The sequence below is a fragment of the Anabrus simplex genome, chromosome 3, assembly GCF_040414725.1.
Source record: "Anabrus simplex isolate iqAnaSimp1 chromosome 3, ASM4041472v1, whole genome shotgun sequence".
NCBI lineage: Eukaryota > Metazoa > Arthropoda > Insecta > Orthoptera > Tettigoniidae > Anabrus > Anabrus simplex.
The window spans coordinates 150,945,474-151,017,562 of NC_090267.1; positions in this window are offsets into that span (position 1 = coordinate 150,945,474).

Sequence of the window (72,089 nt, forward strand, 5' to 3'; positions counted from 1 at the left end):
CATACTGTGCCCCGACTGTTGCAGATAATGCCCAGCTATGCTACAATACTAATCATCTCATTATCCGCCAATGATGTACACACTCCATATATAATCGACATTAAGACATGGCTGCACACTGTTCCCATTATGGCGAGTCGACTACACGTGTACCTTCTAGAGAAGCAATTTTAATGGCCTGCGGTGTATTTAGCAGCTCATCCTCTGTATATATTATGCTCAGGGTCATGCGGATAGAAATACAGTATACCTATTGTTTAAATACAGTATATATCTGAGCACAGTGAACTATGGCCTCCTTTCAAAATTGTCCAGGCTGCGACATCCCACTTCCGGTGGCCGCAGTTCGAGGACGTACTAGACTAGAGAGCTGCCAACATCCGTCAATGATTATTGAAGAGGAGAAAGTTAAGAGTACACGGCCGTACGCCAGGCGTATCACTGTCCTCGTCCCGTTAATAAACAAATAAACGTAATTCTTTCTAACATTTACCAGCAGATCCTTTTTAGATAATACTGTTGTAGTTCTACATAGCACCAGGGGACATTGCGATCATTAACCCTTATTAATTTATTCATATAAGTTCTACGTCACACCAATACAGACAAGTCTTATGACGACGGTAGGATCGGATAAGGCAACACGTCACACCAATATAGACAAGTCTTATGACGACGGTAGGATCGGATAAGGCAACACGTCACACCAATATAGACAAGTCTTATGACGACGGTAGGATCGGATAAGGCAACACGTCACACCAATATAGACAAGTCTTATGACGACGGTAGGATCGGATAAGGCAACGACTGGGAAGGAAGCGATCTTGGTTTTAAGTAAGGTACAGCCCCATAAAATGGAAAATCACTGAAAACTATCTTCAGGACTGCCGACGGTAGGGTTCGAACCCACCATCTACCAAATATAAGCTCACAGCTACGTAACCCGAACCCCATAGCCAACTCGCTCGGTCGTTAGCACTTACTCTCCATGTGATACGTGTCATACACGTGTAATGTGTACTTGTGAGTGGATAAAAATTACCATTGAAGTGGGATGAATACCGACGTAACCCCTGAAACAGAATCTGCTTTACGTCCCACCGACGCAGATAGGTCTTATGGCGACGATGGGATAGGAAAGGGCTAGGAGTGGGTAGGAAGTGTACGTGGCCTTAATTAAGGTACAGCCCCTGCATTTGCCTGGTGTGAAAATGGGAAACCACGGAAAACCATCTTCAGGGCTGCCGACAGTGCGATTCGAACCCATTATCTCCCGAATAGTGGATACTGGTCGGACTTAAGCGACTGCAACCATCGAGCTCGATTGAAACAGAATCACTCAGACATTTATCTATAGTTGAGTGATGTTGAAAAAATAATACAATAAATGACGATAAAATGACGTAAATGTGACTTACATTATCCTAGTAACATTAAGCCCGTCTGGTGGCGATGATAGTTAAGGTGTCAAGTCTATATGGTCTGACACCGGTTCGAGTACTGGTCGTGGAAAAGAAAATCACCATTACAATGTTTACCAGCAGGGTGGTATACGATTTCTAATCAATAGATTGCGTGGCAAAAGCCTTATCTCACCGCGGTGTTTATATGGAGTGAGGGCATATGGTGATTAATCCGTCGGAACAGACCCCTTCGTTATATTCGACAGCAGAAGGCTATATGCCGACACAGGGTTTCGTCCTTTTCCTACCTCACATCATGAATTCATACCCAGACGCTAGGTCGCCCACGGTAGTAAAATAGAAGAAACAGCACCAGGCAAGCCGAATATATCCTGGAACACTCCCGGCACTAAAAACCATTCGCTAAACAATAACAGTAACAAGATGTTCTAGATAGACACACCTTTAAAAAATCCAGGATTAGAGCATACCTAATTGGGGAAGAGTAATTTTATTGGTTTTACATCCTACTAACTACAATTACGGTTTTGGGTGGCACCCAGTTGTTGGTCTTTGATCCCACAGGAGGTTTTTCTTGTGCTATTAAATCTACCGACACGAGACGATACCACTGCATTGAGCCGGGATCGAATCCTCCAACTTGATCTCATTCATTTTTCTAAAAATAAAAATAAAAAATAGAAACATATATGCAGCTGTTTCATATAGTTTCAATGAGCGGTTTTCTAGAAGCAAAAATATCTGCTACTGCTCTTTTTGTAAAATGATATACCCAAAATTTCGATGAAATTTGTAAGAATGAATAGACGCAGAAGCACTTTTCAGAACATATTTAATAGGAATTCGGATATTTTAGTAAATCAGATTATACGTAGAAAATAGGAATAATAGGAATTAATAAAATGAGGATCTTGCCTTTTCTTTTTGTCATATTAAGATGGAGAGTTACACGTCGAAGCACTAAACCTCATATCATGACGAACAAAAATAAATAGCGCGATGACTCCCTCTGAATCACATGTTAACAGATACGGTGTAGATGTTCTCTGCCACCTGCAGCGCTGCTGTCGATATAAAAGCCAAGTAGGCGCACTTTTCGTCGGCTTAAAGCGTAAGTGTGTAACTAGTTTCTGGTCTTTTTGCGTAGTTTTATACGCGCAAAATATCTGGTGTTATCTTTTCGTGAACTCAAACGTGAAAAATATGAAGTATTTGAGAAGTAAAACGAATACTTCGGCATATGCTTCATTGCATGACAATATGCCAACAATTTTCTGTGTCCCGGGCTTACAAGTCGGGTTGCTATAAACAGTCAAATGATTTTTTTTCTTCCCAAAGTATCCCGATCTGCTCTCCAAGTGAAATGGCGTATGGCGTTTAGTGCCGGGAGTGTCCGAGGACAAGTTCGGCTCGCCAGATACAGATCTTTTGATCTCACGCCCGTAGGCGAACTGCGCAACGTGATGAGGATGACATGATGATGAAGACGACACATATACCCAGTCTCCGTGCCAGCAAAATTGACCAATTATGGTTAAAATTCCCGACCCTGCGGGGAATCGAACCCGGGACCCCTGTGAACAAAGGTCAGCACGCTAACCATTTAACCATGGAGCCGGACCGTTCTCCAAGTGGTCAAAGGCTACTCTACGACAAGATCTGCCTTTGAGTGATAAATGTCCTATCGTGATCTTCGTTTTACCGCCGAACTTTTCCAAAGCTGTGACAGTTTCTTTGTTAATGGTGAAATATCCTGAAACATCATAGTAAAAAGATGCCCATATCAATGCCAATATAATAAATCACGTTTTCCTTCCACTCATGATTATTCCATACCGGACTCCTCTAGTATTAGCTCTGTATGATCTAGTGCTGGTGATAAAGTTAATGCTGATAATCAGCAGGAATTAATCTTAAAAAAGAAAATTAAGCATTTCCAGAGGAAGTTACTGGTAAGATTCATTATTAAGCTGAGCATGTTAACATATAAATTATGTAGTTATGTAAGAATTACATGTGTATGACATGCGCATTTATAAAAAATAATGTGGCAAGCCTGCAGAGGTTTAATATGTTTACTGCGATATATTTTTCAGCATGTGCACTAAACAGCTGACTTTTTTAAGGTTATGACTGATAACTGCTAAAGAGTTTGATATGCAGTCATTTTCGTGGCGAATTAATGAAAGAACACTTACCGCAACTAAGCACAAATGTTTGAGATACTGATTACGTTACTGACGAATCCATTTCTGAAGTAATTTCCTTATGCCATTATTAACTGTAAAATACTTCCTATATATTTTTCACAGATTACTTTCAAAACATGAAACACTATATCTTAATTTGCATCAAACATATACAGCATATAAACACAGTCATCAGTCAGTAAACACTAAGCACAGTTCTGAAGCACCACAGCAATGAATACGCGGTTTCAAATCATTTATCTAAACTATAAATTCCGAATTAAATCGAATAAATTCCCATTTAGAAACATATGTTCAAAGACAGCTGATCCCTATCTATCTACACCAGCGCCGCGTAGTGATGACACATATCAACCAGCACAAGCTGTCACACTATAGATTTCTATTCGTCCTGGTGGTACTAATCACAGGCAACGTAGACTCATGATGTTCCTCGCATGGTGGTACTAATCACAGGCAACGTAGACTCATGATGTTCCTCGCATGGTGGTACTAATTACAGGCAACGTAGACTAATGATGTTCCTCGCATGGTGGTACTAATTACAGGCAACGTAGACTAATGATGTTCCTCGCATGGTGGTACTAATTACAGGCAACGTAGACTCATGATGTTCCTCGCATGGTGGTACTAATTACAGGCAACGTAGACTCATGATGTTCCTCGCATGGTGGTACTAATTACAGGCAACGTAGACTAATGATGTTCCTCGCATGGTGGTACTAATTACAGGCAACGTAGACTCATGATGTTCCTCGCATGGTGGTACTAATTACAGGCAACGTAGACTCATGATGTTCCTCGCCTGGTGGTACTAATTACAGGCAACGTAGACTCATGATGTTCCTCGCATGGTGGTACTAATCACAGGTAATGCAGACCCATGGTATGCCACACACAATGGCACTACTCACAGGTAACACAAACCCACGGTGTTTCACACATGAGTGTACTGCTCACAAGCAACGCAGACCCATGGTGTTCCTCTCATAGTGGGACTAATCATAGGAGCCGGTATTCCCGTGGTCTTCCTCATATAGTGGAACTAATCACAAGCCACGTATACTCATGGTGTTGCTCACATAGCGGTACTAATCAGAGGCGATGTAAATCCACGGTGTATCACAGATTATGGTAACACCCACAGGCAACAAAAACCCATGGGGTTCCTCACATAATGCTACTACTCTCAGGCAACGCAGACTCATGGTTTTCCTCACATAGTGGCACTAATCACGGGCGCCAGCCAAACCCGAGGTGTTTCTCACATAGTAGTACTAATCACAGGCAACGTAGACTCATGGTGACCAGGCGAGTTGGCCGTGCGGTTAGAGTCGCGCAGCTGTGAGTTTGCATCCGGGAGATAGTGGGTTCGAACCCCACTGTCGGCAGCTCTGAGGATGGTTTTCCATAGTTTCCTATTTTCACACCAGGCAAATGCTGGGGCGGTACCTTAATTAAGACCATGGTCGATTCCTTCCCACTCCTAGCCCTTTCATATCTTATCGTCGCCATAAGACCTATCTGTGTCGGTGCGACGTAAAACAAATTCCAAACAAAACACAAGACCCATGGTGTTTCTCATAAAGTAGTACTACTCATAGGTGACGTAGACCTATTCTGAACACAGTGGAACCGACCGGTGGAATGCACCAGACTCGTAGTGTTCCTCGCATAGTGGTACTGCTCCTATATAACACAGACCCATGATTCTCCTCGCATGGTGGTACTGCTTCCATATAACACAGACCCATGATTCTCCTCCCATGGTGGTACTAGTCGCAGGTAACACAAGTACAAAGTAGTATCATGGTTCTAATGTGATCATCCTTTGGTCACTGCTTTTAGTCGCCTTCTACGACAGGCAGGGGATACCGCGGGTGTATTCTTCGTCTGCGTCTCCCACGCACAAGGGGTAGAGAGAGAGAGAGAGAGAGAGAAGGGATCCGCCACTTCGAAAAAGGAAGTACCGGACAAAGAAAGACAAGCCCCACGAAGGGCATAAAAATGATAGACTCCCTAGGCTTCGAATGTTCTAATACTGTCGAGATCGGAAAATAACAAGAGTTGACCAAGCGAGGTCGGACAAGGTAGATGAAAGTGAAGAGCCTGGCACAAGTAAGTGGAAGCAATGTCAGGGCCACCGCCGTCTCAATCCTATATACTGCCTGCTCTATGCTATGCGGTTAACGTGCTTCTCAGCGTGAGCTCTTAGTGTCACGAACCTCCGCTAGGGGCGCCAGCTAACGCACCCAACTTATCTCCGTACCCACGTTATTGTGTTCCAATGCGTTTGCATCGAGCATTTATGTGTGTGTCCCTGGTTGTAAAATGATTAATTGTTGTGTTCTTCTCTGTATATGAAAGCAGGAAATCCAAATTCTTCAGGTGTGAGGATCCCTGTTATCCACCCAAGTAAAGAACTCTGGGAAAATTGGCTTAACCCTATATCAAGGCAAGGATAAACCAAGGGTAATCAGTGGATTCCGTCCGATTATTCCCGTGTTTTAAGCCTGAATTTTAGAGATGGAGGTAAAAGATAAAACTAAAATAAAAATATATTGAAGCCAGAGAGCGTGCCTAGTCGGTCTTCGAATTATCCCCATTACCTTCAAACCAGAAAAATATCTCCACGAAAGACCAAACAGCGACAAGATATATCTTCGGAAGAAATCTGTGACGAAACATGCTCTTCAACCTCAGGAAATACAGTACATTGGATGACGAGTATGAAATTCATTTGAACAACGATGTATCAATCGAAGTCAATATTCCAACGAGTAAGAATGACAGCAGAGGTCAGAAAATCAGACATTAGAGGCTACGATCAAGAATTCTGAGACTGCGATAACAGCTGATGACTAACCATAATGAAGTTAAAAGACTATAGAGACAATTCGAAGACAACCCAGAAATTGATCGTTTGAATAAAGTAAAGGAAGCAGCCAAATATAATGGAAAAACGACCATTTTTAAAAATCAAATCCAAAATTTTCACAAGCCAAAATCCGGGCAGTCAGAACAAATTACGCGCTACTATGTGGCGTGGGGAATAGTATCCCAGACGGTTATGAATATGGCAAAACTCCTGGTCTAGCGTCAGCTCCGTCACGAAGTACTCTGGACAGGTAGCGTAAATGGAAAATGTTGATTGTATTTGTCGGGATATCCCAAGAAAAGACTTAGAGGAGAATGTAAAACTCTCAGACCAACTGACAGGAGTGTAACAGTGATCGCTGATTAAATGGCTAATTAGGTACGGCTCCTCTAGAACCGAACCAGTGACAAGTTTGCTTGTGTGGTCAATGTTGAAAGTGTATGCGGCACAGATATTGTAAAATCTCACGCTCTCGCGAATAAACTGTTGTGTTTTCTTGTAATCCGACTTTCAGAGAAGTTATCTAGTCCTGCTGCCTACTTCCTCGTTAAAGGCTTAGAAGTCTCCGATCTATCACTTGTAGTTCAGAAATGATTACTGTAATGCCTTTCGGAAAAACAATCTAGATTTTGTGCATTTCTATTCACCAGCAGATAAAATACTTACAATGGTTGAATGATGATTTCATCAAGTACGTTAAAATAATTCGGTTGGAATCAAAACGTGAAAACCTGAAGTGTCTGACTAATGAGACGGCAGATGCTGTCTCGCTAACTGTGAAATCTATAGTATAATGTGTGTCTTATCTGTTACAAAATCGGTTATTTTATGTTCTCGCTAGATGATTTTCTGGAGACGCAATAGATCTATTTAGTTCAGTGAGATTGGGTGGTGAATTTAATGACATGGCGAACGCACGCACTGCATTTTGTGCTATAAAATGTCCTGAAAACTGGTCATAAACAAAGGGTCAGCGAAATAGTGATATAATTTTTTTTTTGCACCCACTGCTGGTAAAGTACTTACAAGTACGAAAAAGATGCTCCGTTATTCGTGTCGAGAAAATTCTGAAATTGGTATTTACCATGCAGCATGGGATGATCCTAATATAATATCTACTGTATTATTTTACGTTTCTATATCTTAAGCCAAGCTCAAATGTCGAATGTTAGTTTCTGTATGTGCATTATCCTCTCAATTAGTAACAAGTTAAAGATTATTTTTCATTTTATATTGATGTTACGGACCAACTCTCATTTAACCAACATGTTCTCTGGGTGCGGTAAGTGCTGCCATCTGCAATGTCGCTGTAAACGCAATTCTCGTGGCACAGAGCAGGCAGTATATAGAGATTGAGACGGCGGTGGTCAGGACTCAGCTAAGGGCCCCGTGGTTGCCAATCCTCGCTCCCAAGTCGGTAACGCCTGGGGCCCCTTTTAGCCGCCTCTTATGACAGGCAGAGGATACCGTAGGTGTATTCGTCATCTGCATCCCCCAACCACAGCGGTTGCGAAATAACGCTGATGACGCTGTCATTTTGACTACGTAACATTCCAGTATCTGCAGGACATTTGGCTGGGCAGCAGTCGTCTTGGCAGACAACAATTCTATTAGCTAACGGGTTTTGGGGTGCTCTCTCCTTCTTCACACTGGACGAATTTATGAAGAAGCCCGGCGTCTGCTCTTCAAATGAATGGCGACAGATAGGACACTTGGTCAGTGACACAGATAATGGCCGTCACCAGCACGTCTCGTGTAATCTGTGCCAACTACGATCAGTTCAGTCTCTTTGAAGCGACTGAGATTACTCTTAATGAGAAAATAAGGCGCACACAGTTGCCATTACACTGTTGGACGTCGTCCACTCTTGAGCACTGATTCTCTTTGGTCTTGGATGTGCCGTATACAGCGCACTCTTGAGAAACAAACATCAAAGCAATGCTCTGAATAGCCAGACTGCTCACTGGTACAATAAAAAAAATCAACCGGTATCATTGCTTGCATCTAATACAATAAGCATGCCTTGCAAATAATACTACGTTCAGGACAATGTTGAACGTAATTCTCAAGAGTATTTCGAGAAATAGTAGTAGCGTTAGTAAGATAATGGAAAAATAATTATTATGGTATATGCATATATATATTTACAATTTGCTTTACGTCGCACTGACACATACGTCTTATGGCGACGATGGGATAGGAATGGCCTAGGAGTGAGATGGAAGCGGCCGTGGTTCAGCCCCCAGCACGGCCAACTCGTCCGATACTGAAAGAATAAAAAACTTCATAAAACCATGTACTCTATTTCAAATTGCTTTCTAGTTGACATTTGATAATAATAATAATAATAATAATAATAATAATAATAATAATAAAAATAATAAAAATTATTATTATTATTATTATTATTATTATTATTATTATTATTATTATTTAAAGTTTGTTTGAGCCAACTAAGGACCACAGTGCTTGTGCTGTAGCTGTATTGTTGTTTTCGATGGTTGCTGCTTGTGGTGTTCTTAATGGTAGGTCTGGCTGCTACTTTCTTGTTGGTACCTTGCCCTTTTCTGTTAGTTCAGTAATCCTTCATTCTCTGGCTGAACTCTATTTTGTGTCTCATTGTGCTTAGGGATGTTAGGAGGGGTCTGGTTTTTATAGTTCAACAGTAGTTGCTCCTGTTAATTATGATGGCATTATTAATATTAAGTTCTACCAGATCCTTCTCTACCTGCTGGGTGAACAGAGATCCAGTGGGTTTACAGTTACTGCCTACTTTGAACACCTTACAGGACAGCCTGTGTAAATCCATTCTATAGAGGTGTCTATGGAAAGCAAGCCGTTTTCTTCTGATGGAACCTGTGAGGGTTTCTTGCTGTTGGTAGAGTTCACGGTTTGGTTTGTACCATCGCCTTCCATCTGATAGGATTCTTTGTCCTACTGTCTTTCTCGGGAACTTTCTTTCTTTCACTTCGAGGGCTCTTAGTGGGGTCTTCTTAGTTAAAGACAGGCACTCTGCTGCGTAGAGGACTGCTGCATTATAGAGTCTTAGTTTGACGATCAATGATAGGTGTTTTCTGTAGGCATGATATGTCTTGTCGAGTATGATTCTCCCGTGCTCGAGAGCAACCATTTCACTAAGGTCTTCTGAAATCCACTCTCCAAGGTACTTTAGAGTGTTTGCTCTCTTGATATGCTTAGTGTCACTAGCACTCATTGTTCTAGGGGCATCTTTTACATTGGTAATGAACTCGGTCTTACCGATATTGATCAGGAGACCTGCTTTAGCCGCTATTGAGTGTTTGGAGTTGCATAGTAGCCTTGAACCCTTGAACTTACCATTCCATCGTTGGTCGGCCACGGCTGCTACAGTAGAACAATCTAGAACTCTTAAATCATGGGTCGTTGCGGGAATAAATTCGGTCACGATCTTAACCAAACGATGGGGTTCAGAAGAGAGCCTAACTACTTGAAATGAGGAGCAAAACTGTGCTTTCTAACTTTTATTAAATTGAAATAGCACGATAACATCATTAATTTAATATGCATTCTTGCAAAATAAAAAAAATATAAATGATTGATTTTCGAATGTTCCAAACACAGTCACATTACATAACGTCAATTTGTTTCTTACAATATCGAAGAGTTGCTTCGGAGAAGTTAATATATTAGTGGACAGTGAAACTGAAAAATTGGAAAAGGGAAGACCTGAAAACCGGGCACCTATTATTCCAAACGAGAACTGAGAGTTAATCCACACGATCCGTGGAAAATCTGACTTTCAACAAGTAGAACGCCTGATTTTCTCTCAATTAAGGTTATCCACCAGTCGAATACCCTTAACGGATACGGAACACCCGCCGAATGGACCCTTAATCGAACCAAACTGACTATCAGTTGCTTTGGATAGGTTGCGAAATATTATGGGAAAGCATGGTGTTCACTACGAGTTAACAGCATCATTCACAATTGAAATAAAATTCCACCATGTATTTGTCATTCATGACACCCTTAAGTGATAAGGTAATCCCGATGCTAAATGTGCATCACCCAAAACAGCTGTTCGGAAAGAACCAACAACAGCATGATCCATGAGGATCTTACGTTATGTCGTTCTAAAGGAACAAAACTGCGAAATGCAGGAAACACTTATTCATCATGCATTTAGAAGAAATGACAAACACTGAAGTTAATTAAAAGTGGAAAGTCACTTGAAAAGTATTATTATCGAACCGATTTTCAGGTTAGAAATGGTTTTGTTATGCTTAATAAAATTACCAGTCCACGTTAAAATTTACTACAACTTTAAGGAATTCTTTCCCTTGAAAAACAATGCTACCAGTACAGATCTATCTATTTATTGTCTGTCCCAACACACTACTTGTAAAGTGATTACTTAATTAAATTTAACGATGAATAAAATGAAAATACAACAAGGGTTGAAAATAAAATAGTGTTACTGGCTGACGAATCGAAACCGCATTCGCAACTCAAGTCTCACACTAATACGCTGAGTGTCAATATGCACACTATCAAACGAGACGGACGTCAAAACGAGGAAACAATAAAGTCCGTAAAAATTAATTAACCTATCGAAGTCATTAAAGCTTAACACGCGCGGAGAATTACAGTAAAATATTTAATCCATATCGGGCCGATATCCAACATTTGGACAACCCTCACTCGTCGATAGCGGTCCCGTTATCTCAATGGAGAGCTACACATTGACCCTCTTCATATTCATATCATACTGTAAATGCTACCTTCGTCCAGGCCACTTCAACAAAAAAACAAAAGAAACATCTAATCTGAGACTTGAGTGTGTACAGCTGCCATCCCAGACCTATCGTCGGGCTCACTTGAAATCTGTACATCCTAACACTAATCAATATGTACATGATACCTTCCAAATTCTATCGTCGGGCGTGAACTGGGACGTCTCATCATCAGTGACACCAAGGATAACATGTGACGTCCTAAATCTATCGTCGGGCGTCAAAGCGGGTCGTACTACGCATCCCTTAACATATCAGGCGAACTAGCAATTTCAAACGACTCCGACATTTAATACTAAATCTGGTCAGACAAATAACGCACGACGGAACCACGTCTCTTACTATCAAACGCATGCAAGTCAAAAAAATACAGTAAGTCTCTACCTCGTTACAATACGTGAACTCAAAAATAAATATACGTGACGAACAAAATCTCCACCTCAAACACAATCTCAGCCTGTGCACTGAAGTGTTAGGGAAGCAAATGAAAATTCCCAACACACGTTTACCATTTAGTGGATGCCTACAAAATAATAATCATCACTACCGCATTCGAAATTCTCAAATCGCCTATCATCAATTCCAACTATTTTTATCAATGACCTATCCAGTGAACAAATTCAATAAAACACCAACCGTGTGTCCAAAGTGCTCTTTTATCCTTGAGGTCGCATCATTTTAATATTCATACAGGCTTTACGTAACAAAATCACTGGACGTTTACTACCAAGATTTTAACCTTTTACTAGAGTCGTTTTCACTGGGGATCTTTCTATAAATTTACGGTGCTTCACACAGTAGTCGTCTCAAATTCGGATTGATTGCGGAAAACAATACAGCCTGCCTCAACACAGCCTGTTTCCTAAATACTTCCTCTTTAAAATATAGCCTATCACAAACTCATTCTCCTCGCTTTATTCCAGCGGTATCACTTAAAATCCAGGCTCCATTTCATACATATAAATTCGTCGCTCTCAATCCCCTCTTCTCATATTTCCAAGACCCTCTTTCATAATCAATCCCCTGGTGAAAACAACCATTATTAAACACATCTCTTACTTTACTATTATTACGACTTTCAGACCTCGAGAATCCAAGAGCACACAGCGACTTTTCGTATCATTGATATACACGATGTCTCAAAATTTCCTTCCCATTAATGACTGTAACTCTATCAAATTTTACTGAAATTATCTAAATATGCCTACGATCCTTGTAAAAAATAAATATACTGGTTAAATGCAATTTTAACATAGGAAAATTTCTTTATCCCGCGGTAGACATTATTATCATTATTATTATTATTATTATTATCGACAAACATTTCTGAATTCAACTGACATTTGAAATTAAGATATTCGCCACGACTAATTTACACTTATAACTTTCCAAAAATCCACGCTTTGGACACTATCTCATCGAACATTTAACACCAAAATTTTAAGCGTCGCATTTTACCGTTCTTGACATGAAATTTACACACTGAAACTTTCACACGCTGACCCAAAATTACAACACCTTTCGCCTGATAATTACGAATATCAACCCGACAATCATCTAGAAAATTTTGTTGGGACAGAACAATTTAAACTAACTACAACATAATATAAATATAGACAGACCTGCACATGGTACCATTCCCAGCATTCTGGTCACATCGTCACCAGCAGACCTCGGGCTTAGCCGTACATTTTCACAGATAACATTTTCATTTCCAAAATCTCACTCATACAAACACTACCCTTCTCACACACGATATTAAAATTACCACATAAATCAGGCACTTTCTCTGTAATTTGCACCACGACTTCCCTCGTTCTGCAGTCGGCTATGACTGTCTGACTCGTTCCCAGAGTTGTCTCTCTCCGTTACTCCAATAAACAGGTGTTCAACAGATAAAGGGAGCAGAACTACTCTGAATAGCTTCCCCAAACCCTCTTCACTTTCAAGCGTACATGAGATGATATAAATAAAACCTGCTGTGTATATTTCAACCAGCCTACACTTTCCTAGTTCGTCGGCAAACGTTCAGAACTTTTCCAATCACTTTCTCTTCTTACCCGAGTATGTGGACCTTAGCCACGGACATGTATTTAATTATTTGTCGATCAATCTGGCGCGAATTTCCAATGACGACGGGCACAAGCTCCCGCGGCTTCAAGTTCCAGATCGACACTGAAAAATCTACGGTGGGGGGTTTCTTTTATAATCTCAGGAGGGACGCTATCCCCACTATGAGGCTTGATTGTGTAATCTGCCAAATTTGCGTCTAATACACCGATTTTGATGAGACTTGTCCCAGAACTCCGGACAGACTTGCACTTAATTTAGAGGTTAATCTTATAATTTTACCACACTCACAACAGGGGAAATAAATTATTTCTGCCCGTGCGTTTCGCGCGTTTTCTTCATCCCCTGACCTTGGCACGTGTATCTGGTTCGCTGATCTGACGCTAACATATACTTAGGCTTAACTGCATTTATGTTTTTCCCTGGTGTCTCTGTCTTCACGTAGGGCGTACGAATAATTTTGCTTATTTATTTCTTTATTTACTGTATTGCCAAAATCCCTCGTTGTATAGAATTCCATGAATTTAAAGAATTGTCGGGCACTCGAGTTCCACCGAGGTGTCCCGGTATTTCACGAGCTTGCCGTGAGATCCTTCCCACGCGACATCGGGGCTCTTAGGAGCGCAACATGGCTGCCCTCAAACATAAAAGTAGTTTCTTAATACCAAATAAATATTGGAGAGAAAAAAATATTTTTCTCACCGTAGAATTATGGGTTCAGCCTCTTGCACGTCATTTGCTGGTAAGGTAAGGTCATCAGCAAGGGCCAGACATGGGGTCCTTAGGTTGTGTGTTTTGACCCCCATTAAGGAATCTGGTCCATTTCCTGATGATCTTTTCCAGGACGCAGTTAAATATGCATGAGATCCTATCTCCTTGACTCACCTCTGTCGTGATTGGGAAGCTCCCCGAGAGCTGTCCTCTGACCTTTACTTTGGAAATTGTGTTTCGCAGGGTGGCTTGCACCATTTCTCATTGAGTCCAAGTTCCCTTAGGGTTTCAAAGAGAGTTGTTCTATCTACGGAGTCGTATGCTTTCTGGAAATCAACGGAGGTAACTACCCACTGTCTGGCTCGCTTTTAGCTATATTGGGGAATGGTCTTTCCAGTACAGAATCTCGATTCTCTGAACCCGGCTTGGTATTCTCCTAACTCGTTTTCCAGCTGCCGCGTTACATGCCGTTCTAGAAACTTGGAAAGCTTTTTATATGTGACCGCAAGGAATGATATTCCTCTGTAGTTGCCGGGGTCTGTTTTGTTCCCTTTGTTATGGATCGGGTGGATAACGGCTGAGGTCCACACATCTGGAATGCTATCACTAGCGCATATATCAAGGATCACTTTGTTTATGTGCCTGAAGGTGTGTTCTCCGGCTTGTTTATTATTTCTGCTAATATCCCATCTTCCTCAGATGCTTTGTTGTTCTTGAGAAGTGTTACGATTTCTTTTATTTCCTCGTATGTTGGAGGAGGGTTGTGCTCGGTATTAAGATTAGTGGTTTCTCTAACTGGGAGTCGTTGGGTAGGTTCTTCAGCATTTAGGAATGCTTGGAAGTAGTCAACTAGAGTTTTAGTGCATTTATTGGCGTTGATACACAGTGATCTGTATGCTCTCTGGAGATGTAAGGTGGGGAGGAACTGGGTCGTCTGTTGTTTGAGGACCTGAGGACCTTGCATAGGTCTTTGTGGTTGTTTTTTCCGAAGTCATCCTCTGCTTGCTTTATCAGTTATTTGTTGTGCTTCCTGTTTACTCCTCTTATGATACTGGAAGTAGTCTTCCTTTGTGTAACAAAGGCTTGTAGGTTGGCTTCGTCCTTACGTTGGTTCCATTTGAGCCATGCTAGTCGTCTGGACTCTATAGCCCCATCGCATTCGCTGGACTACCACGGATGTTTATTTCCCTTACCGGTACGTCTATAGGGAATCGTCTGCTGAGCCGCTGTTATTATGGCATCCCTAAGTAGGTCCCACTTTGTAGTGGTGTTAATCCTGCTGTTATTATGGTTCAGTCTCTCTTGGTAGCTTGTGTTGTCATTTTTTAGGTTGGTGATATCAAATCTAGGGATCTTCCTGCTTGTTACTAGCATACCATTGGTCTATTTTAGTGGCTTGAGGTTCGTTTCCACCAGGGACAGGTAATGATCAGAGTCGATGTTAGCTCCTCTTAGCACCTTGAATTTCACAATATCTCAACAGTGCTCCCTGTCTATTGCTACTTTGTCGATCTAGAACTCATCCATTATGCTATTTGGGCTGCGCCATGTCATGGCCTTCCTGTGTCGGTGTTTCAAGGCTATGGACATCATGAGTAGTTCATACTTCGTGCATAGCCTGATTAAGCGTTCCCCGTTCTTGTTGGTTCTCTTGCAGGCAGGGTATCTTTCTACAATCCTTTGATATTTCCTTTCTCTCCCGATCTGGGCGATGAAATCTTCTAGCAGTAAAGTCGTGTGGTGATGTGGGTGATGTGGGACTTTATCTATGGTTTACTCGAGGGTGTTCCAATACTGGTCTGTGGTCTCTGGATTTTTCCTGTTGGACTCATTGGTAGGAGGATGGAAGTTAACCAGAGAGTATCCTCTACTATTGCATCTGAAGGATAGGTTCTAGTACTGATGTTCTTTCGTTGGGTGAGGAGAAGTCAAGTATGCTTGTATGTTCTCCATGGCTCTCTTACCAGGTTCTCTTTTATATATCATGTATCCTTGAGACTCTATGGCATCTTCGTTCTAGAACCTTGTCTCTTGTAGGGCTGTTACACTGTTCTTCTTGTCGTTCAGGACTTCAAGTGTGTGTTTAAGTTTTACAGTTTTGATTAAGGAGTTTATATTGACCGTAGCTAGGTTTGTGATATTCCTTCTATAGTTTCCATTAGTTCCACCTGGGTCACACGAAGGTGTAGGTCCCCCAGAATCCAACGATCTACATGCCCCGTCATGAGCACGGGTGGATTGGGTACCACCTAGGGTGCTATCTTTATTAAGTTTGTACTTCATATAGGACACAGTCTTCCACACAAGTGTGTAGGGTTTGGTCACCCATAGGTAACAAGTTCTTAACTATCAAGGTTGTAAGCCTTGAAGTCCAAAACACTAAATGGTTCACCGACCCAGTTACTATTTATTTTCTAATAATTAAATACAGTTGAATTTCACAAGAAGGTAAAGGCCTGGATTTCCGAGTAGACACCCACAGGTGACCTGTGCTTCTATGAGAATGGGGCCCTCGTAAAATGAAGACCTAATGTTGAAGACAGCACAGATATTCAGTCCCAAAGCAAGATCATTGAAGGTTAACTAACCCGCGACTCTTAGCACGAGAGGCCAGCATACAAACCAATTAACCACGGAGCCGGACTAAATTCGTGTCCTTGTGGAGCTCTTTCCACTCAAATCCTCAGTGGAGGTGAGCTCTATCTTTAATTTCTGGCAGTACCGAGAATCGAACCCAGGCCTCCGAGGACGGCAACTAATAGTGGTAACCGTTACGCTATGGAGGTGGACAGTTGTAAGATTTCATTCAGGAGATAGGGAATTCGAAAACCACCGCCGGCATCCCTGAAGATGGTTTATACCCCAGGCTGTGCCTTAAGGGTCACGGTCATTACTTTTCCAGACCAAACCCTTTCCTATTCCAATGTCATCATCGTGTTAGTGTGATCAGCTAGCTGAAAAATAAATAAATAAGTAAATAAATAAATAAATAAATAAATAAATAAAAATCAACCGTAACCTCAGATCATTCATTTGTATGAGTTGAAAGATATTCAAAATAATTTAATACTGGGAAGTATTTCGTATCCTGCGGGTAACATGTTAGCTTGCAAGTTTTCCTTTCACATCGCACTGACGCAGATAGGTCCTATGACGATGATGGGATAGAAAAGGGCTAGGGGTATGAAGGAAGTAGGTACGGCCTAAGCATTTCCCTGGTGTGAAAATGGGAAACAACGGACAACCATATTCAGGGCTGCCGACGGTGGGACTCTAACCCACCTTCTCGCGCATGCAAGCTCACAACTTCGCGACCATAACCGCACGACCCTAACCTGCTCGGCCTACTTTTACTTCCTCCCCTTTAAACAGTAATCGCCATCGTTATACATCGGAATATCATTTAATCAGTGTAACTAGTCCTGAGCCTTCAAGACTGTTCGCGGGGTTGAGTAAATCCCCTACAAGCCCTCCTATTGCACCCATAAGCCGATTAGCCTAAAGGAATGCGTTATTTAAATTATTAAAAATTATACATGTGAATATCTGATAGCAAGGAAGAGTCAGCAGTTTCACAGAGTTCCAGGCTGAGACCTCACAAGAGGGATAAATATCCCCAGAAACACCTTAAAATCACGTACAGGAAATAGGGTGGCTAAAAGCTTTCTCCAATAAATGTTTACGATACCGCAAACTAAGGAACTTTCCACAGCGTTCTCACGGGAAACGGCAGAAAGGAATGCGGCGCACCTAAATTGTGCGACAAGGACAGAACGAATACCTGTCACCCCTTGACAGAAAATGGTTTCACCCAAGCCAAGGCAAGCGGCAAGATTTTAGCCAATCAGAAATTCCTAAATTCAACTGCTTTGTTCCAGTGGGAATATTTATCCAGTATTTCGTGATTTGGTGACGAGAGAAGTAGCAAAATATCGTGTCCTAATCTGGAAATAATATTTGGAAATTTATTTATTCGAATATGTGATTAATTATTCTATAAATAATAAGTTATCAGTAGAGTGTGGAAGAATGGTTTCATCCATGACAATGACTGTCATGGCGGGAAAATGCCAGGGTGCGAAAGTAAATAGGCCCAATGACGCATTTCAATTTATAAATAATTCAACGATCATTTCGAATAGCGGAGTGCAGCAGATGAATCGCACCAAATTTAGAAATCGTCAGAATCCAGTTACTGAATATTAAATCTACGGACAATTAAAAACTTAATCCAAGGTGTCGTATCACTACGCCACACCCCTCTAGTGGAACTACGTGGGAGGCGGAGCTTCTAAAATTTACAAAACTAGTGGCGACACTTGCCAATCTCTCAGTCTTAGTTGCAATTTCCGAGTCTACAGTCAAGTCTTCAAGTGCAGCGCAGGGTGATGGTATGTGAACCGGCTACTCATATTTTAGTCATCGCTTAGTGAGATTCATGAGTTAAATCAGCTGACGAACATTTAGGAAAACTCTGATAGTATTAGGAGATCAGGTCGTAGAAAATGTTGACTCAAATTTATAAAGTCAAAATGTTCAGGATTTTATTTCATAGAATGTTTTATAATGAACACTTAACGTGGTAAGCCGCACGGAGAACACTGACTGAACTATGGGACCTTTCTGAACATTTAGTTTCGCAGCAGTTTCTAGCTCACATAACTCACACACTAGTAACTGAGCGAAGGAGGCATTACATTCTGTAGGAAAATATCATTCCATATAATTTCACTCTGTGACTGATCAGAAAAACTTTGCAATTAAATTTGCACATTGGATAAAAATTACTATTTCATTTGTGACATTCAAACCAAGCACTACTCGTGCTATTGTAGAGGGAGAGACTTTGTTTACCAGTGGAATGTAACGGGAGAAGTGGTAGAGGTACACTTTCTTATATCCAAGAGAGGTGAATAACATTTTAATCCCTTGTTCAAACAACGAAAGGGGCTAGCTTTGCAGACCTAATGGGAAGGACATCAACTAGCCAGGTTACTTGTTCCTGACAATGAATGCCAACTCAATGGCTGCTAATTCCGTGTATACGTGTAAATGATATTTAAGTGTTAAAGTAAAGATTGTGCGTGTGCTTCGGAAAAATCTTACGAGTGCTACGTAAAGTAATATGGATCCGAATCGTGTGTGCGAAGTGCTATATATTCCCAGCAAGATGATCAAGATGGATTAAGACCATGTAAGGGAGGCTGGCGAGGATGCAACCCACCTGCCGGCACATAAAAGGTAAAGAGCATGTTGTATTTATGTGATGTGTAATTGAGGATGACATGAATAATTCGTGGTCAATTTTAGGTTAGTGATATCAGGTATCCTTGTATATATAAAATTCACGTACCCAAGGGAGCTCATTTTTTGTAGGAGTGAGACCGCGGCAATTACATCTAACGATTCGGGATGTAAATGTCAGGGTGTCAGTAAAATCATAATAATCATTAAATAATAATCATATTTCCTTTGAGTTTCTCGTTAATCTTGTTGGAGTTATTTTGGACAGGAGTTTCGTGTGATTAACGTGTAATATATATATTTTACTTTACAGTAGGTGTTTCTTGCACAAGGTATTTTCACGTCTCATTATCATAATAATAATGATGATAATAATATAATAATGATAATATATTTTTCATTTGTGTGGATGTTGCCGAGTTTATTTTAAATTTCAGCTGATGCGAATTTACCGCGTATCTTAGTTATTGTTATCTTATGTGATCACAGTTTGATATCCGATCTTGGATTTTCTTTCCTTTCTTTTGATGGTGTAAGTTGTCCGATGCACGATTTTTCTTTTTCTTCGTGGGTACGCAGTTTCGAGTTTTCGACAGTTGAGTGCGGCAGGCAATCTTGTTTATATTCAATGTCATAATTAGGAATCGTTGCCAGCCAGCTCTGAAATTCATGGCAGCTTGTGAATATGAAATGAAAGACCGAAGTAACCGAGTATAAAATGCAGTAATGTCCCTGATAATAATAATGGTGAAATGGAAAATAGAGTCTTGTGGACCATGTCGTATAATAATGTCGTATTTATGAATATGAGAACGACACGGGGAATTAGTGAAGTTATTGAGCCTGCGTGATAAATGAGCAGGGCTTTGTTGAAAAATGAGATAAATGCTACGTTGAGAGTAATGAGATAAATACGTAGAGAGTAATGAAATAAATACGTTGAGAATAATGAGATAAATATGAGAATTGAATGATAATCAGTTTGAAAAATATACGACAATACATTTGATAATTATAGGCGGAAGATTTAAGTACGCGAATATTTTCCAGGGATGACATAACACTCGGAGATATTCTAGTAATAGGCCGAGTGGAGCCATGAAACGGAGCGAGCTTGCAATGTATAATTTTGAAAGCTAATTTGTGATATTGATGACGCACATTTCTCATTATTTAAATTCGAGAATATCGGTTTCAGATGTTTACGTCCTATGATTTGGGATTGTCGCCAAATTCAACTCAGGTGTAGCTGAGGTTTATTTTTGATAGCGATGTTTTTCATTATTAAATTTCCGAAATATTTGGTTAATTTTGATAGGCAGTGATCACGTTATTTTTGAGAATATTGCTCCTTTTTTTTCTTTCCTTTTGGTACTTTTATCTGCCGTATTTTATAGTGTAGAGGCCGAAGGTACGCGAATCTGATTCGTATTTGTTTGATTTAAATGTAGGAATACTTGGGTTATTTTTGCATTTGATTTCTTCTTTTGTTTGGAGCATTTGTTTCTCCAGTACTGTGTATATTCGTGTAAATACTAATTTTAAGTCTTAAGTTAATAATGGGACCACGTGTTATCATCGTCAGAATCAAATGAAACAAGTTCTTTACGTAGACATGAAGGCAACGTAACAAACGAATGAAATTGGAGACCACCACTACTAATTAATTATGCAAATGAGACGACCTCTGGTAAAAGGTTATGTGATAAACGCCGCAAATTATCTAATTAAGATGGAATCTGCCTCCATTAACAGTAGAACAACACAGTTGGGTTATTTCTCAGTACAAGTGTAGACAGCGGCAGTGTGAAGTAAATTAATATTGTGAAGAGGCGATTTCATTTGATAAGCGTAATAACTGAGGCACTTGGCCTAATTTATCTTTGTTTTAAATGTCCAGAACTATCACAGGAGGTAAATAATGATATAGAATTGATGTGTTCATGATAAAATTTGTGTTCTTGATAATTTTTCTTGGTTTAGACACCAGTTAATTTTCTTTGTTGTGGCAAAGTTTATAAATATTAATGAGATATTATTCGGCAGAAAGGAAGTGTTCATGGATTTTGTTGTCTTTTCCACTTATTTGGTTCACAAACATTGATATTACAATGAGAAATTGGCAAGTAAATTAGGAGTTGTAATCATAAAATTAAGATACCCATCTTTTTTATTTGAGAGTATTGGAATATTTAATTAATTTAATCCCATTTAGTTGATTTTCAGTTGGAATATAAGTCATGGGATATTTCTGTGTATGGCAAGTCTTGGCGGACTATTGGTCCGTTTTATTTTGAGTGTCACTGGACATTGGAGTCATTAGTTCGATGGTGATGATTGTTATTTCAATTTGCGACCTTCAGTCAAGTTTATGAAAGATAAATTTTGATTTTTAATATACTTGAGTTTAGTTACTTTCAGTTACTTTCATTATTTTCATTCCATTTTATTTCGATTCATTTTAGTTTCTGTTTGTTTTCTTTTTCTTTTGACAAATTTGTTAATAAATCTTCGTTCATTTAAATTCAATTCAGTATTTTGGGTACCGTTATTTTGTAGTTAGTTGACCCACCGACATTTTTACTTCTTCACCCCTCATTTTGTGTAGCCCGACCAACTCGAGGAAAGCTGAGGGACGGTACCACGACCAGGAGATGGAGTCTACGTGAGCGGTACGTATATTTAAATGTCTTTATTTACAGGAGCAGCCGGAGCAACAGTCGAGCAGGAGGTATACCGCAACACATGCCTTGAAAAGGGCACACTATCAGGATTAAAATCATTCCGACAACCATAGTCTTGAATGTGGAGATGTTAGGTAAGATGAATAATAATAATAATAATAATAATAATAATAATAATAATAATAATAATAATAATAATAATAATAATAATAATAATGTGGATTCAAACACCGCCACTGGCAGCAATGAAGACATTCTTCCATAGTTTACAATTTTCTCATTGGCAAGTACCGAGACTGTACTTGAATTAGAGGAACAGTCGTTACCTGCGCAGGCATAAGCCTTTCCAATTCCAGTGTCATTTGAGTTCGTGTGCTGTTAAACAGCTAGCATAAAAGAATAAAAATAAAAGTAAATCAAATAAATAAATGAACTAGAACAGGGTAAAATCGATCCAATTGAGAAATTTAAATGCTTCGATGTCTGGATTGAACCCAGCTGGTCAGAGAAAGCAGCCCGCTCCAGGACAGTTAAGAAGATGGAACTGGCCTATAACCTGAGTCAAAACACCTACAAAAAGCGATGTCCGTCACGACTTCTGAAGATGATATTCTACAAAAGAGTCATACTCCAGGAACCCTATATCCTATGGAGTTTCTGTCACTAAAAGAAAAGGCTTGATTAAAATACTTTTAATCAGGGAGAGAAGACTTCTCAGAAAAACCCGAGGCCTCAACTAGGTAATTGGGAATAGCGAAGACAGAGCTCTACTCCCAGATATAGAGAGGCCATTTGATTGTGTCAGGTCATGTGGTAAGATTGTCTCCCAACACACTGACCAACCGCCTGTTCACCTTCTGGCGAAACAAGAAAGTTCGTTCATCTGGCTGATGGAGACTTAGGAAGACATGAAAGAACTAGGGCTGATAGACTTACAAGACAGACAGACTGCGAGACAGATCGTGAAGAAAGTCCATGATTTCAAGGACAACCTCTGAAGAAGAAAGGTACCCCCTGGTCAGAGGAAGGAAAGGAGCTACACCGGGAGATGGTGTGTCAATACTGGGCAAAGATTAAAGCCCAACGATTGAACAAGCCTGGTCCCAGCTAGGCCTATTTGAAAGAAGAAATGAATTCTTCTTTTAGTTGCTGCTGTTGTTGTTGTTGTTGTTGTTATTATTGTTCTTCTTCTTCTTTGTCTTTACCTGTTTACCCTCCAGGGTCGGTTTTTCCCTCGGACTCAGCGAGGGATCCCACCTTTACCGCCTCAAGGGCAGTGTCCTGGAGCTTCATACTCTGGGTCGGGGGATTCAACTGGCGAGGATGACCAGTACCTCGCCCAGACGGTCTCACCTGCTATGCTGAACAGGGGCCTTGCTGGGGAATCGGAGGATTGGAAGGGATGGACAAGGAAGAGGGAAGGAAGTGGCCGTAGCATTACGTTAGGTACCATCCCGGCATTTGCCTGGAGGAGAAGTGGGAAACCACGGAAAACCACTTCCAGGATGGCTGAGGTGGGGGATCGAACCCACCTTTACTCAGTTGACCTCCAGAGGCTGAGTGAACCCCGTTCCAGCCCGCGTACCACTTTCCAAATTTCGTGGGAGAGCCGGTAATCGAACCCGGGCCTCCGGGGGTAGCAGCCAATCACACTAAACACTACGCCACAGAGGCGGGCATGAATTATTATTGCTGGTGGTTTAACATCTCCGATTTTCGGTGACGATGGGACAGAAAAGGGCTAGGAGTGGAAGCAAGCGGTCGTGGCCTTAATTGAGATATAGCCTCAGAGTTTGGCTGGTTTGAAACCACAGAAATCCATCTCCAGCGCTGTCGATTGTGTGTTTCGAACCTACTATGTCCCCAATGCAACCAACAGCTAGACGACGCGTCTTATTATTATTATTATTATTATTATTATTATTATTATTATTATTATTATTATTATTATTATTATTATTGTACCGGGAGGTTCACCCCAATGCCGCACATTTCAATCTACTGCCTAAAAGAGCTCCTCTACTGGAGAAACTGTGAACTTGAAACTAGACCTACTTGAAACTTTACTCAAAAGATGTCACCACTAATATATGATATAATTTTGTTATTGTGAAGTTTCCTGAACTGACTGTATTTATAATTGTTTTGTTTGACATTCATCAAGAAGTTTGGACTTTCTCTCATAGATGACACTACCAAAAAACTATGATCATACACCCTGGTGCGAAGTGAAATAACTTTTGATTTAAAGAAGTTTTGTATTCATAAGTTTTTTTTATTGATTGATGTTCATTTATTTCTGGGTTGGCAATATTTATCTTTTCTTTCCGCCAGTTTTGAATCTAGCCAATCCCTAATTCCTGTAATTAATTTTTCGCCTATCACAGGCTTCTTCCTCGATTCTGAGTGTTACTTTTGAATTTAACCAATAAAATTCTGTGGGTGATCAACCGACTGAGCCACTCAGTTCGGCCATATCATTTCATTTCATCTGTTATTCATTAATCATTGAGCCAGAGGAGTGCGACAGGCTTCGGCAGCCGGCACAATTTCTTTCCTCGCCGCTAGATGAGAGTTTCATTCATTCCATTCCTGACCCGGTCGAATGACTGGAAACAGGCCGTGGATTTTCATTATTATTATTATTATTATTATTATTATTATTATTATTATTATTATTACTATATCTTAACAGAATACTTCATTGCTTTTCAAATGTCAAGTCTCTTTGCAACACTCCCATGCATGTAATTTTAGAATCACGTGGTAAGAGGTAGTTATTTTACGGGAATGAAGTACGTCCTTACGTGCGCTCTTGATACAAAACCGCATTTGATAGCGTATTATCTCGAGTGAGTTGGTAACTAACTGAAACCGTAACGGAGCCTTTGTGGGTTTCTGTCAAGCACGCTTCCGAACTAAACTGTTCTGGCAACCTTACTGCTCTGTTCTCTGTGCATCTCGTGGCACGTGCCAGCGGTCAAAGACTTCCATAATTTAACTCAAAGTTTGCTAGTTTGTGCTTGACGCCGTCTTTTATAATCTTTCCTTTAAGCTGATTTGTTTCTTTAGGGAGAAAGTTGGAGTGTGTAGATCACAGTGTATCCAGTGCCAAGTGGGAAGTCGGGGTTGATGCCAGAGGATGACGTGGGCTCTTGTACGATATCAATGTAAATGTATTTCACTGACTTCGCTAAACTTTCAAAGACGAACGAGTTACCTAATTAGAGCACTCTCTGTTGCGAATACCATTTATATGCCGTAGTGATAGGTCGTGGTGGTGATTATTATTATTATTATTATTATTACTATTTGGTTCTACAGCCGGGTTCCAGCCTTGACCGCCTCAACAATGTGCCTCCAGGTGTCCGGATCCTCTGCTTTCGTCCTCCATCCTCTGACTCCAGCTCCCGTTAGATCATTCTCCACTTCATCCAGCCATCTCATTGGGAGTCGTCCCACTCTTTTGGTGCCATAAGGTTCTGTAAATGTACAAGAGTTTGGAGGGAGCCAGTTCTGTACAATGATCACACATTCCATGTTCCAAATCGTAGCCATTTTCCTTGCTGGGTCGTCTATATTCAATCCGTCCTGCTTCTGTTTGTTGAGGATTCGTAACAATTTCCTTTTTCCGGGGTGGGGCTGTTAACCCCACGCCCAACCCCCAACCTGGAGGACCAGGGAACCTTCTGTTAGGGTTACCATACTTTAGCCAAGAAGGCCCCGTTTTAAGGCGCCGGGCATTCGCCTTCACCCATCCGCATACGGGGTAGGATTTGCTGGTTGTGTAGGCAGGTAAATCTGCCAACTAGAGCATTTCCCAGTATTTTCCAGAGGCACCTTCTTGCCACAGGCACCTCCACTGGGACTCAATAACCAGCCATTCACCCTCACCATTTTTCCGGGCTTGGGACCGGTACAGAGTTGAGCTGGATTGCTCCCCCTGTGGCTGGGATTATTATTTATTTATTTATTTATTTATTTATTTATTTATTTATTTATTTATTATTCGCTAATCGGCCAATTAGGGACCACGATAAGTTTCATTGTACATTCTGGCGTTTACTCATTTTCCGATTGATCTAATAGGTTTTCATGAGCTCGCTGTGTCGAGCATCCGACAACATTGCACCAGTTGTCCACTTCACATCCCGGAAGTACCAAAAGTCACGATGCTTGTTCTGAAAAGGTTTCGTTTGCGCGCACCATCTGTTCGTAGGCCCATTTCTTCGAGGTATATCTTGACGTTAACGTACCAGAGAATTGTTGTTTTTGGTTTTGAGTCAAAATAATTAAAAATTCGTTTTGTCCATCGAGAGTCATCCATCCGTCGTGGGTGACCGCAGAAGCGAGCTGTGCGTTTGCGCATTGTGTCCTTGATCTTCTCTATCTTAGAGTAGATTTCTTGTCTGGATTTTCTTATGTGCACCCCCGTTTTTGTAGTTTGGGCCAAGAATGTTGTGGAGAATCTTTCTCTCTTTTTCCTCTAACTTAGCGAGTGCACATTTCTGAGTTTAAACTTACGCGCACGGTTTATTGTTCCATAGTTGGTGTTCAGTTGGGTCATGTTGTCTTTGATGTTTAACATTACTTCCGTCTTTTCAAAGGATATCTGCAAGCCTATTTGTTATGCTACCTCTTTCATTACATTAATTTATTGTGTTACAGTTTCAAAACTTTCTGTCATTATTGCTATATCATCCGAAAAAGATAATCAGTCAACGTCTACTCCATTCTCCTTCGTTCCAATCCTTAAGGTCTGAACAAGTTTCTCCCTTGTAGTATCTGACGCCACTTCTGTATTGCTTTCTCCAGTACGCAGTTGAACAGGAGTGGCGAGAGTCCATCTCCCTGCCTAACACCCATTTTGATTTCAAAGGGTGCAGAGTAGCATCCTTTGAATTTTACTTTGGAGATGGTATCAGTGAGGGTTGCTCGTATTACCGCTAGCAGGTTTTCGTCGACTCCCATTTCTGCAATTATTTGAAGGAACACATCGCGATCAATGGAATCGTATGCCTTTCTGAATTCTACATATGTGCACACAATGTTCGGTCTCTTGACATATACCGTGATATGGTTTTAAGATTGTGGATCTGCTCTGCTGCTGATCGGCCTTTCTGAAAACCTCCATGGTATTCTCCAAGCGAGTGCTCAACTTGTTGTCTAGTCGTTCTAGGATGGATAACGATAGAACCTTGTATGCTACTGGTAGTAATAAAACACCACCATAGTTATTTGATATTTGATATTTACTTTCTTATGTAAAGGACGCATTAGAGTTACCTTCCAGTCCTCCGGTAGTTTTTCTTTCTCCCATATGTCCATGATGGTCTTATGCAAGACGTCTATTGCTTCTTCCGGGGCGCATTTCCATAGTTCTGCTATCATGGAGTCTTCGCCAGAGGCCTTGTTGTTTTTCAGTCTTCCTATGTGGCAATTGATATCATCGCGATCCGGGGGAGAAGACTGCCGTTTTTGCCATGTTGATTTGTCGGTTCTGATGGGATTAACTGCTTTTTCACAATTTAGAAGTTTGTCGAAGTATTTGGCAAGAACCTCAGAGTTTTCTTCGTTTGATGTGGCTAAAGTTCCATCTTTCCTTTGAAAGCAGAGGGAGGGAGGCTTGTACCCTTGTATCTTCTTTCTAAAACCCCGGTAATTTTCTCGGGGCTCACTTCGCTGGAAGTCTTCCTCAATTTTGTTCATTTGTTCTTTTTCGTACTTGCATTTCTCACTGCTTATTATCTTCGTCGTGGCAACTTTCATTCCACCAGGCACGTTTCTTCCTCTTTTTAACCTCTGCTAATTATTTTGCAGCTTGAACCATCTGACCTTTTATACTGTTAAAGTCCACTTCCACTGGCCGGACGAGTTCTTTGAATTCTTTCTCTTTTCCGCTAAGTTTCTTCGTGTCGAAGCGAGTTAAGGAAGGTTGGTTATTTTTCTTGTTTAAAGGGATGGGTCTGAACTTAAGTACTGAGACATAATGGCCTGAATCTATGTTCATCCCCTTTTTTATTATGACGTTCATTATTTCTGGACTATATCTTCTAGATATTGCGACATGAACCCCTCCTCATGGCACTACAACCCTTAAAGGGCCTTGGCCTACCAAGCGACCGCTGCTCAGCCCGAAGGCCTGCAGATTACGAGGTGTCGTATGGTCAACACGACGAATCCTCCTGGCCGTTATTCTTGGCTTTCTAGACCTGGGCCGCTATCTCACCGTCAGTTAGCTTCTCAATTCTAATCACGTAGGCTGAGTGGACCTCGAACCAGCCCTCAGGTCCAGGTAAAAATCCTTGACCTGGCCGAGAATCGAACCCCGGGCTTCCAGGTAAGAGGCAGGCACGCTACCCCCACACTACGGGGCCGTCATATTGCGACATAGCCTAATTGGAATTCTCCCATTGCTATGTATGGTGATCGCCATGTAGTTTGTTTCCTGGGAAGGTGTCGAAAGTGGGTGGACATCATCTGAAGTTTATGATTTTCACATAATTCAACAAGACTTTTTCCATTCTCGTTGGTTCTCTTGTGAGACGAGTATCGCTCAATGACGCGTCTGTATTTCTGTTCACGTCCTAGTTGTGCGTGGAAATCACCCATTAAGATCTTGACATGATGTTTTGGAATTTTTGCGATTCTGGTATCGTAGGCGTTCCAAAATCTATCTGTGTTCTCAGAACATTTTTTTTAGTTTTGGTCGTTACTCGGGGCGTGGACACTGATCAACGTATACGTTTTGTTTGCACAGCGCAGTGATAGTAGGGATAGCCGATCATTTATAGGTTCAAAATCTTAGCCAGAACTCTTCTTCTTCTTGCTAGGGGCTTTACGTCGCACCGACACAGATAGGTCTTACGGCGACGAAGGAGCCAGAACTAAGGATTGAGGTGTTGACCGCAAATGCCGTGCCGAAGATTAGAGTGTTCATTGCTCGTTTTTGGACTTTGCTCCTGAAAAAAAAAACGGTACCCATCTAATTCGAAAGATTCTTCGTCTGTGAACCGGAGTTCTTGTTTTCACGGAGTGCTTTGGTCAGTTGTGTCACTTTGCCAGTTTGTGTGAGAGAGTTTATGTTGAAGTATGCCAGAAAAGTCTTAGATTTCGGTTTCAGTTTTCGTGTTTGGGGATTCCAAAACGCTCCGACTCGTTTTCAGCATGACGTTGCAGCCCCCCCCCCCGAACGGGATGTGTGCGTCGCAAAGAGTTACCACCTGGGGTAATAGTTTGTTTACCGAGCTCGATAGCTGCAGTCGCTTAAGTGCGGCCAATATCCAGTATTCGGGAGATAGTAGGTTCGAACCCCACTGTCGGCAGCCCTGAAAATGGTTTTCCGTGGTTTCCCATTTTCACACCAGGCAAATGCTGGGGCTGTACCTTAATTAAGGCCACGGCCATTTCCTGTCCCATCGTCGCCATAAGACGTATCTGTGTCGGTGCGACGTAAAGCAACTTAGAAAAAAAAATTAGTTTCTTTATGTTGTGCAATCGTGTTTGTAAATTTGAGTTTGATTTGGAGCAATTTCTCAGTCCAAATACAACCAGGATTGTTAGTTCTGGAGGGCCTTGGTTGTTATAGAGGCATCTGTTTTACGGTGTAAAGGCAACTCTCCTCCTTTATCCGGGATTGGCACCGACAACAGCAACTACTGAGCTACTCAATCCACCCAGTAGTTACTGCAGGCGGAGTTATTATTATTATTATTATTATTATTATTATTATTATTATTATTGCTAGTGGCTTTACGTCTCACCGACACAGATAGGTCTTATGGCAACGATGGGATAGGAAAGGCCTAGGAGTTGGAAGGAAGCGGCCGTGGCCTTACTTAAAGTACAGCCCCAGCATTTGCCTGGTGTGAAAATGGGAAACCACGGAAAACCATCTTCAGGGCTGACGACAGTGGGATTCGAACTCACTATCTCCCGGATGCAAGCTCATAGCCATTCGCCCCTAACCGCACGGCCAACTCGCCCACTATTATTATTATTATTATTATTATTATTATTATTATTATTATTATTATTATTATTATTATTATTATTATTAATACTATTATTATTATTATTATTATTGTACCGGGTGGTACACCTCCACGCCGCTAATTTAAAATTTGCGCCAGTTGAAACTCCTCTGCTGGAGGAAGTCTGAACTTTATCGACGGTATTAAATTGCAAGTTTCTCTGAAGATGTCACTACTTGGAAATTTTGGAGTTTTTGAACTGTGCCACTTTTGATGTATTTTTGTTTTCCGGTAGTAAGAAGTGTGAACTTTCTCTTCTAGAGGACACTACTGAAAAACTACAATGGTGCACCCTAGTGCGATGTGAAAGAACTGCCTTTTGGAGAAATTTTTATTTCAAAAGTTTGTTTCTTGTTAAATTTCTTTCTGTTATTGTTTAAGTTGGCTGTATACCCCTCTCTTTCCCCTTGTTTTGTATTTAGCCAATCCCGAATTTCTTTAATTAATTTCTGACCAATCTGATGTATCTTCCCCCAACTTGAATATGCTGCTTATCCCGAACCAATAAAGTGATTGTGGGCGGGTGTTTTCTTCCCTGAAACGCCTCGAACTTTCCGCGAGAGTATATAAACTGCTGATTTTAGGGTCTCGGTGCCACTTCTGTTCCATCTTTTAGTGTGTTAAGTACATAGCAGGGGGCGGGAAGCGCCTCTTTCTTCGGCAGCGGTCAACAACAAGGTAATGGCCGATTAATAACTTCTTTCTTTGCTAGCTCAGCAGTTTAACTCTCGGGGCGGGTCCGAAGTTTTTTCCATAATGTAACCTTCCTTAAAATGCAAAGAAACTTAGTATCTATTCTATCTTTTAAACTGCATATCGGGATAGAGAGTGCTTAACCCTCTCGAGCTCCCACTCATATTGCGTTGAGGTGAACTTATTTCTCACAACCGATTCTTCCTTAATGTAATGTAAATTGTTCTTTTCTAAAGTCACCTCTGTAGTATGGGATTAGCCCTTGCATCAGTGGCCTAGAGCCAAATTAGGTTTTGAAACAAATACATTAGGAGTGCAGATCGCCTCCTCTCAAATTGTTATTTTAGAGGTCATGTAATTAACCTTTTTCACTTAATAGACCTCAGTAGGTTGGGTATTTTACCCCTGTGTCTATGTCCTGAGAGGACAACTTGAAGGTGGAGTTTGGTGTGGCCTTTGAGAGGCTTAAAGTTTGAGAGCGAGTAGCTCTTTCTTGAAAATTGAGTGTTGTATGCCTCGAGGAGGCTTTTCTGTGTAATTTGGAGCAAGTGCTCCTGAACATGAATGGGGTTTTCTGCCCCTCTGGTAAAACTTATTTTGGAGTAAGGTTGGGCTGATTGCCCAAGATTTGTGAATTCGGGGCTCGAAGCCCATATACTGTAATTGCACCTTTTGTTGCCTTGCTACTCTGTACCTGCCGTACTTGTTATTTCTTAATTTTGAAAAGAAAATATAACCTTGTTAAATTTTACATTAACTTTGATTCCGTAGTTTGAGACCCGTTCAAGCCTGCACCTTCTTTCACCTCTACCTACCGCAAAAACACGGTAACAAGTGGTAGCAGAGCGTGGTTGAATGGGTCTCAATTTAGCCCCTTTTGACGGCCAAACATTGCTTTGATTCAAACCCTAACAATTTTCTCAGTTGCTGGAATTTTTGATCTTTCCTGTTTCAAAATTGTTCTGTCATCATGGCCGGCCCTCGCGATGTTCTCCATCTTAACTATTTGCGCAAGGAGGAGTTGATCTATGAGTTAACTATCAGAAATGTGCAATCTGGAGGCACGGTTGCGATAGACACCAACAAGCTTAGAGAGTCCCTTGATTTGCCCATTTCCATCCCCAATTTGGGAGAGAAAGAAATTGACGACTCTCTTTCCACGATCACCGAGAATACTACTGGGCTAGCATCGGTAGTTAGTTTTTTGATGAAAATGATCCTTCTTCTAATCAAATTAAGCGTGTGCAAGCCAGGCTATATCATTTTTCAAATAGAGTTAACGATCTGTTGTCTCTGAAGTTGAATGACGTTCAGAGGAAAGAAGCTAGTACGTTGCTTGAAAGTATTTCTGAATTATCTAGCAAGGTCACTCAATTGTTAACTGGGGAAGTTCCTCCCAAAATTGATCAACCCACCACGATGAATGTAGGTAGCGAGGAAGAGCCTCCTAAGGGAGAAGTCAATAGGATAACCGTTGCTGCTCAAACTATCTCTGCCCCATTGGACAACGAGTCTGAACGCCGTGCATCGTTGAATAATATACGTTCTGAATTAACTTCCTTGCCACTGAAACCTTTACCTACTATGTCACCCGGGTTTAGCAGCTTGCCTCATCCATTGGTAATGTTGCTCAGAGGTATCTCTAAGTTTTCCGTTAATACCACCAGTGAAGTAATTTCATTTTTAAGATTTTTAGTTGAATTTCAGGATCATGCCTTTGTGTTTTCTCTTTCCCCATGTCAGATTTTGCAAATCATCTATCCCTATGCTATTGGTATTCTCTCAGACAAAATAGTAAGAGCCATTGCCGAGCAATCATCTATTGAGGATTTCCACGCCCACTTGCTAGCTAACTTCATCCCGGCTAGGGCCAGGTCCTCCCTTATTCAGAAGTACTATTATCGTGCACAGCGTTTGGATGAAAACTTGGCAGACTTCATCCAAGATATTAAATTCTATACTAGGGTGTTTGCTCTTCATTTTCCTGAAGATCAGATTGTACAGGCTATTGTAGAAGGAATTTCACCACCCTATAGGTCATATTTGTGTTTCGCGGCGTGCCCGCAAACTTTCTCTGAACTTGAGGCGTTGGCCGTCTCAGCGGAAGGAGTGAGATACGCCGATTCCTTGCGTGTCGCGAAAGAACCCCCGCCTTCTTTTAGTAATACTCGGCCTCCACCTCGCCGATCAGTCACACCTCGTAAATGTTATGCTTGCGGGTCGCCTGACCATCTTCGCAATAAGTGTCCACTGATCAAGTCTAGTAGGGCAAATAATGGAGCTGGTTCATCACAAGGCTGTTTTAAATGTGGGGCTTTCTCACATATCGCCAAGAATTGCCCAAACTCAAATAGCACCCCCTCCAGCTCAACTTCTGGTGCAAATTCCACCAATGCCAATAATAAAATGTGACTAGCGGCTTCGGCTGAGTCGACTAATTCTGCTTCCCAAGGCTCAGCCCCTGGCAAAAAGGTCGTAAATTCAGGGAACGTTCAATTTGCAAATCCATCTTTGAATGCCCCAAAGAGTGTCTTAGGATTGCGGCGGATACCCCCGCACCTGTTCCTTTTCTTAAGATTGAGTTAAATAACGAGCCTATAACCGCTCTATTAGATTCAGGCAGTGTTTGTTCAATTATTTCGGATCAATGGTATTCAAAATTGAAGTCTGTTTGTAAACTACCTGACTATGGCTCATCAACTGTTCAATATGTTTCGGCTAATTCATCTCCATTAGAAATTCTAGGTTCTGTACAGGTCAAAATTCGTATTTTTAAATTTACATGGAAATCCAAACTGTTTGTGGCTAAGCACTTGTCTTGCCCCATCATACTGGGAGCGGACTTCATTTCTCACACTGGTCTTGTGCTCGATCTTCAGAGTAAGTCGTGCACATTCAAATTTGCGTCCAATTGTAAAATTCCCTTGTTAAAGTGTAATTCTGTATCATGTTCATCTATTTCGCCTACCCAGGATGAGATGTTGTTAGACCTTAGACATCTACCTGAGGAGCAGGCTGATAGTATTCGTAAGTTGTGTCAGTCATTTCCAGAGGTGTTCTCTGATACTCTTGGTGTTACTGACCTTATTGAATACAAAATTGAGGTCACGGATTCGATTCATGTCCGTTTTCCACCATATAGGCTATCTCCACCTAAAATGAAGGCTCTGAAAGAAATCATCGATCAGATGTTGAAGGATGGTATTATTAGGCCCTCTAAGTCGGCGTATTCGTCACCTATTTTTCTAGTCCCGAAACCCCAAGGTGGCTTCAGGCCTGTCATTGATTATAGGGCTCTCAATCGGAAGGTGGTGTTACAATCTGTGCCCCTTCCTGACCTTCATTCTTGTTTTTCATGGTTTCGTAAGGCCAAGTTCTTTACTATCTTGGACTTGAATCAGGCCTATAATCAAATTCCCCTAGCGGAAGAGTCTAAACATCTTACAGCGTTTGCCACGGACTGGAATTTATACGAATACAACCGCGTGCCTTTCGGGCTCCCCACGGGAGCAGCTGTACTCACTAGGCTGCTAGATAGGGTCTTCTCCGACATCAAATTTGAGTACTTGTATCACTACTTGGATGATGTCGTCGTATTTTCGGAGACCTTTGAAGAACATCTAGATCATCTGCGAGAAGTTCTCAATCGCCTTCGTAAGGCTGGGTTAACTGTCAAGTTGTCCAAGGTTGCCTTTGCTAAGCCCTCTATGTCATTCCTAGGGCATATTGTGTCACCTGATGGTGTTGCCGTCGATCATTCTAGATCACAGGCCATCCGTGATTTTAAACCTCCCAAGGACATTAAAGGTATCGCCAGGTTTATTGGTATGGTGAATTTCTTCAGGAAGTTCATTCCTAACTTCGCTAATAGAGCGGCGCCCTTGAACCTTCTTCGTAGGAAAGGCATCAAATTCGAGTGGGGACCTTCTCAACAAGCCGCTTTTGAAGATCTTAAATTAGCTCTCTCTAATGCCCCTGTACTTGCTATGCCTGATTTCTCAAAGAAATTCATCGTCCAAACCGACGCGTCGTCGTCAGCAGTAGCTGCAGTCCTTCTTCAAGAGACTGAACTAGGGAGGCGACCCATCGTCTATGCATCTAGGACCTTGTCGGCTCAAGAAGCCAAGTATTCCATCTATGAGCTCGAAGGTTTGGCAGTCTTATTTGCCTTAGAAAAGTTCCGTCTCTATCTGGAACATGTCAAATTCGACCTGGAGACAGATAATCAAGCCTTAAGCTGGGTCTTAGGTAGGCCGCGTCGTACTGGTCGTATAGCCCGTTGGGCCATCCGTATTTCTGCCTTCCAATTCGATGTCAGGCATATCCGAGGTACCGAAAATGTTGTCGCTGATGGCCTCAGCCGTATGTTTTCCAACGACGTCGAGACCCAGGAACCGGTCGACAGTTCATCACCTCCCGAGTCCATACTATCTGATGTTAATGCAATCTTAACAGATGCTCCCATGCTCTTTAGGGATATCGAGAAATACTAACGTGAAGATCCGACGCTGGCTCCGATAATTGAAACCCTTTCTTCTGGGGATCATGTCGTCCCTTATGTTCTGAGGAATGGTGTTTTATGTTGCCCATCAAGGCATGATAAGATGATGAAGGTCGTCGTTCCAGCGGTTCTTGTACCTATGATCTTCAAGTACTATCATGAGACCCCATTAGGGGGGCATCTTGGAATCTTTAAAACTCGTGAGAAGATTCGTGATATGTTCATCTGGAAGGGTATGGACGGTGACATCCGTGAACTAGTAAAGGCTTGTAAATCCTGTTTGCTTAGTAAACCAACCATGTCCACCAAGGTAGGCCTTTTGTCTTCTCATCAAGCGTCGCGCCCCATGGAACGCCTGTATATTGATTATGTAGGACCCTTCCCCCAGTCGAAGGTAAATGCCAACAAGTTCATCTTCGTATGTGTAGATGGTTTTACAAGATTTTCCTGGTTATTTCCGACTAAGCTGGCTACCGCTCAGTCCACCATTACTTGTCTAAATTCTATCTTTGCTTCTTTTGGTCCGTGTCAATATATTGTATCTGATAATGCTAAGGCTTTTACATCTAATCTATTTCGTAAATTCTGCTTTGACCTGTCCATCTCTCATGTGACTACTTCTGCTTATTACCCTCAACCATCTCTGGCTGAACGGGTTAACCGTAATCTCAGGTCCACGCTTATTGCCTATCATCATGAAGATCATTCCAGGTGGGACACGTCCCTGCATTGGTTTAGCTTTTGCCTTGAATTCGGCGGTTCATGAATCACATAAATTTACTCCAGCTTCTTTAATGTTCAAGTTTGTTCCCAACACGCCGCTCTCTAACCTCTGGTCTCTGAGTGACATTCTACCTGAGACAATAGATCCGGACAACATTAAAGATCTTTGGAAGAAGGCTAAAGCCAATCTTAAAGTGTCTCATGAAAAGGTTAGGGAAAGGTATGATCGTGGACGGAGACCCACCCATTTGAAGGTAGGTGACCAGGTAATGGTTAAGAATTTTGTTCCCGCGGGCAAGCTTGCCCCCAGATTTCATGGGCCGTGTGTCATTGTCGATTTCCTTACGCCGGTTACGTTGTTATTAAGCAATCCAGCCACCGAGAGGATATTTAGGGTTCACCTGTCGCAGGTGAAACCAGTGTAAATTTTGTGTCAACTTGCTTTATATAATTTGAAAGGATTATGAAGGTTATATTTTTTTGAGTTTTCACTTTTAAGGCATTCTGCCCCTTCTATAATATCTTGTTTCATATGTAAGCATTTTTGTCAAACCTTCCCCGAACCGTTAAACTGCCATTCTGTCCTTACCACGGCCATTACCACGCTCCCGTCTCCTGCTCCACTACACACAGTGGCTCGCATCTGAAATGAATTGCTGCACGCCGCTGGCCCCTCGACCTCTCCACAATGAATGTACCCTGAAATCATTCTGGTCCAACAAAAATTCTGCCGCCTAACTTTAATGTTTCAGTGCCCCCGCAGCCGCGCGGCACTGCGCCGCATCTGGGATAGAGGAAGGGCCCCCTCGACCCCAGCGAGGACGACATGTGCACGGCGAACCGGAGCTCTCCTCCCGGCCAAGGCTGATGTGCGGCGCACGACCTGCTACTGGCCCGCAGCCTGTATATGTTCACCGCGGGCGCGGCGTGCTTCAGCACCTCTGCTCCCCTCATAGTGCGGGCGAGCGGTATCTCAGGGTACTTGAGGGGCCCGGGCGGCCTCCTCTGAACGCAAGCAGTGGCGGCTGGTCTGGCCGTTAAAATCATCAACGTTTGAAGTACATATCCAGCTATATGGACATTCCAGTTTAACTTTACTACCTTTTCTTGGGTATTCCACTGCAATAGTTGGTGGACTTAGAAAATTTTCCTCAACTTTAAAAACTAAAGTTTTCCTTCTGAATTCAACTTCTACAAACATAAAGACTTTATTTCACCAGTTATTACAAAAATTTTGAAACTGAATCAAACCAAATTAAGAAAATTTTATAAATACTTCTGCAATTAATCTCCATATCAACATCAAAACTTGGACCTGGTTTTCAAACAGATTTCATGTGTCACCCCTGGAGGAACTTTGGGGGGGGGGGGGAGGTCTGTACCGGGCGGTACACCTCCACGCCGCTAATTTAAAATTTGCGCCAGTTGAAACTCCTCTGCTGGAGGAAGTCTGAACTTTATCGACGGTATTAAATTGCAAGTTTCTCAGAAGATGTCACTACTTGGAAATTTTGGAGTTTTTGAACTGTGCCACTTTTGATGTATTTTTGTTTTCCGGTAGTAAGAAGTGTGAACTTTCTCTTCTAGAGGACACTACTGAAAAACTACAATGGTGCACCCTAGTGCGATGTGAAAGAACTGCCTTTTGGAGAAATTTTTATTTCAAAAGTTTGTTTCTTGTTAAATTTCTTTCTGTTATTGTTTAAGTTGGCTGTATACCCCTCTCTTTCCCCTTGTTTTGTATTTAGCCAATCCCGAATTTCTTTAATTAATTTCTGACCAATCTGATGTATCTTCCCCCAACTTGAATATGCTGCTTATCCCGAACCAATAAAGTGATTGTGGGCGGGTGTTTTCTTCCCTGAAACGCCTCGAACTTTCCGCGAGAGTATATAAACTGCTGATTTTAGGGTCTCGGTGCCACTTCTGTTCCATCTTTTAGTGTGTTAAGTACATAGCAGGGGGCGGGAAGCGCCTCTTTCTTCGGCAGCGGTCAACAACAAGGTAATGGCCGATTAATAACTTCTTTCTTTGCTAGCTCAGCAGTTTAACTCTCGGGGCGGGTCCGAAGTTTTTTCCATAATGTAACCTTCCTTAAAATGTAAAGAAACTTAGTAGGCGAAATAGATGAACATGATACAGAATTACACTTTAACAAGGGAATTTTACAATTGGTGGTTCGTCTCAATTTCGTATGGACACTGAAATTAATTGTGCAATGTTATCACTGCTAAGTAATGGGCACACGATGCTTAAGTGGTGGTGGTGGTAGTAGCCATTGCTTTAATATGAAGTACAACTGGGCAGCCATCCTCTATTATCACTAATCAGAAGGAAACTGAAAGAGGTCCAACTTTTTAACGAAATGAAGGTATCGGGGAAAGGTAGGGAAGGACCACGAAGGGTGTGAAAATTACTCTCAAGCATCGCAAACTTAATGCAGTCGGGGTAAGCGATAGTTGACCAAGGGAGGTGGATAGGAATGATGAAAAAATACTTTAGGAGCTTTCTTTTTTAATGACATAATACTTGTATTGCTCTTGGCACTAATTAGTAATAAAGCAGAATATAATATAAGCAGTTCAATATACAATTTAAATGTAAGTTAAGAAAGTTGAACTAATCAGCAGTTATATAAGAATTCGAGACCTTTAGGCTTTTTCAATCGTGATGTCTGCGGTGCCCTAGCCGCCAGCGTCTTAGAGAGATTTGCCAACCACACTAATGACCCGGATGCCACCACAGAGGCGAAACGCTGGTAATTTCACATTTGAAAAAGCCTGAAGGGCTCGAATACTTATGTAATATTCGCAATCAACGGAATTAAATTTCAGTTCATTCCTGGGAACTTAATTTCTAATAATTAGCTGTTGTTACAGAAAGGAAATTGTATCAAGATGGTGATTGTGGTGGTGACTATTATTTTAAGACGAAGTAGGCCTACAAGTAGCCTACAAGGCCTCTCTTAGTACGAATTAGATGAGAAAAAGGAAGGTAGTATCCATCCCTCATGCCTTTGTTGGCGAGACCTAGTGTTTACAGTGAACTACGTCTTCTGGTACAGGCTAGAGCAATTTTGTTACTTTCATTGACCTGTCTGTCTTGACCTTAGCTTTGACAATATGAAAGTGACTGAGGAATGGGCGATGCTAGTAATGCCATTCCTTATGCAGCCAGTCCGTGCTATGAATGACGTGAAAATGTTGCTCATACTGTCGGTTGGTACATGCATTTCAGTGGGCTTGGCAGACTGCTATGTAATAGCAACTTCTGACTCAGTGAGGAAAGCAACGGGAAACTACCCCACTCCTCATTTCCCTAGTATGTTTCTTCAGTGATGCCTAGGCCATCTAAGGTAAATCCGGGACAGATGCCACCCCGGTAGAGATGCCGCATACACTGTAGCTAAAGGTTCCCATCGTTACAGCTAGATGGCAATATGTGTGGTTTTTCAGTTTCTAAGGAAGAACTACTGTCTGCGAGTGTGACGAAATTTGGTCGTATATTACGCCAATTATAGCCGATATCATGAGGCGAGTACATGTTTCCTCCTGACAAAGTTTTTGCGTGTGTTAATTTATTGTATATTAAGTTGGCTTCAAATGCTTAAATCAGACGTTTTTAGTACAGTAGACGTCAGAAACATAACTGTAGTTGAGAGTAAGCTAATTTTGGGCCATGATAGCCTTGAGGTATGAAAACAGGAGGGTGCGGCGTCTCTCCCTGATAGTTGGGAGAGTTGCCGCACAACAATCCGGCTGAGATGCCTCATTGCTATCAGATTCTACAAGCGATCTGGAATCATTCAATACTATTCAGAGTGTGCCGGTATTTTATTCGAATATTTTATCGTCTCACGATTCTTGATATACATAATCTATTTTTATTAATTTCATTGGTAACATTATTTTATTATATAAAATTATATTATTTTCAGCAATAAAAATTTGCGACATGCCTGCTCAGTATAAAAGTAAGGGCACTGTTAAAAGACCTCAATGGACACAGGAAAATTTAAGAGAGGCAGTTAAAAGACTGAAAGCCAAGGAAATACTGATCAGGGGGGCAGAATGATACTACAGAATTCCGGAACGAACACTGAAACTTAGAATGCAGTCACGAAATCTGGAAAAGGGCTCTCTGGGTCCAGCAGGTACAGCTACTTCAATAATCACCGAAGTCAAAATGATATCCAAAAAAGGATTACTGTATCCAGTGTTTGAGTTACAAACAGTGACTGCATGAATCTTGCTCTACATATAACGACTGTTGCAGCAAAATTGCTAGAGAACAATGTTTTAAGAAACAATCTGTAAAAACTTGTAAGAGGATAAACATCAGTTTTTGATTCAAGAATCCCGCCTTAGACATGTTTCCAAATTACTGTGTCAGGACAGAATTATATTCATTATGATTTTGATGTTTCCATTATTTAACACGAGGGTCCCGTGGTGTAGGGATAGCGTGCCTGCCTCTCGCCCGGAGGCTCCGGGTTCGATTCCCGGCCAGGTCAGGGTTTTTTCTCTCGACCTGAGGGCTGGTTCGAGGTCCACTCAGCCTACTTGATTGGAACTGAGAATCTATCTGAGGGTGACATGGCGGCCCCGGTCTCGGAAGCCCAGAATAACGGCCGGGAGGATGCGTCGTGCTGACCACACGGCTCCTCGTAATCTGCAGGCCTTCGGGCTGAGCAGCGGTCGCTGTGCAGGCCAGAGCCCTTTCAAGGGTGTTAAGTGCCGTGGGGTTTTATATAACACAGTGAAGAATCCATTGCACATGCACATTTATAGTAAATCGAAATTAAAATACGATTAATTTAATGTTGTAAATTATCAGATAGATTTTTTTCCATTGAATGATTATATTATGTGGATATAATTATCTTGTAGTACGTTCTAGTGTTCGGTTATATTAAAGTTGAAGAAATTGGCTTAAATTTTATTTTGTCATTAATTATTTTACTTGCGGCATCTCTCCCGAGCAAAGTCGGCATCTATACCGGGATCCAGGGAGAGACGCCGCAGATGCAACAATTCCTTTGTTCCCTCCTTTCTCCCATTTACTTTCAATTGCCAATATTTTGTTCATCCCTGATCAAATGTACATGTTTTCAAATTATGCTCGATGAATTTGCAACAATTTTTAAAGTAAATATACCGAGATATAACAAAAGACATAAAAAGTGCGGCAACTCTCCCGGAATTACCCTATGACAGCTGATGGTGGAGCTCCTGAGGATCCAACCAGCCTTCGGGCTGAGGATTGAACACACATACACACACATCCATACAATTGCTATTTGCTTTACGTCGCACCGACACAGATATGTCTTACGGCGACGATGAGGTAGGAAAGGCCTAGGAATTGGAAGGAAGTGGCCGTGGCCTTAATTAAGGTACAGCCCCAGCATTTGCCTGGTGTGAAAATGGGAAACCACGGAAAACCATCTTCAGGGCTGCCGACAATGGGGTTCGAACCCACTATCTCTCGATTACTGGATACTGGCCGCACTTAGCGACCACATACATACATACATACATACATATATACATACATACATACATACATACATACATACATACATACATACATCCAACGAACGTATTGGCAAACGAAAGAGAATAGCCATGGAGGGCATGAAAATTACTCCCTAGGGCTCAAAGGTTAATACGGTCGAGATCGGGAGAGAACATAAGTTAACCAAGGATGGTCGGATAGGCGATTATTATTATCAGAGGGAAAACATGGCGGAAGTCCGACATTTCGGAAAAAGAAAGGTATAGGCTAGTCAAGGAGATGATGAGGGCTGCGAAGGGCGTGAAAATGAAAGACTCCCTAGGTGACGCAAACCTAATACCATTGGGATCGGAAGAGAACACGAGTTGACAAAGAGAGACCAGACGGGAAGAATAAAAGTAAGGAAACGGACACATGTAAGTTTTTTTAAACAATTGGATTTACGTCACACTGACACAGATGGGTCTTACGGCAACAAATGGGACAGGAAAGGGCTAGGGGTGGGGTGGAAGCGGCCGTGGCATGAATTCAGGTACAGCCCGAGGATATGCCTAGTGTGAACGTCAGAAAGCACGGAAAACCAACTTCAGGGTTGCTGACAGTGGGGTTGGAACCCACTATCTCCCGAATACTGGATACTGACACAAGTAAGAGGAAGCAATCCTAAACTGAGCTCCTGCGGGTTCTACATTCAGTCACCTCTTACTACAAGTAGGGGATACCGTGGATGTATTTTACCGTCGCCACCCACAGTAGGGACAATAGTAGCAGCAAAGGTTGCAGATCCGGACTGTACAGCATGGCTGGTCAAGTATAAGAATTGCTGAAGTGGCCATGGTACATAGCTTAAATTCCTTCGTATTGACGGCTCCACTTACGCAACGATATTGCGTACAGAATATGAAACCCATGATACTCACCTGCTTATTGTTTTAAAGGGAGCAGTAGACATATCGCTGTGTCAGTTACTTGGAAGTTAGGAGTAGAACATTCCTCTGCTTTCAAGATGCCAGAGTAGATTGCATAAATGCTTTTGGGGCACTGCGCGGTCAGACGTGGGCTTATAAGTACGCTCTGCTTGTTAATCAATAACGTTAGTGGACATAAACATAGTTTATATATATATGTTATTTGCTTTTCGCCCCACTAACTACTTTTTAAGGTCGTCGGAGACGCCGAGGTGCCGGAATTTAGTCCCGCCAGAGTTCTTTTACGTGCCAGTAAATCTACCGACACGGGGCTGTCGTATTTGAGCACCTTCAAATACCACCGGGCTGAGCCAGGATCGAACCTGCCAAGTTGGGGTTACAAGGCCAGCTCCTTCTGAGCCACTCAGCCCGGCTAAAAATAGTTTATTAAGTTTTTTTTTTTGCTATTTGCTTTACGTCGCACCGACATAGATGTCTTACGGCGACGGTGGGATAGGAAAGGCCTAGGAATTGGAAGGAAGCGGCCGTGGCCTTAATTAAGGTACAGCCCCGGCATTTGCCTGGTGTGAACATGGGAAACCACGGAAAACCATCTTCAGGGCTGCCGACAGTGGGGCTCGAACGCACTATCTCCCGATTACTGGATACTGGCCGCACTTAACCGACTGCAGCTATCAAGCTCGGTTAAAAATAGTTAGTGGCTTATCTAATCATTCAGGTTCGGAAGTTAAAGAAGTCATATTTTTTTTCCTGAGGTCAATTTACTCAAAATTTGAAAAATAACTGCGAACGATGGGTCCCTGACCCCGTTTAAAGCAAATTTATGTTGCATATAGATGTATATTTCGGCCATTATTATTGCTTTGGTCATATTTCACTAATTTTTAGTCATATAAGGTCATATTAGGTTAGATTTTGAGCATTTTTTGTGTAAATTGGGGAATCGTTTATAACAAAGTACTTACTATCTGCGTCGAGTTTCATATACAGGATTTCAAATACTGTAGTAGACGTATTTTCCTTTCTTTTCACGAAACAGATCGTTTACAAGAGATGGTTAGAAGGAACAAAAAAAAAAAAAAGAAACAAACAAACAAGAGATGCTGTACGAACGTACGCCGAAAGATACCCTACCTAAAAGCATGCTAATACTTCGCTTTTTGTTTTTTTTTAGGAGAACAGAGAGAGAACTCCGTCTCAGGGCTATGATACTAAATGAATGTACAAAGTCTTAACGTACCTAATGTAGCCCTGTCAGTTTTTATTATTAAATGTGTCTGCTCTATTATCGCTAGTCACATGTTGGCACTTTAACAATTGCTACCTATCCCTAAAATGTTTAAGTCATACTTTACATTTTTGAGGTCATAATTAGTTAGCATATTTGCTTGCATATTTTGTACTTGTTTAGGTCATAAACTTCCGAAGACTACGGGTAATAATATACTGTTATTGGTTTAACGTACCAATAACTAGTCTCACAGGTTTTTTTGAGAAGCCAATGTGGCGGAATTCTGTCCCGCAGGAGTTCTTTCACATACCCATAAAACTACTTTTGCATGTTGATAGACTGATGTGTTCTATGTGAATGAAGAGAAGCCAGTCCTCAAACTAGAGGAATTATTAATTAAAATCCCTGGCATGGTTGGGAATCGAACCTAGAGCCCTCTGAACAGAAAGTCAAGCCAAATGGCAACATACTATTCCTTTCTTTTAAGGCTATTTAATGTGCTCAGTGATATCAGAGTTCATCCTCCCAGTTTGTTGCACCAGTTCACCAAGAGACCATTGCTGAACATAAAGCGGCATTCCAATCCCTTCTAATCCTGTGATACATATTTCGTTACTAGCTGTCGGGCCCATCGTGGATGGGATAGGTTTTGTATAATTACAGCAGTAATGACATCTAGCGGAGATGAGTAGCACACCTCAACTAACAAAAATAGTCGGTAGGCGTAATGTTCTTTTTGATAATGATAAGTTTTGAGGACATTTAATTTTCTTTCAGCTCATTGATATTAAAGCATTCAAGGACTAGGCACCGAACCCCTTCTTTTATTATTCCCTTTTCCCATTCTACGAGTGAATATTCCTGCAAGCTTTTCAGTAACACTGCCGTTGAGCATTCGCGGCAGATAGATTAGAGATCCAACATGGTGCGGCTCGGACGAAGTCTCTAGTAATAAACAAAGGTTGCTAACGTCAGAGATTTAAGATGATAGACGAGCATTGGTCTGGATAGGTTAGAATATGCTCTGGAGGAAAACAAAGGAGGTATTGGAGCGTAATCCCTCAGGTTAGGACTGCGAAGTGGCCAACAGGCCTCTATTTTTTTATTTTTCGCTTTTTTACAAGGTGCTTTATGTCGTACCAACACAGATAGGTCTTATGACGACGTTGGGATAGAAAAGGGCTAGGAGTGGGAAGGAAGCGGCCGTGGCCTTAATTAAGGTACATCCCCAGCATTGCTTGATGTGAAAATGGGAAACTACGGAAAACCATCTTCAGGGCTGCCAACAGTGGGGGTCGAACCCTCTATCTTCCGAATGCAAGCTTACAGCTACGCGTCTCTAACCGTACGGCCAACTCATCCGGTGACAGGCCTCTAGCATTCCCTGGATTGGAGCTGAAGTGTGACGGAAATTACAGTGACAAAAAGTAAGGTTATCGGACGCACGACAAGACAAATTCAAGGTGCGTGGTTTTCTTATTTTAACGGAATGTGGCAGCCCTGAGGCCACATATTATGCCATGTGCCTTCATCACAGCCGATCCAAGCCGACCAGTAGGCACACAGAAAATGATCTCATTTAGCGGATTTGCACAGTCTCCTTTTAATGCTTCTATATAGATAAGAAGGCTTTTATGGGCGGCTTAGTATGTCCCAGCCAAATACAAAGGAAGGACCTCTCCTCTCGCTATTTCAAGTATCGTTTCACGTAATTTTTATATGTTTTTACACCCGCGATTGTTCAACGGTAGTACCACCTGCTTTTCTCGTCAATTCGTTGGCCTTCTTCTATATCAATACTGGATCATGACCACGCGATTTTCAACTTATAAAAACAATCACAACTACCACCATCCCCAGTTAGTTCGTTATCATGAAGTCTGAACAATATTTTCACGTCAGCGATGCTCGTTGGAAATAAAACCAAACATTTGCTATTATCTCCATTATTAAAGCTCAAACGGAAAAAATTGTATCAGATATAAAAGACCGGAAAATAGGTTTTCTATCATTATTGCTATGTGCACTTTTTATATAGAGTTAATATTTCCGGAGATGCTAGGGTTTTTAAAGTAGCAATTGCGAATATTTTCGTTATTATCACAAGGCAAAAGATCGGTATTAAATGTTACACGACTGTTATAACGTACAGTTTTTGGATGCAGCTAAATGCCCCTTGTAGGGTTGGTTGATGCGTGCACTTCAGTGGGCTTGGCATTCTGATATGTAATAGCAACTTCCGGCTAGGCGAAGAAAGCAACGGGAAAGTACCTCGCTTTCGTTTCCCCAGTGTGCCTCTTCAATATTATGGGATAAAATTTTACACCTTCTGTTTTGGTCATCTTAATATTGCTACGCCATTGAAGACTAATCAAATCATAGCCTAGAGCACTTTAGTGACATTTTAGAATTTAAATATCCAGTTTCAAGACATTCTATCAAGCTGTTTTCTCGTGATATTCAGACAACCAAGCGAGTTCCATTTGGTTACGGGCGCGCAGCTGTGAGTTTGATTCGGGAGATCGTGGGTTTGAACCCCATTGTCGGCAGCCCTGAAGTGGTTTCCAATTGTCACACCAGGCAAATGCTGAGGCTGTAAGCACACGGCCGCTTCCTTCCAACTCCTAGCCCTTTCCTGTACCATCGTCGTCATAAGACCTATCTGTGTCTGTGCGATGTAAAGCCAACTGTAAAACAATAAAGTAGTAAGTTAAACAAACATTCAGACAGTCAAAAATTGAGCTGAACCTATTTTCGACTTTTGTATACCTAATCCGAGATAAGTAAGAAGTATTAGGCCAAAAATTGAAGTTTACAAACATAATCATATATTTTAAAACATAGATTTCGTATTGAGCTTCACTTGCAATAGGGCACATGCATGATCCGGGGTTTTAATTAAACATATGCTAATCTGATTCAAAAGTTCATGCATAATTCAAAAATGTGATCAGAATGTACAAATAATAACTCTAAACATGATAAAAATCTAAATTAAAGTACGAAAATGTCACGTCACGCAAGTACGCGATCTCATTGGTCTGACGTCATCGTACAGGTTGACTGAATTAGCAGACGAAATAACACAGTGTGCTGTGAGAAACAGGTTACACTTCGCGTGTTTCTACTTTATGTTAGTGTCTGGTATAGTCAAATTCGAGGTCTATACATTGGATAATAATCTGAGTGGTATATTTTAGACTTAAAATGAATCCTGCGCAGACAGTGAGGCAGAAAACTTATAAATGGTGTATAGTTCCGCTGTGCAATAGCACATCGCATACCATCCCAAACAAATTGTTTATAAAAGTTCCAAAGACGCTAAAAATAGGGAGAAAAGTATTTTGGCTAACCGGAGAAATGCTGGTGATATATCGGAAAAGTCTATAGTTTATTTTTTTGAAGATCGTTTTATAAGTTGAATTTGTCTGAATTTTCAATCACTTTTCCAGCTGTTCTAGTGGTAAAACTGGTAAAACTTTAAATTTTAATGTATGATGCTTTAATTAAATGCTTCAATTACATCTTGAAATATGAAAGTAATAAACAGTGCATTAATTATTGCTGATTATTAAAGTATTCTCCAAACCTAACCTATGTTTTGGGTGATCCATGTCAAGGTAATAAATCAAAGGGGCTATGAACCACATTGGCAGCTCTAATTATACCAATTTATCTTGGCATGCGACAGTTATTTATGTCTTTATTGAAGAGCTTACATTTGTAAAGAAATTTAGGTTATAGCTAAATACTCTATAATATAACAAAAATAGGCGTGTACATCATAAAAGAAAACAACGTGAATGTAACAAATGTATATCTCTACACAAAACCAACGCTTGTCTGTTGGGGTCTTATAAGTGAACAATGCTCAATTATAATAATAATTAATTATCATCATATCAATGAAATAAGTAACATAATTGCACACAGGTGAAAATAGTGATGCTGGTGTTAAAAATATTATCCAATTTAGTCTAAGTTTGAGGTTATACAAGCCAAGTCAATAAACCGAAGGGTAAAAATACCGGACGAGTTGGCCGTGCGGTTAGGAACGCGCAGCTGTGAGCTCGCATCCGAGAGATAGTGGGTTTGAACCCCACTGTCGGCAGCCCTGAAGATGGTTTCCCGTGGTTTCCCATTTTCACACCAGACAAATGCTGGGGCTGTACCTTAAATAAGGCCACGGCCGCTTCCTTCTCATTCCTAGGCCTTTCCTGTCCCATCGTCGCCATAAGACCTATCTGTGACGGTGCGACGTAAAAAAAAATAGCAAACAAAAAAGTAAAAGTCACAGCACCCAAAGATATTCCTGTATTGAACGACTAAAATGTCACCAAGACACTTTTCTTAAGTGATATGCTCAGCTTGTTAAAAGCCAAATGTAATTAATGTTATTGGCTTTACGTCCCGCTAACTACTTCTACGGTTTTCGGAGACGCCGATGTGCAGGAATTTAGTCCTGCAGGAGTTCTTTTGCGTGCCAGTAAATCTACCGACACGAGGGTGACGTATTTGAGCATCTTCAACTACCACCGGACTGAACCAGGATCGAACCTGCCAAGTTGGGGTCAGAAGGCCAACACCTCAACCGTCTGAACCACTCAGCCCGACTAGTGAAAACTAGATGAAGTCATATTTATCTTTATCATGTTTAACTTTTCCCTCCACCAAGATATTTAATGTTTCTCTTTCATGCGCCCCGGAAGTGGTAGGCCAGTTGCCCCAACCATAAATATATATATATATATATATATATATATATTCGGGAATGATAGATTATAGACCTATAGTACTATGATCTTTCTTTCTTTCCTTCCTTCCTTCTTTCTTTCTTTCTTTCTTTCTTTCTTTCTTTCTTTCTCTCTTTGTTAATCAGTTTATCCTTCAGGGTTGGTTTTTCCCTCGGACTCAGCGAAGGATATCACTTCTACCGCTTCAAGGGCAGTGTCCTGGAGCGTGAGACTTTGGGTATGGTGATACAACTTGTGAGGAGGGCCATTACCTCGCCCAGGCGGCCTCACCTGCTATGCTCAACAGGGGCCTTGTTGGAGAATGGGAACGGAAGGGATAGACAAGGAAGAGGGAAGTAAACGGCCGTGGCCTTGGGTGTCTGGAGGAGAAGTGGGAAAATACGAAAAACCACTTCGAGTATGGCTGAGGTGGGATTCGAAACCCCTGTACTCAGTTGACCTCCCGAGGCTGTGTAGACCCCGTTCCAGCCTTCGTACTATTTGTTTTCAACTTTCATGGCAGAGCCGGGAATCAAAACCGATTCTCCGGCGGTGGCAGCTAATCACATTAACCACTACACCACAGAGGCGGAATAGTAGGCCTACTATAATGCTACCTATATGTTTATGTTAGTGCTGAAATCCGATTTCTTACTTTACTAATGCTGAAAGCCCGAAAATGTAATGTTATTCTTTAATATGGGAATCAGTCTAGAAGGAAATGTTGAAAGTTATGTGATTTCTATTCAGGTTCGTTGTTATCCTAATACTATGAGTTACGGTACATTGCACGTATATAAATGCCACTTACAAACTTGCTTTTTATCCGCGAATTTCTGCGGCCACAAAAGTCACTATTTTTCAAGAATAATGTCATCTACACATGGTAGATTGTCTGACTGTGCTGTTTTGAACCTTTCTTCTGTCATTTTGAAGTTATTCGCGATCAAGAATAATAAACAATCGGCTTTTAGTAACGGCTGATGCACAATAGCTGGTAGAGTTGCATGGGTTACTGGATCGTGACGTCACAGCGCGCCGCTTACGTCAGAGGCCGTTTCACTCGCCTTGCGGCAAGGCACTTTTAAATATTTTTTAATTGTAGAAAACAAGGCAACTTACCACAATGTAATACGTTTACGTACTATTTCATTGGTCTACTTTTCAAAAAATTATTTTTGAAAATTATGCATGTTCCCTATTACGCTAGACTGAAGGGAAGATATTAGCTAGTATCTACAGTATACATATAAAATAAGAGTTTTGTCTGTACATTGCTCAAAATTTTAAAAGGATGGTATTTCTATATCGGTCATGTCCATAGTAACAAGGAAATGCACTTTTTAATTTTCCGTAATTTCTGTCTGTCTGTCTGTCTGTCTGTCTGTCTGTCTGTCTGTCTGTCTGTCTGTCTGTCTGTCTGTATGTATGTATGTATGTATGTATGTATGTATGTATGTATGTATGTACACGCATCACGAGAAAACGGCTGAAGAGCATTTAATGAAAATCGGTATGTGAAGTCCGGGAATAAGTCGCTACAATCTAGGCCATAAATAATCTTTTTCACGCTGAGAGAAATGGTAGTTTAGGGGAAGGTCTAATATTTAATTCTCAAATATTTATGTTATTAGTGGTCCTATCTTAATGAAATTCGGTATGTAAAGTTCGGAAATAAGTCGCTGAAATCTAGCCTATAAATAATTTTATTCACTCTGAGAGAAATGGTAGTTTAGGGGAAGACCTAAAATTTAATTCTCAAATGTTTATGTTATTAGAAGTCCCATCGTAATGAAAATCGGAATGCAAATTCAGGGAATAAGTTGCTACAATCTAGGCCATAAATAACTTTATTCACGCTGAGCAAAATGATAGTTTAGGGGAAGGTCCAAAATTTAATTCTCGAATATTTTTGTTATTACTGGTCTCGTTGACAAATACCATATAACTAAAGTTGCATAGTATTAAAAATTTCCGATCATTTATGTCTTATACATTTTGACCGTACCGGCTATGATAACGGAGATATTCATGAATTTGTATTTTTGTTGCTAAGTTCATATCAGCGCCGTCACGAGAAAATGGGTAAACAGAATTAAATGAAAATCGGTATGTAAAGTCGGGAATAAAGAACTACAGCCTACGCTATGATTAGTTTTATAAGATACCCCAATATTACAGAGTCGAAAGAAAACTAAATGTGAAGGCCTGCAATACAGAAAGCTCATAACATTGATCAATAATAACATCAGGTACATTGACCATTGTTTGTTGTGATGTGCTTTGTGTCTCTGTTGCCACTCATCTCCGATAGATGGGATTACTGCTGTATACCGAGTTGTTTTTAAATTTGCTTTACGTCACGCCGACACATGTAGGACTTATGGCGACGATGGGATACGAAAGGGCTAGGAGTGGGAAGGAAGCGGCCCTGGCGGTAATTACGTTACAGCCCCAGCATTTTTCTGGTGTGAAAATGGGAGACCACGAAAAACCATCTTCAGAGCTGTCGACAGTGGAGTTTGAACCCACTACCTCCCGGATCCAAGCTCACAACTGCGCGCCCCTAACCACACAGCCAACTCACCCGGTCGTGCCGGGTATAACAGCCTGCCTGAATATTGGCGGGAAGTAGCTGGGGAGTTAGATAACTTTCTGATACTACTTATACGTAACAAACATTCATCATAGCATTTGAGCCATTCATTTTCTACTCTGAGGCACTGACTGGAATGAGCAGTGTGCATATTTAACGGAATAATGACAGAGGAGTATTCACGGCTGTCTGCGGTCTGGTCATTCCAGCACTGGAACTTTGGACTGTTAGATCGGTACCATATTACTGTTTGTTAAAAGTGAGAAAATGTGCGGTTTTTTAATTTGATCGAGTATTTTATATGTTAACATTGCTTTTAATCGCCACATTCCTACTGACGACTTCAGGTAGGAAAACCACAAAGACAGTCTTTCTGAGAATCCCGTAGCGATGCACGGGTACATCAGCTAGTCTATATATATAAGAAAAGTTTTGTCTGTGCATTGTTCAGAATTTGAAAAGGATGGTAAATTTGTATCGATCGTGTCCACAGAAACAAGAAAATGCACTTTTTAATTTTCCGTAATTTCTGTCTATCTGTCTACCTGTCTGTCTATCTATCTGTCTGTATGTATGTACACGCATCACGAGAAAACGGCTGAAAAGAATTTAATGAAAATCGGTATGCAAAGTCGGAGAATAAGTCGCTACAACCTACGCCATAAATAACTGTATTCACGCTGAGAGAAATGGTAGTTTAGGGGAAGGCCTAAAATTTAATTCTCGAATATTTATTAGTAGTCCCATCTTAATGAAAATCGGTATGCAAAGTCGGAGAATACGTCGCTACAATCTACGCCATAAATAATTTTATTCACGCTGAGTGAAATGGTAGTTTAGGGGAAGGCCTAACATTTAATTCTCAAGTAATTATGTTATTAGTGGTCGTATCGATAAATACTACATAACTAAAGTTCTATGGTATTAAATTTCCGATCATTTGTCCGGATCCATGGCTAAATGGTTAGCGTGCTGGCCTTTGGTCACAAGGGTCCCGGGTTCGATTCCGGGCAGGGTCGGGAGTTTTAACCTTAATTGGTTAATGTCGCTGGCACGGGGGCTGGGTGTATGTGTCGTCTTAATCATCATTTCATTCTCATCACGACGCGCAGGTCATCTACGGGCGTCAAATCAAAAAAGACATGCATCTGGCGAACCGAACTTGTCCTCGGACACTCCCGGCACTAAAATCCATACGCCTTTCATTTTCCGACCATTTATGTCTTATACATTTTTACCGTATCGGTTGTGATCACGATAAATTTGGATATTTGTCACGAGTCACGAAAAAATGCGTAAACAGCATTTAATGAAAACCGGCATGTAAAGTCGGATAATAAGGAACTATAGTCTACGCTATAAATAATTTTTAAGACCCCTAATATTACAGAGTCGGAAGAAAACTAAATGTGAAGGCCTACAATATAGAAAATGAAACCTACAAACTGTTTTCCAGTCAGAGACCAGATCAGGGATGGAATGAATGAAGCCCTCATCTTCCGGCGAGGATAGGAATTGTTCCGGCTGCCGAGGCCTCTCGCACTCCTCCGGGGCAATGATTAATGACTGACAGATGAAATGAAATGATACTGGAGAGTGTTGCTGGAATGAAAGATGGCAGGGAAAACCGGAGTACCCGGAGAAAAACCTGTCCTGCGTCCACTTTGTCCAGCACAAATCTCACATGGAGTGACCGGGATTTGAACCACGGTGTCCAGCGGTGAAAGGCCGGCGCGCTGCCGCCTGAGCCACGGAGGCCTCCGCCTACAATATAGAAAGCTCATAAAATTGATCAATAAAAACATTACATTGACCATTGTTTGTTGTGATGTGCTTTGTGTCTTCTGTTGCCAATCATCTCCGACAGATAGGATTACTGCTGCGTATTGAGTATTTTTTTAAAAAATTTGCTTTACGACGCACCGACACAGATAGGTCTTATGGTGATGATGGGGTAAGAAAGTGTTAGGGGAATGAAGGAAGCGACCTTGGCCCTAATTAAGGTACAGGCCCGGCATTTTGCTGGTGTTAATATGGAAAATCATGGAATACCATTTTCAGGACTGCCAACAGTGGGGTTCGAATCCACTATCTCCCGGATGAAAGCTGCGCGCCCCTAACCACACGGCAACTCGCCCGGTCGTACCGAGTGTAACAACCTGCCAGAATATTGGCGGGAAGTAGATGGGGAGTTAGATTTCTTGTTTAGTATGCCATTCCTCTGGTTCATAAATTTTCTGATACTGCTGGTACCTAACACACTGGTTTGTCTTAGCATTCCACCTATTCAATCCCTATTCTGAGACACCGGCAGTGATTGGAATGAGCAGTCTGCATATTTAACGGAATAATGGCAAAGGAGTGTTCACGGCTGTCTGCGACCTGGTCACTCCAACTCTGGAACTTTGGACTCTTAGATAGGCACCGTAGCACTGTTCGTTAAAAGAGCGAAAATGTACGGTTTTTCATGTGAAGGAGTATTTTATATGATAACATTGCTTTTAATCGCAACATTCCAACTGACGTTTTTGTTGATGATGATGATGCTTGTTGTTTTAAGGGGCCTAACATCGAAGGTCATCGGCCCCTAATGGTACGAAATGAAATAACAAAAATTTCAAAGGCATCCACTGACCAAAATAAAAATAAAATATGTCATGAAGAATGAATGGATGGAGAGGAACCCAACAAAACACAAAAAGAGAAAACAAACAAAAACCAGTGGATCAGACTCAAAACAGTTCGGAAATAACATTATTACCGACCAAGGAACCACTTATATATGATGATGATGATGATGCTTGGTGTCTAAAGGGGTGCAAAATCCACGTCTAAGGCTCCACAGAATGGTCCATGTCGCGAGCAAAATAGAACCATGGTATGTGTCATGTTGGGGTATTAATCAGAAGTAGCGAAGACTCACGGTGTTCCACAAAAGATGGTACTACTCACAAGTATTGCAATACGTACAAGTAACGCAGACCTATGGTGTGCCTCACACAATGGCGCAACTCATAGCCAACGCAAACCGAGAAGGTTCCCCACCGAGGTGTACTAAACACGGGCGCCGGTATTCCCGTGGTGTTCCTCACATAGTGGGTACTAATCACAAGCAACGCAGACCCACGGTGCTGCTCATATAGTGGTACAACTCACAGGCTACGCCCAGACCCGCTGTGTTGCTTACATGGGTACGACGCACGGGTACTGGAATCCACCAGGCCAGGCTTTTTACTGCTACTAATCACAAACCTATTTCGTACCGAATTTAGTGGTACTACCCGCAAGTACAGGCAACCTATGGTGTTCCCCGCGTGATGGTACGATTCAAAATTAGTTTCATGGTTCTAATTCAGTCAGCCCTTGGTCACCCCTTTTAGTCGCCTCTTACGACAAGCAGGGGATACCGCGGGTGTATTCTACATGTGCGTCCCACACCCGCAGGGGGTGACGTTTTTGTAATGACCTATGTTGACTACAGTTTGGAAAACCACAAAGACAGTCTTTCTGAGAATCCCGCAGCGAAGTACGGGTACATCAGCTAGTAGGTAATAAAACTAGATGCCCGTCGATGACGGATTACTGAAAAATTTACAAACAACAGAGTTAGCAGGAACATGTGGATACCGCTCGTGGTCTCTGATCAACAACTGTGAAGCGGCTAAGCTCCAAAAAACCAGCATATGAAGAAACAATACTTCTGCTGGAAGGTGGGCTCGATCCAGAAGTAGAATGGCTGGAAGCAAATCGATGTAGCCATGGACTAATCAGAAATCCACCTGCTGAAGTGCCAGATTTCCACCAACCAAGATAGATGTGGATACAGCTAAACCGACATCGTACTAGTAAAGGAATGTACAAGCATCAAAAGCATAAATAGGATTCCTATAGAGATAATCAGTGTGGCAGTTGTGTAGTACAGCATAAAACAGAGGAATGCTCAAAAGAAGATTACCTGGAAGGCTACGGAATAGGAGACTATTGCATTGATTGAGCCCTGCGACTTAGTTGTGGTGGTGGCGATTATTGTTTTTTTTTTTTTTTGCTAGGGGCTTTACGTCGCACCGACACAGATAGGTCTTATGGCGACGATGGGATAGGAAAGGCCTAGGAGTTGGAAGGAAGCGGCCGTGGCCTTAATTAAGGTACAGCCCCAGCATTTGCCTGGTGTGAAAATGGGAAACCACGGAAAACCATTTTCAGGGCTGCCGATAGTGGGATTCGAACCTACTATCTCCCGGATGCAAGCTCACAGCCGCGCGCCTCTACGCATATTATTGTTTTAAGAGAAAGTTACAAATAGGCAACCATTCTCTCTTAACACTTCGAAGAATAAGTTATCAGTAAACGAAAGGAAACTGTCATGAACGGCAGGGAACTGAGGCTCCATATTGTAACGGTTCAAATCCCGTTACAAGATGATATCTGTATTTTTATTATTTTATCTGTATTATTATTATTATTATTATTATTATTATTATTATTATTATTATTATGATGTCAGTATTATTATTTTATCTGTGATATGATTACTATTATTGTAATTACCATTCTTATTCAATTCAATTTTGCAATGCTTGTCGCTTGCAGGATTGTACTTCGATGTATGCATATATACATATGTGTAGAATAACACTCAAGACATGTACAGTGAGAATTGTTATATATCAGATGTTGGATATTGCTATATTGCTACATTGCTATATTGTGGAATACTGCTGACATTTCTGTCAAGTCGTCGCCGCGTCATGGCAACGTCATCGTGCTCACTTAGCACTGAGCTCAGTTCCTTTGAGTTTCTAAGGGCCGTTTTCCCCAAATGAGTTTAAACTAGGTTTATTTTAATCTGGTTTAAGTCTGAGTTTAAACTAACATTCATTTTCCCCATATTGGTTTAAACTTTCTATCAAGTTTAAACCTGGCTCAGAGTTAAACCTTCTATATTGTTGGTTTAAACTGCTGTTTATATTCAACTTTCTTGACATTTTATTAACGTATCTGTGATTTTCCTAATAGAAGGGCTAGTTTTGACTACCAGTACTGCAGCACTTTAATGAAAAACGTACTAAAATTATAACCTAATATTAGCATTAGAAAAATGGGAGAATTTATTGAAGTCTTTGGTTAAATAGGAAATAATTTTGATGTGCAAGAGAGGTTAAGAAGCCGCGTTCCAACAAAAGTTTACAATCTTGGAAAATCGGATGTAACGGAGTTCTTTGATGGATTTATAATTCATAAGCGAACAGCAAGGATTGTCTAGTATCGAAGAAGGATTCATTTAAAACGTCAAGTGCACGAAATAATGCTATTTCGCTAGAAGCAATGATTCTGGTTGCTTTAAGATATGATGCAGCAGGCATTTTTTTCATTAACAACGGGGACCACAGACCTTAAATTGCAGTCTCCTTATAATATTATATACTGTAAAATACTGTTCGAGGTATGAATATTGTAATGTGAAGCATGAAAATATTCGTACATAAGTCGTGTAATACGTTCACTCTTCATGCGGTCCCTGGTGGCTGTGGTCGCTAAAGCGTGAAGTCAGCATCGTCCGAATCCGTGACAAGGCGGTTCGAATCTAATTTGTCGAAAATATTTTTACCATCAGAATGTTGACCGGCACGGTAGGAGAGGCGATGGTATACAATTTCTAATCGCTAGATTATATATTTATAGGATCAGAAAAACAATAAAGTATTTCATGCTTGCTAGTAAACTTGTAATAGAATAGATTATAGTTAAGAATGTTTCATCGTATCTATTGCCAGCATACCAGCAATAGAAATATTAATGCTATAGGGAGAAGAGTATTATGCATACAGTACGACATATCGCGAACTTGGTGATGTTATAAACGAATATGGAATCAAGTAATACATCTCCAAATAATACATCCTCAGTGGTCTGTCTGCTGGATCCAAGGTTTGTGAGATTGATCCCGGCCGAGGGCGATGGATTTTGATAGGAGATAGATCCCGAGCATGCTTGGAATTTGTTTACTTGAAATTCACATAAATGTTGATTTTCTGAGGAAAGGAATACCGTAGGCCTATTGCTGAAAGACCAGGATTTTAATATTTCAACGTTCCCGTGTGTTCCGTAAGACAATACAGACATCAAAAGACACGTATTAGGCCCACGGTACTTGTTTATGGTAAAGCATGACAGAGAAAAATAAGAAATAAAAGTGCGTTCCAATAAATTGTAGACAGCAATAGGTAGAATTATATGACACAACACTTCGCACAAATGTAAACAATTTATTTATCAGTAAAGCTAATATCCCGCCGAATTTGTTCTTTATTCACTACGTACGATAGCATTAATTCGCCACAAACAGCTGATATTATTACAAAAATGTCGGTCAATGAATTACTTGGCTCTGATTGGCCAATTCCAATCGACCATGCCTTCGACTATTCCTTCAGTGCAGCCAACGTTAGCGCCAACGACAGCTCGCCCGTTTAAACTAAACGAGTGTCAGAAATTGGTGGAGAAAATGGACGCAACTTTAAACTAGGTACTAAAGTTAAACGAGTTTAATTTATACCAGGTTTAACTCGATTTGGAGAAAATGGCCCTTAGGGAGCCCCAGGGGATTTCACCATTACATGTAATACTTGTCGCGTATGTGGGACTAGGTCATGGTTATTTCTGGAGGTTACGTAGGTGTGCCATGCAACGTCTATAAAAGGTGGCTGCATATTGTAGCGTCAGTCATTAGTTAAACGGAAGCTGAACAGTGAAGAAGTCAAATGGATAAGTGGACAGTCATTATTCTACTGGAAGCAGAGGCCACAGTTGGCCATTGTGTGAACGAGATGGAGATGACTCAGTGAGGCATTAGTCTTTGGTCATTGAGAGAGTGAGGCCAAAGTTGGTCAGTCACTTAGTTGAATACCATACAGATTTACCAAGAAATCATATGATATGGAGAAGAAGCAGTCACATGGATACATCACCAAATTAGGAGTGACACATCTACAGTAAACACCATATTTAAGGAAAACGTCGTAATTACACTCAAAGTGTTGAAGGTACAGTCAAGTGAAACAGTGAGGGATATATTTTATATAAATTGTTAAATGTCCGGTCAAGAAGAATTCAAATTCATGCCTAGTTTCTTTCAGTTGCAATGTCATAATTTCATATTCTCATCTGTTTTATCGCAACAAAACTCACTATTTTTTATATATTATTTACAGAATATATTTTGTTCTATCAAATGAATTCATAGTATTATTTCAATGACAGTAAAATATCTTAACCTCAAAATTAATGGGGAAACCGAACGCCAGTCTCCTTTTCCCAGAACTTATATGGTATGTTGTCAAAAGTAAGCTTATTACCCCACACCCTAGAGATAGTCAAGATTCTCATTCTATTATTCTTGCACTGAGTGGTAGCTGGCGCCCTTCAAATAACGTATGTGTAAGTAAGCAGGTGAGAAGTAAGTGTGAGTCCAGGGTTCGACGATTGTGTATTTTATTTAATGAATGTTAATTTTCATATTTTCCATTTTAAATGCAGATATTCAGATTTTTCAATACAAATGCAGTTGAATACGTTTGCAAATTCAGTAAAGTGAGCTAGGAAAGTCTCAATATGCCTCGCAAAACTAATAATGCCGTGTTTGGAAGAGTTGAGGACTTGGCCTAGGGAGGTTTGATTGGAAAGATGAAAGCGGGAAGCCTAACACATGTAAAAGGGATCTTATACGTTCAATAATACTGTCATTTCTGCATTTCTTTACCCTCCGTCATTACCGAATCAATCCTACAAGATTACTTGTCCTACGTTACACGGTCATTTTTATTGGCATTACTTTGTTTTAGTATCTGTCATATTATCAAGAAGAAAAGATCGATTTTGTCTTTATTTGAGGATGGATTTGCAGAGAAAAGTATGCCTTGCCATAATAATAGCGTTGGCGATAAAACGTCGTGTTAAACGCCGATGTTGGATGAAGGAATGGCTGAAAAAACGTAGTACAGTATGTATTCATATGCCGTCTTATTGAAGGAAATAAAGTGTTACTGCAGAGGATGACTATAAGAACTATCTACATATGAACGAAGGTACATTTAATAAATTGTTGCGAATTACTGAACTCTTCCAAACACGGCATTATTAGGTTTGCGAGGCCTATGGTGCCTCAGTTCCCTGCCGTTCATGACAGTTTTCTTTCGTTTGCTGATAACTTATTCTTCGAAGTGTTAAGAGAGAATACTTGCCTATTTGTAACTTTCTCTTAAAACAATAAGCGCCACCACCACAGCTCAGTCGCAGGACTCGATGAGGAACAGGGAACTGTTGCCGAGAAGTTTGGAAGTAGGAGAAAGGGAAGAGGTAGGAAAGGGAAATGTGGAGTAGTGGATAGGAAAACAGAGGTGGAACAGGGTCATGGGATGGAGAAAAGGGAGGAGGAAGTAGCTTCTGCAGCTGTCAGGAAAGATAGGACTGACCAGGAGGGGAGGGGATCAAATGAGGTGGGTAGGGTTGAGGCTCTGGTCGTGGGGGATTCTATCGTTAGACATGTCGGGAAAGTGTGTGGAGGAAAGGGTACCAGGGTAGAGTGTTATTCAGGAATTAGGTTAAGGCAGATGTTGAAGAAAGTAGAAGAGAAGGAGGAGGGAAAGGAGAAGGTGGTAGTGTTTCACGTTTGTACTAACAGCGTAAGACAAGCAGGCATAAGTACCAACATAGTTGAGGATGTGTGGGATCTGGTAAATGCAACACGGATGAAGTTTAAGGAAGCGGAGATTGTTATCAGTGGAATAATGTGTACGAGGGATACTGACTGGAAGGTGATTGGGGATTTAAGTGAGACTAAGGAGTGGGTATGTGGGAAACTGGGAGTGGAATTGCTAGATCCTAATGAGTGGGTAGGAGATAGGGATCTGCGCTTATATGGCCTTCACTTAAACCGCAGTGGTACATATAAGTTAGGAAATTTGTTTAGAAGGGTTATAGGGAGGTACATTCAGGGAAACAGGGTGCGCTAGGCAGCGGTGTTAAGAGAACAGGGAACTAGAAATCAAGTAGGGATGACATAAAACTGTCAGTGCTCAACTGTAGAAGTAATGTAAAGAAAGGAATAGAATTAATTTAATAGATATATATATTTACCAGATATTGTAATAGGAGTTGAATCATGGCTGTGAAATTATATAATGGATGCAGAAATGTTCTCACGAAACTGGAGGGTGTATCGTAGAGATAGGATAGGAAAGGTAGGAGGGGGAGTATTCATGCTCGTGAAAGAAGAATTTGTAAGCTACGAAAAAGTTAAAGATGACAAGCACGAAATTCTAGGGGTAAGGCTCATTTCTAAAGATAATAGGCAACTAGATGACTTTGGAGTGTACAGACCAGGAAAGGGTAGCGCAGATGCTGATTCAGAATTATTTGATAAGATTATCAGCTATGTGGGAAACGATAAGGAAAGAAACGTGATCGTAGCGGGCGATCTCAATTTACCAAATGTCAATTGGGAAGGTAATGCGAACGACAGGAAGCATGACGAACAAATGGCAAAGAAGTTAATATGGGAAGGGCACCTGATTCAGAAAGTGATGGAACCAACTAGAGGGAAGAATATTCTGGATGTGGTGCTGGTAAAACCAGATGAGCTCTATAGAGAAACCGAAGTAATAGATGGAATTAGTGATCACGAAGCTATTTTTGTGGTAATTAAAAATAAATGTGAAAGAAAGGAAGGCATTAAAATTAGGACTGTTAGGCAGTACCATATGGCTGATAAAACAGGCATGAGGGAGTTTTTAATAAGTAACTATGATCGGTGGAAAACGGTAAGTAAAAATGTAAACAGACTCTGGGATGTGTTTAAAGCAATTGTTGAGGAATGTGAAAATAGGTTTGTACCTTTAAAGGTGGTAAGGAATGGTAAAGATCCACTATATTATTACAGGGAAGTAAATAGACTAAGAAGGAGGTGCAGGTTGGAAATTAATAGAGTTAGAAATGGCTGTGGAAGTAAGGAGAAATTGAAGGAACTTACTAGGAAATTGAATCTAGCAAAGAAGTCGGCTAAGGATAACATGATGGCAAGCATAATTGGTGGCCACACTAATTTTAGTGAAAAATGGAAGAGTCTGTATAGGTACTTTAAGGCAGAAACAGGTTCCAAGAAGGACATTCCAGGAATAATTAATGAACAAGTGGAGTGTGTATGCGAGGATCTTCAAAAGGCAGGAGTATTCAGTCAGCAGTATGTTAAGATTGTTGGTTACAAGGATTATGTCCAGATAGAGGAGGTGACTAATACTAAAGAAGTAAAATTTACCTATGACAGCAATGATATTTACAGTAAGAGACAAAAGTTGAAATCTAGAAAAACAGCTGGAATTGATAAGGTTTTGGGGGATATACTAAAGACAATGGGTTGGGATATAGTACCATATCTGAAGTACTTGTTTGATTATTGTTTGCATGAAGGAACTTTACCAAATGAATGGAGAGTTGCTATAGTAGCCCCTCTATATAAAGGAAAGGGTGATAGGCAAAAGCTGAAAATTACAGGCCAATCAGTTTGACATGCATTGTATGTAAGCTTTGGGAAAGCATTCTTTCTGATTATATAAGACATGTTTGCAAAATTAATAAATGGTTTGACAGAAGGCAGTTTGGGTTTAGGAAAGGTTATTCCACGGAAGCCCAACTTGTAGGATTCCAGCAAGATATAGCAGATATCCTGGATTCAGGAGGTCAATTGGACTGTATCACGATTGACCTGTCTAAGGCATTTGATAGGGTAGATCATGGGAAACCACTGGCAAAAATGAGTGCAATTGGACTAGACAAAAGAGTGACTGAATGGGTGGCTCTGTTTCTAGAAAATAGAACTCAGAGTTAGAGTAGGTGAAGCTTTATCTGTCCCTGTAAAAATTAAGAGGGGAATTCCTCAAGGCAGTATTATTGGACCTTTATGTTTTCTTATATATATATCAATGATATGTGTAAAGAAGTGGAATCAGAGATAAGGCTTTTCGCAGATGATGTTATTCTGTACAGAGTAATAAATAAGTTACAAGATTGTGAGCAACTGCAAAATGATCTCGATAATGTTGTGAGATGGACGGTAGGCAATGGTATGATGATAAACGGGGATAAAAGTCAGGTTGTGAGTTTCACAAATAGGAAAAGTCCTCTCAGTTTTAATTACTGCGTTGATGGGGTGAAAGTTTCCTTTGGGGATCATTGTAAATACCTAGGTATAAATATAAGGAAAGATCTTCATTGGGGTAATCACATAAATATGATTGTAAATAAAGGGTACAGATCCCTGCACATGGTTATGAGAGTATTTAGGGGTTGTAGTAAGGATGTAAAGGAGAGAGCATATTTGTCTCTGGTGAGACCTCAACTTGAGTATGGTTCCCGTGTATGGGACCCTTACCAGGATTACTTGTTTCAGGAACTGGAAAAAATCCAAAGAAAATCAGCTTGATTTGTTCTGGGCGATTTCCGACAAAAGAGTAGCGTTACAAAAATGTTGCAAAGTTTGGGCTGGGAAGACTTGGGAGAAGGGAGACGAGCTGCTCGACTAAGTGGTATGTTCCGAGCTGTCAGTGGGAGGACATCAGTAGACGAATAAGTGTGGATGGTGTCTTTAAAAGTATGATCACAATGTGAAGATAAAGTCGGAATTCAAGAGGACAAATTGGGACAAATATTCGTTTATAGGAAGGGGAGTTAGGGATTGGAATAACTTACCAAGTGAGATGTTCAATAAATTTCCAATTTCTTTGCAATCATTTAAGGCTAGGAAAACAACAGATAGGGAATCTGCCACCTGGGCGACTGCCCTAAATGCAGATCAGTAGTGATTGTTTGATTGAATTGGCCCGGTCACTTGCTGTTTTTTTCTGAAGGGGTGGTTGCTGAATAATTGATGATGTTGATGGAGCAGAAGGAATATATGTCGATGATTGTTCTCTGCTAGTTTCTTCACCTGAAGTGTTGTCTGTCTAATTTGAAGATTGTGACGAATCATCACGTGGAGCCTGAAAAAGAACATTTGAAAATTAATGCTCTTTCTCTCTTTTTTTTTTTCAGTTTGCCACAACAGTTGAAGAATGGACAAACAGAGCCAGGGATTTTGGGTCTCATTGTCAGTTTTGGAATTGCTCAGGTGCCATAGATGGAAAGCATCTTGCAATACGAAATCCTGCAAAATCTGACTCTCTATACTACAATTACAAATGCTTCTTTAACATTGTGTTGTTGGCACTAATAAATGCTAAAAGGGAATTAATAATGTTAGATGCTGGAATGAAGGGCCGATTATCTGACGATGGAGATTTGTTCAGCAACATGCTTTCAACTTGCCCCAGTCCACTGCCTAACACAGCAGAAGAATTTCCGTATTGTTTTGTTGCAGACGAGGCATTTGCGTTAGATGAGTATATTATGAAAACCTTTCCTCAGAAACAACTCAGTAGCGCTCCGCAGGACTTCAATAACAGGTTGTCGCTTGCTCGTGTTGTTGTTGAGAATGCATTCGGGATACTGGCTTCCAGGTTTGGGGTGTTTCAAAAGCCAATAAGCCTTTCACCAGAAAAGGCCACCATAATTACAATAGCAAATTGCTATATGCACAATTTTCTTGTTGCGGAAACTAAGCAAACATATCGAGACATCCAACTTTGTGAACTTACGAGTACATTAAACAGAAACAGTACCTCAAACGCTAAATAAACTCGAGAAATATCGGGCTGAGTGGCTCAGACGGTTGAGGTGCTGGCCTTCTGATCCCAGCTTGGCAGGTTCCATCCTGGCTCAGTCTGGTGGTATTTGAAGGTAGGCCTACTCAAATACGTCAACCTCATATCGGTAGATATACTGGCACGTAAATTCCGGCATCTCGGCGTCTCCGAAAGCCGTAAAAGTAGTTAGTGGGACGTACATCAAATGGCATTATTATTATTAAACTCGTGAATAATTTTGCATGTATTACAGTAATGAAGGCGCATCTCATTAACTATTCTGTATGACAGCAGGTGAGACTGAAGATGGTCATATGCCATTTGGTAACATATTCATGTAAATGAATACATATGTGATAGTTAATTATATTCTTTAAAGAAGTGTTTCATTTTTAATGCTAACCTTTTCTTGGGAACTCACCAATATGTCATTAATTACTTTATATAATTGTTCATCATCATCATCTGTTTACCCTCCAGGTTCGGTTCTTCCCTCGGACTTAGCGAGGGATCCCACCTCTACCGCCTCAAGGGCAGTGTCCTGGAGCTTCAGACTCTTGGTCGGGGGATACAACTGGGGAGTATGACCAGTACCTCGCCCAGGCGGCCTCACCTGCTATGCTGAACAGGGGCCTTGTGGAGGGATGGGAAGATTGGAAGGGATAGGCAAGGAAGAGGGAAGGAAGCGGCCGTGGGCTTAAGTTAGGTACCATCCCGGCATTCGCCTGGAGGAGAAGTAGGAAACCACGGAAAACCACTTCCAGGATGGCTGAGGTGGGAATCGAACCCACCCCTACTCAGTTGAACTCCCGAGGCTGAGTGGACCCCGTTCCAGCCCTCGTACCACTTTTCAAAAATTTCGTGGCAGAGCCGGGAATCGAACCCGGGCCTCCGGGGGTGGCAGCTAATCACGCTAACCACTACACCACAGAGGCGGACTATATAATTGTTACAAAATTATATTGTCCTCAGATTGTTCCTTGCTATTGCCAAAAGTGATCTGATGTTCATGAATGAAAAGATGTATTCAAATGCTGACTGATTGAACATGGAAACATTAATGCATTGTACATTATACTAACCTCATTCAGCTGTACATTTACGTGGACCGGTTGTTCACAGTTGTGGAGGAATACACATGATGTTCGTGGATATAGCTCCTCCGTACCATTAGCTTATCTCTTCGATGTCACAACCTTCTACAGTTGGACCTGAGAGTATTTATGTTCCGCTTTACGTCAGCAGAATTAACTCCTGGTTTTATTTTACGATAGATGTTTACTAGCTTTTCTAAAGCTACACATCGTTTTGATTTTTTCTTGTTAGATGGATGTGCTGAGTTCCACAGTTCTGGAAGACTTTCATATGTTTCACGAAATCCCGAAGTACTTCGCTTGCAGGCTCATCTTTCTCCACAATGAATTCTCTCATACTTACTTCACACTCGAATAATTCACTGCCAATGGTGACGCAACTATCCATCACGGCTCTGCGACTCGAACTAACTAATGGTGGAATAATGACGCACGCGCCCTCACATGATTATTAATGACAGTATCCCCTCCATTCGGCAGTACTGACTCTCCGATATCAGAATATTCGCATTTGCATCTTTATCGTCATAACTTGTTCATGATTCCTTTTCGCCATCACTAATACTGACATTTCCTAGAAGTAATGACAGTATTACTGAACGTGTAAGTTTGCAAGACTTAACGAGGGGAACGCTCACGGTCACGCTGGTCCCTCGTTTAATCATCTTACGAGAAACAGGAGATACCGTGTATCTATTATACCGTCCCCACCAACCTACAGAAGTCCGTGACAACGACAATTTAAACATGGTTAATATCTTTCAAGGTTATAAACTTCATAGTGGTTCCGTATTGAATTAAGCTTACACATGAAGTAAATACAAAATTTAATCCACCTTCTCAATACTTAACAATCATGCGATGTTTATAAAAACATTACAATATACTTTTTACAAGGTACTAGTTCCGGTCCTATAAGGGCCATCATCAGCCTAGCCAAGATACATATGTGTATGCCATAGTCCTAAAACAGAGTTGTGCGGTGAGATGAAAGATGAAAGAATGGACTGGGGATGTGGTGGAATGATATACATATAAAATGGTGAATAGATAAATTGTTGTAGATGTAGCAATGCTATGTTGATCAGTGACAAATAAAATCTTTTCATATATGTCTCATAAAACTACATATTAATGAACAATTATCTCAAAATTGAATAAAATAAGCTCTATTTGACGAATAGTCTAAGTTGCACATTTGAAAATTTGAGTTATGCCGGATTTTAAACAATGTCCAATGTTTCTATTGAGTTCTAGAAGAAATAAAGTTCAACATTGGCCCAGGGGGAGTTATTTTTCGTGATGTCCAATAACTCCACAACAGAGGTTAAATGTTAATAAAACTGTTGTGATATATTGAACTCTTGCTGTGCTACAAAGGAATATTCCCAATTCAGTAGGAACCAAATGAACCTTGCACGCAATGTGAAACAAGCTTGCCGGTGGACCTGCAAATTTTCAATTTGCAATTTGCAACGTTTGCATCGAGAACGATGGACAACATTTTCAACAGCTGCTTTGATGAAAAGTAAGATCTATATTATTAACTTATAACTAATAATTTCGGTCTACCGTAATGAAACAGATCGCCCGCCCGCTCACCCGCGCTGCGACAGCTTATCGGTGAATCTAGTAATGGCAGTCTGTTCCTCTCTGCTTAGTGCAGTAACTTGTCGTTACGTCTTCCTGTATTACACTATAATAATGATGTTCTTTCAACAAAGTAAAATTTTGCAATATCAGAATCCGAATTAAATTATCAAGTGTAAAGACACCAGTCAACTGAACACATTGCATTCAAGAAATGTAGATAATGGATTTAGCCAAATGGCAGCTTGATGAATTTGTCATATGCAGCTGAAAACAAATGCTCCTGAACGAAACGATCTTTATATCGGTCTATTTTCAGACCAACTTCGTTGTACGGGAGTGAAAGATGGATAAACTCAGGATATCTTGTTCATAAGATCTCTTCACATGGTTATGAGGGTACTTAAGAATTGTACTGAGCTCGATAGCTGCAGCCGCTTAAGTGCGGCCAGTATCCAGTAATCTGGAGATAGTGAATTCGAACCCCACTGTCGGCAGCTCTGAAGATGATTTTCCGTGGTTTCCCATTTCCACACCAGGCAAATGCTGGGGCTGTACCTTAATTAAGGACACGGCCGCTTCCTTCTCATTCCTAGGCCTTTCCTATCCATCTTCGCCATAAGACCTATCTGTGTCGGTGCGACGTAAAGCAAATAGCAGAATAATAATAATAATAATAATAATAATAATAATAATAATAATAATAATAATAATAATAATAATAAGGATTGTGGTAAAATGTAAATGAGAGTGCGTATAAGTCTGTGGTAAAATCCCAATTAGAGTATGGTTTCGTTCCAGAGTGTGGGACCTACACTAGGATTATTTGATAGGGTCTACGAGAAATGGAAAAGACCCAAAGGAAGGAACCATGAGACTACTTCTTATGACTTGTGATTAGTACCATTACGTGCTGAACACCACGGGTCTACGTTACTTGCGACTGGTACCACCATTACGCTATGAACACCATGGGTCGACTTTACTTGCGATGTGCCTGGTTGTGCTCCCTTTTAGAGCAATAATCACTACTACCTGAGGAACTCGTACCGCTACTGCCTCCGGCTCGTTCTGTGATTAGTATCAACGAGGGAGGTTCACTGCGAGTGTAAGGAAGTCGTTCAGAAGAAATACGATATGAGTAAGGAAAGTTGGTCAAAGGGTTGAAGTGAAAGGGTGGGGGTAGGGGTGGGTAGCGCCTGTGAGGTAGGCAACCAGCACAGCACGGGTCAACGACCTACTTTTAAACAAACCGGCATAGCGTCCTCCCTATATTTAAGACAGCTGGGGGCAATGGCTCCGGTTTCCCCTCTGGGGTCGGCCGACCGCTGCCTTATGGTACCATAATACGTGATACACCATGGGTCTACATTGCCTATGATTAGGCTAGTACCACTTTGCGAGCAACACCATAACTATACGTAGCATATGATGGTTACCACTATGCGAGCAAAATTATGAGTATGCGTGGCCTGTGATTAGGTCCACTAAGTGAGGAACACCAAGGGGAATACCGGCGCCCGTGGTTAGTCCCACTAACTGCGTTGCTTGTGATTAGTACCCTTATGTGCTAAACACGATGAGTTTGTGTTGATGATGATGCTTGTTGTTTAAAGGGGCCTAACATCTAGGTAATCGGCCCCTAATGGTACGAAATGAGACGAAATTAAATGACAAATTAAAAGCCCCAAAACATCCACTGACCGCAATTCAAAACGTGAGGACGAAGAATGAATGGATGGATATGAATTTAAAACGATCAGTGGAACCGACCCACAATGCCTCACATGCACAGAAGAGGGCGTATAACAATAGTATTACTGACCAAGGGACTGCTTCTATAGCACAATACTGAATGGGTGATACTTGTAAGCGAAAGGGGTCCAAAATCCAAGTCAGCGGCCCCTCACAATGGTAGTTTTCGCTAGGAAAGTAGAACCATGGTATTTGTCATGTTGCGGTACTAATCAAGAGTAGCGTAGACTCCCGGGATTCCACACATTATGGTACTACTCACAGGTAATGACATTCGCACATGTATTACAGACTACGCTGTTTCGCACATTGCGCCGCCATTTACAGGCAACGCAAACCTATGGTGTTCATCACATAAGGGTACTAACCACAGGGACTCGTACTATCCCGTGGTGTTCCTCATATAGTGGGTACTAATCGTACGCAAGCCAGAACCATGGGTTCCCTCATCCCATGGTGTCGCTCATACAGTGCTACTAATCACAAACCTATTTGATACCCAACATAGTGGTACTACGCGCAAGTAAAAGCGACCCATGGTGTTCGCCGCATGGTGGTACTAAACACAAGTCGTTTCATGGTTCTAATTTGATTATCCCTTGTCGCCCCTTTTAGTCGCCTCTTACGACAGGCAGGGGATACCGTGGGTGAAGTCTTCATCTGCGTCCCCCACCCACAGAGAGTATGGGTTTGTGATAGTTTGCGTTACATGTGAGTGCTGCCATTAATTAATTTCGCGAGGCTATTTCTAGCCGGGTGCAGCCCTTGTAAAGCAGACCCTTCGATTAGGGTGAGCGGCATCTCTCATGTGGAGGTAACTGCGTGCTATTGTGGTGGAGGATAGTGTTATGTGTGGTGTGTGAGTTGCAGGGATGTTGGTGATAGCACCAACATCCAGTCCCTGAGCCAAGGGAATTAATAATTTAAGGTTAAAATCTCTGACCCGGCCGGGAATCGAACCAGGCACACCCTGGACCAAACGCCAGCACACTTTCCATTTAGCCATGGAGCCGGACAGAACTCGTGTCCTCATCGCGAGATGGTGCAGCTCTTTTCAGGCACATGCACCATTTCAACCACATATCAGCACTCCGGCCTTTCTTAAATCCCTGGCAGTACCGGGAATCGAACCAGGGCCTCCGGGGACGGCAGCTAATAACACTAACCGTTACGTTACGGAGGCGAACAGTGGTGCCATTGTGTGTGACATACCATGGGTGTACATTATCTGTGATTAATACCACTGTAGGAGAGACACCATGGTTCTGGTTTACTGGTGATTAGTACTGTTGTGAGGGGCTGATGGCCTAGTTGTTAGACCCCTTTAAACAATCATCATCATCATCATCATCATCATCATCATCATCATCAACAACAACATCATCATCAAGCTCTATGTTCAAAGCTGTCAGCGGAGAGATAGCGTGGAATGGCATTAGTAGATGAATAAGCTTGAGCGGAGCTTTTAAAAGTAGGAAAGATCATTATATGAAAAAAAATTGGAATTCAAGACGAAAAATTGGGGCATATATTCATTTATAGGACGAGAAGTATTTCTTTTTCTACCAATTTATCCCACACCTGTGGGGTCCTGGGTACGAACTGTGTAACACATGTGGATTTGGCACTGTTTTACGGCCAGATGCCGTATGTAATCACTATCGCGTGTTTCTGTGGTGGTTAATAGTATAGTGTGTTGTCTGAATACCAAGAGGAAAGTGTTGGGACAAGCACAACACCCAGTCCCAGAGCCAGAAGAATTAACCAGATGCGATTAAAATTCCCGACCTGGCCGGAAATCGAACTCGGGACCCTCTGAACCGAAGACCAGTACGCTGACCATTCAGACTCTAGGACGAGGAGTAATTTATTGATTAATGGAATGATTGATTGTGGAGCGATAAAGTTGTTTCTGTGAACTGTCACGATCAAGTGAACGCTGCGTTTACCCTCAACCATTCCCACTCGGTTAATATCTAGTGGGGACAAAGCCAGTTCGTATCGCCATTTAGAGTGCTGGAATGTATGCATAGCCATTTAACGGCGTGGACGGACCAACAAGTTGCAGGAACAACCGTGTTATCGCTGCTGTAGAGCGGGTTGTGGTCTCCCCAGGCTGAATATTCCTGCTGTATGGAAATTGTGATAAAGAAATAAAACGACGGATTGTCCTAGGTCGTGCCGCAATGGTTAAACTTAGAAAGATCTGTTAGAACCGGGCATTATCCAAAACAGTGAAAATACGATTGGTGGAATCACTAGTGTTTTCTATTTTCCAGTACGGTTGTGACGCCTGGACTGTGAAGGCTAGTGACAAGAACCAAATAGATGCCTTTGGGATTTGGTGCTGGCGGAGAATGCTCCGTATACCATGGACAGAAAGAAGAACAAATGCCTCCATTATAGAAGAACTGAACATCACAAAACGTTTATCTTCCCGCGTTAGTAAAAGATACCTCCAGTTCCTGGGACACATTTTGAGGAGAGAAGGAGACAATTTAGAAAAGACCATTCTGCAAGGCAAAATTGAAAGCACCAGACAAAGAGGCAGAACAACAAGTAGATGGTTAGACCAAGCAAAGAAGATCACCGGTCTACCTCTTCACAATATCTTAAGAAGAGCTGAAGACTGCTCAGGATGGAAAAATCTCGTTAAGGATGCAGTTCCTAATGAAGTGAAGAAATGAGGACACGACGCTTAGCAATGAGTAAACCGACTGATGATGATGACGAATTACAGTGCGAATGGACTGCGACTCGTCTCCTTATAGTGCAGGTACAAGGACTGTACGTCAATTGGCTCATTTCATGTTAGTTGAAAAAGCTGAGAACCTTTGTATTTATGCTGATAACTTCACTATTTCTTACGTAGTTTTTAAACATCTTATTCCTGGCACTTTAGATGGATTCGGACTAGTTTTACTGTCAGATGACCTTCCTGAGGCCACCCTATGTGAAGGAATGTATACACTACTGCGTGTCTCTGTGGGGGTTGGTAGTATGGTGTGTTGCATGTATATGATGATATGTGTATTAATATCAACACAAACACACAGTCCTCGATCCAGAGGAATTAACCACACGCAGTTAAAATACTTGTTTCGCCATAAGACCTATCTGTGTCGGTGCGACGTAAAGCCCCTAGCAAAAAAAAATACTTGTTCCAATCGGGCATTGAACCCAGGGTCGTCTAAACCGAAGGACAGCATGCTGACCATTCAGCCAAGGAGCCGGATAAGTAGATTTTAAATATACCAAAAGAAAAACTTTATGGAATAAATGTGTTAGTTTAATTATCTGTTTTCAAAATAACCAAAAGAACCCATGTTTTAGAATTTTCGAATGCCTAGTATGTTGAAGTGAACTCATAACGATGAATCGCTTCAAATGCTCATTCCTGCCTTCTTCCATCTTCTAACTACTTCTTTACATTTGCCTCGATATTACAATGACATAGGATTATCAAAACTATTTATCCAGTCATTTTTTAATTAAATGGGAACTTACCTCTTCATATTTTTGTTTTAGTTTAAGGAGCCTTCCCTCATATCTACTGCACCAGGAAGAGTGCGTTAGGCACTCCCTTTGGTACGAGTCGGAAAACGATAAGTGAGCACAAGGGGTCCCTTTATTAGGGTAGCGCTCAATTGCGAGATACGGGGAGAACTATGAATACGGCCCAATATTCCGGTAGTTTACCACAAAGACAGTAGTTAGAATGCCGATCATTGTATTGGTGCAGTTCTCGAATATGAGCACAAATATCGACTGACTGACAGGAGAATCGATCCTGAAAGCTTGAAGACAAGAAGTTCGCCTAACCAAGTGAGCCATGTGGTGGTGAATATTTTAAGGAGAAAAAGTAACGAAATTATCAGCTATGAACAATAAACTTGTGAAAGTTACAGCTTGCAAAATCTTGTCTCACATAACCCATAGCAAAGAAAAACCATCTCCGTACAGG